The following is a 72,089-nucleotide window of genomic DNA, read 5'->3' as shown; positions in this document are numbered from 1 at the left end:
AATAGCAAATCGAAAAGCAAGCTCTAGGGCTTGAGAGAGTTAGTATTTATTAGCTGTGTCTCACTAGTGTGGAAACAGAGTGTACTGGCCCTCAACATGCCTTCAACCACAAACAAGAAATTAAATATCAGTAAGGAGTAGCTAGGGTGATTACTGACCATGAGATAATTTAGGTAATCAGTATAAACCGTCACCATAAACGGGAATGAGTTGGTAAGATTTTCCAAGATGGATGCCAGGGGACGCATGCATGTGTTAAAAAGTCATGGTAAAAGGGATGAGAGGCAATGGCCCAATTTAACTTAAGTTAAGGGCCCTGTCTTTGAACCCAGTCAGATGGTTCAGTCTGTTCATTAGAATCTTACGACCGACAATGATATAGATTGCTTTGCAAGGTCAAGCAGGATTGCGCCACAACTTTGTTTAATATCCAAATGACCGTGCAGGGATTTTTTGATGTCAAGAAATCTCATTTGCCCACTTCTATCTATTTGAAAGTCACATTTTTTAATTAAAGAGATCATTTCATTAGAAATATGCCTACAAATGGTCTGTCGCAAATCTTTAAAGTATCTGGGCAAAGAAAGATAATTTGAAGATAGGCCTGAAGTTAACTAGGATTGAGGGTTCCAGTTCGGTTTATTCAAGAATGTGGTGCTTAACGTTTGCTTTGGGGGTTCTGGGACAGTGCCCCTTTGAAAATATGCGGGGCGCTAATTCTTAATGAGGGGAGTGTGATACACGGCCACCTGCGAACTGCTACTAATATGAGTGCAAGAGATTATGAGGATAGAGAACACCACCCGCTCAGCAATGCTGACCACACAGGCTATGTAAGGGGGACCTCCCAACCACAGCTTGCCCTCCCTACCCATACATACAACACAGAGTCAAAATATGAAAGCTGTAAAGATGATAAGGGAGGCCGACAAGCCAGGGTTTCAGCTCCACTTAGATAGTTGCAGGGACTATTCACAAACTGGAGGTGTCCATGCATGAGAACACAAATGCAGTTGCTATATCTCCAGTTCTTTTTTGTAGTGTGGCCACGGGAGGAAGCTACATATGAGCAGAAAGCTCTGAAGAAAGGTACAAGAGGACCAAGTAACAAGCAGTGAAACCATGGAAGATTAGCCCCCCCATTCTCAGCCGGCTTACTCGACCATTACACACAACCACAGATATTTACAATGGAGGAGACTCAAAATATGGAAGCTGTAGACAACAATAGTGGTCCGCAAGCCCAGACTGGCAGCTCCAAATAGACCACTTGACTGACTAGTTATAATATCAAGTAGTTCATGCATGAGACTGTGGATGCAACTGGTACCTCACCAGTTGTTTGCTGTGGCGTGGCCCAGCTAGGAAGCTGCTTACTGACTGAGAGCTCAGAAGCTGAGGTATGGTGTAATACACACGTGCACTTATGGAAGCTGTGTCAGAGTCGGGCATGATTCCAGTATGGTGGCTCTCCCATATATATTCTCTAAATCCAATGTAGCCCGTACCATTCGGGCCAAGGTATCCTAGAGAAAATGGTTAGTGTCACAATTCCTTCATCTTCATGGGTCCAGGTACAAAAAGTACAGAACGGGGAGGGAACTGCACCATAGGGCAAAGAGTAGCTCCGCAGAGAGAGTTAGGAAGTAGAAGAGGAGGGAAGAAGCATGAGGAAGAGGCCAGGGTTTGTGGAGGGAAATATCAAGGAGGAAGGGAGGAGAACAATGGAGAGGTTGGAGCAGGAGGATGTACAGATCAAGAAGGAAGAGAGTGAAGGGAGAGCCAGGGTGAGGTTGGAGCTAGAGTGAATGAGGAAAGCAGCAGCCTGTGGAGGAGGTTGGCATGGAAAGAGTAAAAGAAGGAAAGGGCACCTCAATAAAGAGGTGGAAAGAGAGCACCAACAGTGGCTGAGAAAGACAGTTCAGTCACTCAGTTAGCAGAGGAGTACCCTTGCCCACAACTAGCAGAGGATTCTGTCCCAGATGGCCGCCCAATGTTAGCTGCAGTCACAGCCATGTCACCCATATTCCCTTCATCTTCAATAACCCTTTGACCTCTGGACCAATCGAATGGATTGTCAAGATACCCAAGTCCAACGAGGAATCAAGGGTAGTGGTCAGCTGCAGGAAATTAGTAATTGTGTGTTTCCCTTTATGGGGTGCCTTGGATTTTTCTTAAGAGCCATGTTTTTTGAATTGGTTATAAAAGTGGCCCGGACCCCGTGCCCTTGAACCTCCTGCTCATAAAAATCAAACTTTTGTGCCACCTCAGTCGAAACACTCTTAATACGACCCCAAATGGCCACAAGGGTCCCTCCTCCTGTTTGTTCATGGATCTATCAGACTGACATTTTAATGAGCGTAAAAACTTGTGTGAGCCCTTCGACCCTTTTTTAATATATTCTTCTGTTTTTTTAATTTTATTTGGTAGTAAGATTAGTGCAGGGTTCCTTTATTTACCATCCCATGTCCATATTAGGACCTAGTGGCCCTTCAACGACAGCTGGGGTCTCATTAGGTACATTTAGGGGCTCATTTGCGATTTCATCATTCAATGAGGGCACATCACTTCTACAAGAGGGTAACTCAATAAGCTTCCACAATTGCCCCTCACCCCTATTGCCAGAATAATACACCCCTTGAGTATCCCTGGTAACCAACAATGGTCCCTTTATGGTTACTTCAGACCCCATCGGGCCCGCTACATGGCTTGGGGACCGATTTCCAAATACTACACCATCATTTGGAGGAGGACACCTGAAGGCCATGATACAACCCTCCAAGAAGCTCATTTTAGCACTGAGGTCCTTCAACACTCGACAAACTTCTCGTAGCTCATATTGGAGTGCCTCATGGCCTTTGTCCATAGAGTTAAGGATACGAGACAAAACCGGAAACGAAAAGGCATCAACCTCCTGATCCCCACCTTCATTATGCCCTGTTACTGTATAGTATTATGCGAAAGATACCCATGGCTCCTGATCCGCGAGCGGATTCAATTCAAGACCCTCTCCATTGTGCACAGGTGCACCACCAACACTGCCCAAGCCTACCTATCACGCTGTGTGGAGAAATCACGCTGCCCACTAAGATCCATGAACAGCCACTTACTCTGAGTGCCTACGTTCACTTGTAAGACCACAGGAGGATTGAGCTTTCCTGTCATTGCCTCAAAGCTCTGGAACAATCCCCCCATCGTCCTGAGAAAGGAACCTCCCTACTGGACCTTCAAAAAAACTTTAAAACTTGGCTCTTTGCCTAAAGCTCCCTGAGCTAAAACACTAAGACATTTTGATACCCATCTCCTCTTTTCCCTCCCCCAATGTACTTTTCATATGTATTCTTTCGCCTAATGTAACCAGCACCTAGATACCTAAGGGTTCAGTGCACTGCAACAAATGCAAAAATAAATAAATAAATAAGTAAATGTATTATGAAGGTGGAATTATTGACATATAACATGTTTTAATATAATAGATGCTATATTGCTTATCTGAAAGCTTTCTTTAGAAGTTCTACTTTCAATGCCCTCTTGAACCTCTTGAACCTCCAAAGGTGTTATTGTTGTTTGTGTTCCATCAATAACTTGTTGTTCCATAAACTGTGGCCTTGTATGGTTATCGGTTTCACCTGTGTTTTAGTTTTCTTGATGAAACTCGGATGTGGTCATTGTTAACCTTAATTGTTCACTCTGTGGTCATGCGGTTGGTTAGGTTGTCACAAGGCATTTTTGTAAGTAATGAAGGGTAATCACACTGTCATACATTGAATCCTCTTGTTGATCAGAAGAGATTTTAAAGCTACTGAAGTGTGGTTACTGTTATTCAAAATAGAAATGGTCCCACTGTGACTGCTGCTTCCATGATCAGTTTCAGTTGCCTCGGGAGATTTCCTGGTAGACGCATGTGGAGAGCACTGACATAGTCCATCGTTCTTAGGACCAGTGCGTAGATTGATGGCACCTTATGATGGTGTTGCTGGTATGACATAGTTGCAGCAAGATTTTTCATTTTTGTTAAATGTTAAATGTTAAAGGTATTTTTACCGCGCACCGTCACCAACGGAATTGGTCCCCAGTCGCTCTGGCGGATCTGCAACCGATAAGGTGGGATGGGTTAGTAAGGTGAAGAGGGAGTAGGATAGTGAGAGGAGTGGTGTTCTGTTGGCAGCTTCAACTCGGTATACACCGGGTGCTGAGCTTTGGTGCAGGTATTGGATCGGTGTCAGTCCGCGTATGCTGTTGCTCCGGCTTATGTGTTGCAGTGTTGTGAAGTGCGTGCAGCTTGTGGTGCGAGAGATGGTTGTGAGTTTTTGAGTGAGATAAGTATGCAGAGTTTGTGGTTATATTGGTTAGTGGGTTACCTGACCTTTAGCATGCTAACATTCACAGTTTTGTCTAAGTGTGGCACTTGTTGGCCTTCACAATCCTATCTAGAAGCAGCGCAGGCCAATGTTCAGAGTTCTATCTAGGTTTGGGCATGCTAACATTCACAATCTTATCTAGATGCGGCGCAGGCTGGTGTTCACAGTTCTATCTAAGTGTGAATATGCTAATATTTACAATTCTATCCAAGTGTGGACATGCCAATATTCACAATTCAATCTAGATGCGACGCAGGCTAATGTTCACAGAGAAGATGAAAGAGATACAAGTGAGAGCAGCATCTTGGATTCCTAAAGAATGCAGACTGTCCAGGAGAATGGTGTGTGGTCAATAGATTCGAAGGTGGCAGAGGTCAAGGAAATAGAGTACAGCGCATCCTTCCATGCTCGCTGTCTTTTTAGGTCGTCCCAAATGGACACTAGAGAGGACTCTGTTCCTCTGGCCGGTCTGAAGCCAGATTGGGCAGGGCCCAATAAATGGATTTTGAAGTCAGCATTTCTTCTGAGTGTATTGAATTTCTAAGTAAACAATATGTGCAGATCAAAAGAAATGACAAGGCAGTGTCTGGGGGTTTTCAAGAAGGAATAGCAAATCGAAAAGCAAGCTCTAGGGCTTGAGAGAGCTAGTATTTATTAGCTGTGTCTCACTAGTGTGGAAACAGAGTGTACTGGCCCTCAACATGCCTTCAACCACAAACAAGAAATTAAATATCAGTAAGGAGTAGCTAGGGTGATTACTGACCATGAGATAATTTAGGTAATCAGTATAAACCGTCACCATAAACGGGAATGAGTTGGTAAGATTTTCCAAGATGGATGCCAGGGGACGCATGCATGTGTTAAAAAGTCATGGTAAAAGGGATGAGAGGCAATGGCCCAATTTAACTTAAGTTAAGGGCCCTGTCTTTGAACCCAGTCAGATGGTTCAGTCTGTTCATTAGAATCTTACGACCGACAATGATATAGATTGCTTTGCAAGGTCAAGCAGGATTGCGCCACAACTTTGTTTAATATCCAAATGACCGTGCAGGGATTTTTTGATGTCAAGAAATCTCATTTGCCCACTTCTATCTATTTGAAAGTCACATTTTTTAATTAAAGAGATCATTTCATTAGAAATATGCCTACAATTGGTCTGTCGCAAATCTTTAAAGTATCTGGGCAAAGAAAGATAATTTGAAGATAGGCCTGAAGTTAACTAGGATTGAGGGTTCCAGTTCGGTTTATTCAAGAATGTGGTGCTTAACGTTTGCTTTGGGGGTTCTGGGACAGTGCCCCTTTGAAAATATGCGGGGCGCTAATTCTTAATGAGGGGAGTGTGATACACGGCCACCTGCGAACTGCTACTAATATGAGTGCAAGAGATTATGAGGATAGAGAACACCACCCGCTCAGCAATGCTGACAACACAGGCTATGTAAGGGGGACCTCCCAAACACAGCTTGCCCTCCCTACCCATACATACAACACAGAGTCAAAATATGAAAGCTGTAAAGATGATAAGGGAGGCCGACAAGCCGGGGTTTCAGCTCCACTTAGATAGTTGCAGGGACTATTCACAAACTGGAGGTGTCCATGCATGAGAACACAAATGCAGTTGCTATATCTCCAGTTCTTTTTTGTAGTGTGGCCACGGGAGGAAGCTACATATGAGCAGAAAGCTCTGAAGAAAGGTACAAGAGGACCAAGTAACAAGCAGTGAAACCATGGAAGATTAGCCCCCCCATTCTCAGCCGGCTTACTCGACCATTACACACAACCACAGATATTTACAATGGAGGAGACTCAAAATATGGAAGCTGTAGACAACAATAGTGGTCCGCAAGCCCAGACTGGCAGCTCCAAATAGACCACTTGACTGACTAGTTATAATATCAAGTAGTTCATGCATGAGACTGTGGATGCAACTGGTACCTCACCAGTTGTTTGCTGTGGCGTGGCCCAGCTAGGAAGCTGCTTACTGACTGAGAGCTCAGAAGCTGAGGTATGGTGTAATACACACGTGCACTTATGGAAGCTGTGTCAGAGTCGGGCATGATTCCAGTATGGTGGCTCTCCCATATATATTCTCTAAATCCAATGTAGCCCGTACCATTCGGGCCAAGGTATCCTAGAGAAAATGGTTAGTGTCACAATTCCTTCATCTTCATGGGTCCAGGTACAAAAAGTACAGAACGGGGAGGGAACTGCACCATAGGGCAAAGAGTAGCTCAGCAGAGAGAGTTAGGAAGTAGAAGAGGAGGGAAGAAGCATGAGGAAGAGGCCAGGGTTTGTGGAGGGAAATATCAAGGAGGAAGGGAGGAGAACAATGGAGAGGTTGGAGCAGGAGGATGTACAGATCAAGAAGGAAGAGAGTGAAGGGAGAGCCAGGGTGAGGTTGGAGCTAGAGTGAATGAGGAAAGCAGCAGCCTGTGGAGGAGGTTGGCATGGAAAGAGTAAAAGAAGGAAAGGGCACCTCAATAAAGAGGTGGAAAGAGAGCACCAACAGTGGCTGAGAAAGACAGTTCAGTCACTCAGTTAGCAGAGGAGTACCCTTGCCCACAACTAGCAGAGGATTCTGTCCCAGATCCTGACTAAGCCAAAAGCCAGAGCATAGAGAAAATTAAAAGTAGAATGCGTCATGCTGGGACGAGGCACCAGGATCCAGGGAGAGGAAATAAGGATCCCTAAGTACCTGTGAGAGGAGGAGGGGGAGAAGAGGCAGATGAAAGAGGCATTTTGATAATGGCTAGGGATGCAGTGGGGCTGTTGATTGAAGAATTGTACTGTAAATGAAAATTGCTAACAGTAAATATAGAAAAGAGTAAGACTTTGAGCATGGCGTTGAGAAAAAAGCAAAGAAACATTTTTTTACAAAAATGACTAACTTGAAAAATGTATGTTCTTTTAATTATCTAAACATACAAGTAAGCAAGGAAGGCTGGCAGAGAATATTGATAATAGATGATTGGTGCTTCTGCAGCATACATATGATGTTAAACGCCTTTAAGGCAAGCACAGAAGTCAATCCATATCACAAGTCTGGGAGGTTCATCAATTGAAGGACAAGCAGCGTCCCTTTAAGATGCAGAACTTTGAGGCCAGGAAAACCCTCAACATCTAAAGATAACAAAGAACAAACTTTATAAAGCTCTCCTGAGACTGCCCAGAGGAACCCCTTATCAGAACAGGAGGGAGCTTGGTGTGTATGAATTAGACAGACTTCTGTTTTGGAACGGTGTATGAAGCAACACTTAGGAAAAGTCTTATAAAAACGGCATTTACAGTCTCCCCATGCATTGGGGGAAATCTTTATTTTGGTTGCAACATATCCAAAAATCATTGACTAACATTGGGCTAAAAAACCCATGGGACGATATAGAGAACATACTAGTGAATGACAAGTACAGACTGAAAGATTGTTACTGGCAAGGAATGGATTTGGATATTCTAAAAACTCAATCAGGTTCTGAGGTGTTGTTGATGTACGTTCAGAAGAAGACTGAAACCGCATGAAAGGAATATTTAGAAAGTGAACTCAGGATTGGGCCAAAAAGTCTACATTTGATTAGTCCTATAGATAGTGAACTCACAATTGAGCCGAACATTCTACATATAATTAGTCCTGTTTGCGTCCGGTGGGATGAAAGATGCCTTAACATTGTGCATGAGCACATTGTCCAAATTACCACTGTAGATAGTATTTAAATATTTGCATCTTGGAGAAGAGACGAGTCTTATATTGAGTTAGCAAATTAGATTACTAGAAATTAAATCGTTATACCTTCATAATAAAAACTGAATTTAGCTGCCCAAAAAAGACTTAGCAGGGTAAGATTTGTAATAATCTGGACAAAATAATTGCCTATCTGATAGTCTGCTTTCTATTTCTTGAGGAAGTCTATATGTTGAATGGATGGATGACAATTAGGTGACTGCTTTGTATCATGTAATATTTATACTATCATACTATGATGATATGTGAATAACCATGTGTCTTTCATTGACAATGAGTGTCTGAAATAAACAGTAGATGAATGGAAAAGGCTATTATAACCTGTGTTTACAGATCCACCTTGGATTCAGCAGGGGAGGATCTCTGCCAAGAGATGCCCAAAGCACTAGGCCAGGTCGGCTTGTGATAGCCATCTAACCTGTACCAATGGGTATAGGCCAAAATGACCGCACCGAAATTTCCGACCTATACAAAAAGGTCGTAAATGCATGCCAACAAAGGTTCGAACACCAAAACTGTAGTATAGTATAGTGAGTGAGTGGAGGTTGTGGGGGACACCACCACAGCACACCCGAGAAAAACAAAAAAAAAGGGGGCTGTGGGGGTGTCCCCCATAACAAGGCACTCACTACACTGTACAATATAGTGAGTGGGGATTGCGGGGGACACCCCTGCAGCACACCTGAGAAAAAAATAAATACATTTGAAGAAAGAGGGAATGCAGGGGTGTCCCCCACAACACTCCCCTCACTATACTACACAGTATAGTGAGTTGGGGTTGCGGGGGGAAACCCCTGCAGCTGCCCAAAAAAAAAGAAAAAGAAAAAGACCCTGCAGTGCTGGTTCCCAATCATGAAAGTGAAAGGGAACCGGCACTGCAGGGACACAGCGCATCTTGAAAGGTAAGTAGGGTTTGCGTGAGAGTATGTTGGTGGTGTTAGTGGGGCTGTGTTGGCGGTGTGGGTGGGGGTGTGTTGTGGGTGTGGGTGGGGGTGTGGGTTTGTAGGGGTTTTAAATGTATGTTCGCCTGGGAAATGTACAAACCTTTTGTGGTGCGTACATTTCTCATGCAAACCTTTCCGTTGCAGACTTTTCTGCGACGGAAAAACTATGCAGATCCTACCAATGAACAACCCGAGCCTGTGGTGAGCCCCATAACAACCCTGACTGTGGCTAGTTCCAAGCCCTGCTTACCTCTCTTAACTACTGAAAGCAAAAATAATGACAACAGCCTGAAAACCCACCCAGGATAGACAGAGAAAAAATTCCCTGTCATCTGGACATCGAGCTACAAAGCCCACAAGGATCAACTTTTGCCACCAAGCATGAAAAAATAACCATAGATTCTCCAGAACTTGTGAGTGTGAACCAATCAGGGACTGTGAGTCACTTTATGTGCAGCTATCAAAGTGGTGTATACAGCCTTGACCACAAACCTTCTTATACCATGGAACAGGGACTCAGGACCAAGTACCTACTTTAGAGTAGGGTTTTGCATGTTCCTTTTACTTATCTTGTTCTCCTTAGATCCAAGCATTATTATGTGCAGAAATATTCACATTTTGTTTTATCCACACCATGGTAGACTCATAGTCTTCCCTCAACCTCTGTGTTTTGATCAAAATAAATACATTTGGAACCCTTTTGTTGTCAGCCATCCATTGATCGCTCAGACCTTGACAGGAGCCACCATAAGTTTCGGATTCTTTATGGCTGATGCTGGGCAAGGCGTGCATAGAGGTGCTGGGGCTTTCAGGTTCAGCAGACTTCTGTTGTTTCTTCTGAAACAGTGATCACGCACACTTATGTAAAAACACATTTATATTAGGAGGCCTGAAAGAGGAATTTCTTTTTGTTATTTGTACACATTTATTTTCTACAACCTGGATTTGATTATTGTCAGTGTCCAAGCATTTATTTCTTTTGCAAATATATTTGCATCATTCATTTGGGATCTGCATTTTGAGTTCCCATTGTTCTAATGTCTGTGTCTATTGGATTGCTAATACTGCGTACCTTTCGAGGAAGGGCATTCAGAACAGAGGCGCCCACTTGCCGGATTCCAGCAATATATTAAGTACATTTGTATTTACTGAGAGGAAATAATCTTTTGTTGGTATTTCTTTTTATGCCTACTCAGGCCCTCATTATGAGTTAGTCATTTTTTTTTAAGGGTTGGGGTGCAGGGTGAGCTGCCTACACCGAGGTTGTGGGGTGTCCCCCACACAAGAGGGGGAAAGGGCCACATAAATGGACTTGCTGCAATGCCAAAGTCAGACCTGGCAAAACGGGCTTTGGAAAAAATGGGGCCTGCAACGAACCAGGAGAGAATGGAATCAATCTTGAGAGAATCTGCAAACTCCTGGTCAAAACCATGCAGAGGGTACGCTTGTCTTCCAGTCCCTGGCCATTGCTACTTTCCCAAGCAGTAATGTCTTGCACAATCTACTTTAAGAAGACCCATGTTGAGGGGGCACTGTTAAGCTTACAGCAAAATGGACGCATCCTGAGATCACTCCCATTGGCGAGCTAAGCATCCCTCAAAGAATATCCTTTAAGCCGGTGCCCATTCTAGGAGCATAGGGGCGCTTAAAGAGGAAGGGGCTGAGCACAACGTAAACCAGTGAGAAATCAAATTGAGGCCATTGAAGGCATGAAACACTGTGTGGAGCAGAGAGCTGATAAGGCGGGGGACGAGCTGAGGCGGGCGCCGATGGGGGAAGGGCAGTGTTGCAGAGGCCCCCGGCACTCGCATACAGATCACGTTGGAACTGATGCTGGAGCACCCATTGCAGGTCGCCTGGCAGTTTTGGGGCAACCACACCCTATTAACAATCCAGGGGGGTACACGTTGACACCCTCACCGATGCGTGCAAACGAGGGAGCGGCTAAGGAGAGAGGGCTGCCAGCACTCGCATTGAGAACACGTCAGAGCTGCCAGCGGCTTCCAAGTCGCTTGTCAGCTGACAACATCATGGCTCACATACCCCTTGAAAGATCCTGTGATGTGTGCGGCATTCCCGTCCACGGCCAGTGAGTGGCAACAAGAAGGTAGAGAGGGAGGCGGCCCGGGATGTGGCAAGGGTAGAGGCTGCCATTTCCTGTGGAGGAGTCCGATCACATGTGCACAGATGGGGAGGGCATAGAGGAGATCACCTACAGCAAGGTCTAAGAACGGCAGAGTGTGGGAATGGGGGGGGGGTCCACTCCAATACCGGCAACTATGTTCTATTTAGTATCCCAGAAAAGCCTGAAGCCCCACCAGAGGCTCTGAACAGGCAGCGAGAAAGAGGCACCGGTTACGAGGCCTGGGGCATTTAGACTGGTATCACCCAGTCCAGAGGCAGGAGGAATCAGCCCAGGAGGGCTCGGCAACATGCCCACGCAGAACTAAGACGATAAGAGAAGATAGGAGGTGGGATACAGAACAACTCAACAAGCCAGGCCCTTGATAGCTCATGTTGGATGAGGTTGGCGAATTGGAGTAACCCCATACTCCATACTCTGACATCCTAAATCTCACTGCGCAAGGAAGAGAGACACGGCCATAACGGCTATTGACAGTCGCTTAATGGTAGCCCTTCAGAATGATTACTTCAGAAGGGACAAGTCGCAGCGATCATGGTAAGTCCTAAGACGAAGTCAAAAATGGAACATTATGCCAGCTCGGGCACCCCTCTGACACCTAACACCGGCCAGCCCATGGCAAAAATGGCTACTAATATGGTTGTACTGAATCAAACTCTGCTGGCAATGAATGACAGCAGAGACACTCTAGGCCAGAGTCAATGGCCTGACCATTAAAGTGGACATTTCGACAGTGCAGATCGAAACGCTATATGGCAGAATGGCGGAAGCAGAACAGCGCATAGGAGAGGGCCAAGACAACATCACAAAACTGCACAGTGAGGTCACACAACTCCAACAAAACATGAAGAAGGTAACGGCGAAGAATGATGATCTGGAAGGGAGGTCCCGGCGTAATAATCTGCTCCCCCCATCTCCGTGTATGGTCGGATTTCTATCACAAAGAGGGTGATTACGCCCAAAATGTTTATTCTATTTCCAGAAAATCCTGGTGTGGCCCGGGAGCAAATCCTTTGTACAACTGTGATCTCTCTGGACAGTGTTACTAATGATCGAGACTACCCGCTGGATCAGTCTACCAACCTAGAGTATACAGAGACAACCAATATGTATGGAGGTTGTGAGGGTGCAGGAACTCACAAATTACAGTGGGACAGCATTCCGGAATGTGGAGGCCAGCGGGTTATTCCTGAGATGGTGCATGGACTGTCTCTTTCAAATGAAGCTGTCACATTACTGGCCGGGTCCTCCTTTCATGTCTCCTTTCAAATCTGGGGGAAACATGGTAAAAGGCCAAATGTATGTCAAGGGCAGATATAAAAGACGCTTCTGCCTCTGTCTCCCGGAGATCTAATGGCAGCTGTGCATGCCCGTCCCCCACGTGCTTGCTGTGACTGAGACAGGAAAGATTTATCACGGTGGATCTACAGCAGGTATACGTCACCCTAAAGATGAGTTACTGTGAATGTTGCCGCCAAATGGCAGAAACAGTTCAAGAGTCTGAAGACGAAGCAGATGTGTGCACAGATGCAAAAGGTCAAGCCTCGTATTAGTAGGCTGGTGCTGCGGCCGCACGGTCACCCCTGTTCACTTGCAGCTAGTCTGTGTAAAATGGAGGTTCCCAGCTGCTGAGCACGAGAGGACGATTGCAATCTGCTTCGCATAACCGAACTATGCCCCAGCAAATCCACGTGTAAATGACATTTTGTTTTCATCAAAGAAGGCTTTCATTTTTGCCATTGGCATTCAATTATCTTTTCAATCATCAATCCAGAAATGGCACACTTACAGCCTTGGTTTTAAAATCGTGTTAATTGCCTGCATGGGCCATCAACGTTAGAACATGTACGCTGCAGGGGTCTCCTGCGTGCACTTTTGAAGGCCCACGAGGAGAAGCGGGCAAGGAAAAAGGAAAAGAGAGGCAAACGCGCTTTAATCTTTCATGTTTCCACTGCGTCTCGTAGAGATGGGAACACCTCCGGCAAATATGCTTTGCATGCAGTCTTTACAGTGGATTCCCAGGGGATCCACTTGGTCTTGACCTGGTGCAAAACTACAGTGTTTCCCACAAGAGTCCATCCCTTGTTCTTAGGGTGACCAGATTTCCCAGTTTTGCCAGTCCTGTCCCAGTATTTGGTGCTCTGTCTCCCTTTCTCAAGATTATGTTCCCATTGGAAACTGCAGCGTCCTGGTTTTTTGTAGTACGTGTTCATAGCTGGCAGGCAGGAATGCACAATCTCACACAGAAGAAATGCTGCATCTAACAACTTAAGATACTGTTAGTTTCTGATAAATTAATTATGATGTGTGTACCCCCTTCTCCTCCAAACGCTACTGAAGTGTAGTGTCTTGACAGCCCCTTTCAAGAGCTAGTCCTACTTTAATGTTAGTTGCCATGTCCTGGTTTTTTGCTTTTTAAATCTGGTCACCAAACGTTGTACGCTGGCATGATATTTTCATGCCGGCGTACAATGAAGAGCACCCTGGAGACAGAGGAGGAATGCAGGGTGGGGAGCTTAACTCCGCTTAGTGCCCCTCCTCATCTCATCAGTGCTTGAGGGTGTTACATGCAGGTATTAAAGCATAATGGCTCACTATATCACTACTCAATTTAACATCCCACCGCATTTAAAAAGAGGCTGTTGCTCATGCTATTGATGGGTAAACTGCAAGGAGCCCGATCGAGAAAAAACGCGCCGTCGCCAAAATGTGCAGATACTGAATCGATAAATGTAAAAAAATGTGCATATATCTGTTCGCTAAATGCGTGTCAGAGTTAAGGCCAGACAAACGTCACTTGCTAACTGATTACTAACTGCAGGAGCACGGAAACACAGAAGGGGTAAAGGAGTAGCCGCCAAACACTCACTGGCTGAGAGGCCAGCGACTAACAATTTATAAGCATAACCAAGTTCTGTTCCCACAATGATTATGCCAATCGGAGAAAAATTGATTGGAGCGCCACCAAAATGCCAAACACTGAATATCGTTCCACACACTTGGAACAAACTATGTCCTCAAAGTCTAATTGTGTTAAAAATAAGTCTACCAAATTAACAGCAACAGAAACAACCACCCAATACGCGAAGACAAGAACATGCCTCAATCAATGAGCACAATGCACCGGAAATGAACAGCAGAAATGCTTAATTACAAAAGGAAATGTAAGCCAGCATCAATGCAGCAATCCAATCAAAATCATGAACATGTCGAGAGAACAATGCACATCTCCGAGCAACACAAGGAAAATGGGAGCAAGAGAAAACAACTCAGCAACAGAGAGACATAAGGGATAAGAAATAGTGAAATTGACCATTTTCAATTGCTGCCACTGAAATGGGGAAAACAATGCATATTAATACACACATTGCACCAGGAATCTCTATATTATCTTTCACATATCACAGGAAGCCCAGCAGCAGCCATCTTTAAAAATCCAATCCACCCTGAATCTCCCATTTCCTGGTGCCATACAAAGCCAAAAATGGTGTGGGACATACCACATGAAAAGGGGAAAGGTATTGTGGTCGGAGATAAGGCAGTGAAAGCAGAATATTCAGCGAGGGGGAAGTGCATGTCCTGGTGGGTGAGGTGGTTGCTCATGAAGATGAGCTGTATGGCTCAAAACAGCGAAGAACCTCAGGCCGAATGAAGGTATCTATCTGGGCCAGCATTCATGACAAGGTCGTGGCAGTGGGCATTGTCCCACAGAACAGCAAGGAGTGCAGCAAAAGATGGAACAACCTCAAGGCTAGGGTCCGCAGCCTCAATACCAACCATAGGCGTGAGACTTCCACCACAGGAGGTGGCACAGTCGAACCAATCATCCTGACCCCATGGGGAGAAAAAGGCCAAAAACATCCTCCACAAGGAAGGGATGGAGGGTGGCGGCAATGGGAAAATGGGAGCAGGAAGCCAAGGAGATGCTGGTGAGTCTTTAAGTTTCTTCTCCCATGAGAATGAACTGTGCAAAAGCACCCCTGAGCACACTCAATCTCCGGACAGGCTTGTTTCCACTGTGCCCCGCACACATGAGCCCTTAACTTTCAGATACCAATGGCGACCGCAGCCCTGTAGAGAGGCGAGCAGCTTTCGCACACATTTTTGCAGGTAAGTGGACATCCGCACGCCTACAACCCCACCCCAACTCCCTCTTAAAAAACAAATAAACAGCAGAGCAAAAATGTCACAGATCTTTTGGAATTTGGAAAGGTTTGATTTTTAGACTTCTTTTATCCCGCAAAGTTTCGACTGCTGCATATTGGGTTCTTTGGTCAGAGCTATCTTGCTGGGAACTAGGTATGCACTGCCCGATTAGATGTCTGAGGGTGAGGGGGCAGGGCGTGGTGCTTAAGGTGGCATGAGCGGGTAGAGAAGCGCTGCTCTGGCTACATGTTTCTGGCTTCCTCTTTAAATGATTTGGGCCACTTGCAGCGCTGTGCGAGGTCGAGCTCTGTCTTGTTCTGGTTTGAAACACGTATTGTACCTCTAACGCTTAGAAAAGAGTTGGGGGTGAGCAGAGCGTGCCTTGTGTGGTCTCTTTCGTGTGTGTGTCTCTGTAATGTTTTCGACACCGAGCTGTGTAGAAGTGAGGCGTGTCTATAGATCTATGGCCTGTGTGTGGTGTTTACACACCATGGGGGCTAACCATCGACGGAATAGCCTTTGGTCGAGCTGCGCTGTGTAAGGACTTGAGGGAGAGGGGATACACACACCTGTTTTATGCCTGTTTTGCATCCATTAGACACGGCTTGCAAGGTACCTGCACTTATGGGCAGGGCTACGGTGCCCATCATTGGACAGTACCAGCAGTAGGCCGTGTGAGTGGGTCCTGTGCATTCCGTCCTGGGCTTTGGCAAGGTGAGTGCCCCTCTGTCCCCTCCTGCCCCCTCTTTTTTCCATCTCTGTCTTTGCTTTCTCCCTTTCACTCACCCACTTTTGTCCCCTCCTTTCTCGCTCCGATCCTATGCTCACTGACCCCCCTCCTCCATCTTGTCTCCATCTCTGTCTTTGTTTTCTCTCTTTTCACTCTCTCACTATTTTCGCCTGTTTTCTCACACAAATACACTGCTCTGTGACCCTTGCCCTCCCTCTCTCAGCCCCCCCTCCCTCGCCCGTGATTGGATGTTCCACTGTTTCACCTGCAACCAGGATGGTGTTTCCAGCAGCAGGCCTGTGAGCAGGTCCTGTAAATTCCGTCCTGGCCTTTGGCAAGGTGAGGGTCCCTCTATCCCCTCCTGCCCCCTCCTCCATCTTGTTTACATCTCTATCTTTGCTTTCTCTCTTTTCACTCTCTCACTATTTTCGACAGCTTTCTTGCTCCGATCCTCTGCTCTGTGACCCTTGCCCTCCCTCTCCCAGCCACCCTCCCACTTCCCTCACCCGTGATGGAATTCTCAATCTGTTTCACCTGCGACACAACGGTATTTCCAGCAGCAGACTTGTTTGAGCGGGTCCTGTGCATTCGTCCTGGCCTTTGGCAAGGTGAGTGCCCATCTGTCCCCTCCTGTCCCCTCCTCCATCTTGTTTCCATCTATGTCTTTGCTTCCTGCCTTTCACTCTCTCACTTTTGTCCACTGCTTTCTCGCTTCGATCCTCTGCTCACCGACCCCCTCCTCCATCTTGTCTCCCGCTCTGTCTTCGTTTTCTCTCTTTTCACTCTCTTACTGTTTTTGCCAGCTTTCCCGCACTGATCCTCTGCTCTGTAACCCTTGCCCTCCCTCTCCCAGCCCCCTTCCCACCTCCCTCGCCCGTGATTGGATGCTCCACTTGTTTCACCTGCGACCATCAGGATGATATTTCCAGCAGCAGGCCTGTGTGAGCAGGTCCTGTGTGTGAATTCTATCTTGGCCTTTGGCAAGGTGAGTTTCCCTCTGTCCCCTCCTGCCCCCTCCTCCATCTTGTTTCCAACACTGTCTTTGCTTTCTGCCTTTCACTCTCTCACTTTTGTCCACTGCTTTCTCGCTTTGATCCTCTGCTCACCGACCCCCCTCCTACATCTTGTCTCCCGCTCTGTCTTTGTTTTCTCTCTTTTCACGCTCTCACTATTTTATCAAGCTTTCTCGCTGCGATGCTCTGCTCTGTAACCCTTGCCCTCCCTCTCCCAACCCCCCTCCCGCCTCCCTCACTCGTGATTGGATGCTCCACCTGTTTCACCTGCGACCAGGATGGTATTTTCAGCAGCAGGCCTGTGTGAGTGGGTCCTGCATGTGCATTCCGTCCTGGCCTTTGGCAAAGTGAGTGCCCCTCTGTCCCCTCCTGCCCCCTCCTCCGTCCTGTTTCCATCACTGTCTTTGCTTTCTGCCTTTCACTCTCTCACTTTTGTCCACTGCTTTCTCGCTTTGATCCTCTGCTCACCGACCCCCCTCCTCCATCTTGTCTCCCGCTCTGTCTTTGTTTTCTCTCTTTTCACTCTCTCACTATTTTTGCCAGCTTTCGTGCTCCGATCCTCTGCTCCATGACCCTTGCCCTCCTTCCCCCAGACACCCTCCCTCGCCCATGATTGAATGCTCCACTTGTTTCACTGCGACTCAATTTTGTCCCCTGCTTTCTCGCTCCGATCCTTTGCTCACTGACCCCCCTCCTCCATCTTGTCTCCATCTCTGTCTTTGTTTTCTCTCTTTTCACTCTATCACTATTTACCCCTGATTTCTCTCACTGATACACTGCTCTGTGACCCTTGCTCTCCCTCTTTCAGTCCCCGCTCCCTCGCCCGTGATTGGATGCTCCACCTGTTTCACAGGCGACCGGGATGGTATTTCCAGCAGCCGGCCTGTATGAGCGGGTCCTGTACATTCCGTCCTGGCCTTTGGCAAGGTGAGTGCCCCTCTGTCCCCTCCTGCCCCCTCCTCCATCGTGTTTCCATCTCTGTCTTTGCTTTCTCTCTTTTCACTCTCTCACTATTTTCGGCAGCTTTCTTGCTCTGATCCTCAGCTCTGTGACCCTTGCCCTCCCTCTGCCAGCCCCCCTCCCACCTCCCTCACCCGTGATGGAATGCTCCACCTGTTTCACCTGCGACACAACGGTATTTCCAGCAGCAGGCCTGTATGAGCGGGACCTGTGCATTCCATCCTGGCCTTTGGCAAGGTGACTGCCCCTCTGTCCCCTCCTGCCCCCTCCTCCATCTTGTTTCCATCTGTGTCTTTGCTTTCTGCCTTTCATTCTCTCACTTTTGTCCACGGCTTTCTCGCTTCGATCCTCTGCTCACCCATTCCCCTCCTCCATCTTGTCTCCCGCTCTGTCTTTGTTTTCTCTCTTTTCACGCTCTCACTATTTTCGCCAGCTTTCTCACTCTGATCCTCTTCTCTGTGACCCTTGCCCTCCTTCCCCTGGCCCCCTTCCTCGCCCTTGATTGAATGCTCCACCTGTTTCACCTGCGACTCACTATTTTTGCAAGATTTCTCACTCTGCTTCTTCTTCCCCCCACCTCCCTCCTCCCATATTGGCCAGATTTGCCTGCCTTCTGCCCTTATGAGGGCAGCGACACATAATGCGACCCCCACCATTCGGATTGGTTACATTTCAACTCTGCCCTCCCCTGCTTGCAAACCAGCCAGCTTGCTAGTTCTCCCTTTCTCTGCCTCCCTTCCCCTGCCACTGCTCCCTGATTGGCCTGGGAATGCCATTTCTGACCTCCACTCAGGTCAGCCTTGCCCAGGCAGCCCTCAGCTAAGGGCCCCAAGGCAAAGGGCAGCTCCTACAGAAGCAGCTCTAGATCGTGTCCACCAGATTTAGCCTGTGGTGACTGCAGCCATCAACCGTCAGTGACTGACAAGGTAGGAGACCAGCACTTGATGCTCCTCTATAAATTGTCTAAACTCATCGAAAATCATTCTAACCCCACCTTTTGAGTCCTATCACAGTTAGATTCAACCCCTAGCCAAATAGTGCCTTACATAGTGTGCCCACAATAGCCATATTCTGTATCTAGTTAGCCTGTACCTCTTATCCATATATTGCTCTAAGGTAGACTATCCAAACCAGAGATATATTGTTCTCAAATAGCCCTAATCCAAACATTGGTTTTAGTATATTGTACCGCAGCCACATGCGCCAGATAGCAGCCTCTAGCAACTAGCCTGACTGTCCCACACAAACTGACTGAGACAGACAGCCGTCTATCAAAACCGACCTGACTGTGCCATCTAGCAATATTCAGGATTTTAAAACGGAGTCTTTCTGATTATTACCTGCCTTTGTGTTACTGTTACTGCGGCTATTGTATTTACTGATGCCTCCCCTTGTTCGGCCCTTTCTCCCTCTATCCGGGTGTCCAAAATCTAGGTGTCTTAGTTACTGCCTGCCATTCTGTGAAGACTAGACCTTTCTCACATTGTCTAAGTGTCTCAAATCTAGGTGTTTAATTACTGCCTGCTATTCAGTGAGGACTAGGCCTTTCTCCCATTGTCTAAGTGTCTCAAATCTAGGTGTTTAATTACTGCTTGCCATTCAATAAAGACTAGGGGGGTCATTACAAGTTTGGATGTAGCCATGGTGCAAATAGCACCTTGGCTGCCTCCAAACCTGTGTCCGGGTCCGTGGTGTTGGAATGGGGACTTACCGGGACATTCCGACCTATGCGGACCCGGTAAGTCCCCATTTTGAAAACCATTCCCCATTCCCATTTGAGCCCCCATAGGGCTCAATGGGAATGGAGAAGGAGCTTAGCTCCATGGTCCTTAACGGGTCCAGCTAAGGGCGGCTGGTAAAACCAGCCGGCCCTAGTGGGACCCGCTAGGTGACCTCGGAATGCGGCGGTAGGGGGTTAACGGCACCAGCATCCTTACTGGTGCCGTTAACCCCCTACCACCATATTCGGAATGACCCCCTTGGCCTTTCTCCCATTGTCTAGGTGTCTCACATCTAGGTGTTTAATTACTGCCTGTCATTCTGTGAAGACTAGGCCTTTCTCCCATTGTCTAGGTGTCCCAAATCTAGGTGTTTTAATTACTGCCTGCCATTCTGTGAAGACTAGGCTTTTCTCCCTCTATACAGGTGTCTCAGATCTAGGTATTTAATTATGGCCTGCCATTCGGTGAGAACTAGGTCGTTCTCCCATTGTCTAGGTGTCTCAAATCTAGATATTTAATGACTGCCTGCCATTATGGGAGGACTAGGCCTTTCTCTCTCTATCCAGGTGTCTCAAATCTAGGTGTTTTAATTACTGCCTGTCATTCTGTGAAGACTAGGCCTTTCTCCCATTGTCTAGGTATCCCAAATCTAGGTGTTTTAATTACTTCCTGCCATTCTGTGAGGACTAGTCCTTTCTCCCTCTATCCAGGTGTCTCCAATCTAGGTGTTTTAATTACTGCATGCCATTCTGTGAAGACTAGACCTTTCTCCCATTGTCTGGGTGTCTCAAGTTTAGGTGTTTTAATTACACCCTGCAATTCTGTGAAGACTAGGCCTCTCTCCATCTATCTGGGTGTCTCAAATCTAGGTGTTTTAATTACTGCCTCACATCCTGTGAAGACTAGGCCTTTTTCCCTCTATGCAGGTGTCTCAAATCTAGGTGTTTTAATTACTGCCTGCCATTCTGTGATGACTAGACCTTCCTCCCATTGTCTAGGTGTCTCAAATATAGGTGTTTTAATTACGGCCTGCCATTCTGCGAAGCCTAGGCCTTTCTCCCGTTGTCTAGGTGTATCTAATCTAGGGGCCTCATTATGACCCATGCAGAATGGGTTAATGGGTTCTGCTAATGGATGCGGACCCGTTAACACCATTCCGCACGATTACGAGGTCCCCTAGCGGGACCCGGTAAAGACGCCTGGCAAAACCAGGCGTCGTTACCGGGTCCCGCGAGGGGACCAGGGAGCTAACAATGGGCCCGTCATAATCGGCCCGTGGTTAGCTCCCTCTCCCATTCCCATTGAGCCCTATGGGGGCTCAAATGGGAATGGGGAAGGTCCGGGCCGGGTTCCCTGAGGGAGGAATTACCAGGCCCTCCGAACTCGGAATGGCCCGGTAATTCCCCATTCAGGGAACCTGGTAAAGGAGCCCGGTTTGGTGGCAGCCATGGAGCTAATAGCTTCATAGCTTCCGCCAAACTCGTAATGAGGCCCTAGGTGTTTTAATCACTGCCTGCCATTCTGTGAAGACTAGGCCTTTCTCCCTCTATCCAGGTATCTCAAATCTAAGTGTTTTAATTACTACCTGCCATTCTGCAAAGACTAGGTCTTTCTCCTGTTGTCTAGGTGTCTCAAATCTAGGTGTTTTAACTACTGCCCGCCATTCCATGAAACCTAGGCCTCATTCCCATTATTTAGGTTTCTTAAATCTAGGTGTTTTAATTACTGCCTGCCATTCTGTAAAGCCTAGGTCTTTCTCCTTTCATCTAGGATTCAGGAATAGAGGTGTTTAATTATTGCTTGGCATTCACCGAAACCTAGATCCCTCTCCCACCCTCTGATATCCTAAAGCTAAGAGTGCTATCTCATTGTAAACCAACTGTGAAACCTAGACTCCCCACTATCTTGTCATCTCAAACCTCTGGGTATTCTATAAGTACCTGCCATAAGTGAGTCCTAGGCCCCACCGACACCCAAGAACACCCAACAGCCACTAAAAGCTAGTCATTACAACCAAAATCACTACCCTGGTTAACCTGCACTCCATAGCCCCCCATAACCAACCACGCCACACGTACAATGCCTAGTACTCCCTTACTCCCTTGGACAGTCCTCCCATAGAAAGAGAAACACCCTAACCCAACCGACTTAGCAGACAGTCACCCTATGTGAGCATCCAGGCATTGCAACATAAGAGGATAAAACTCAACATTATCCTAGCACAAGGCATGACAGGTGGGCATCTGCCCCTGTAAACTCAATAGCCAGACCAACTCCTAACACAGAAGACCCAAAATGCCTGACGCAGAATTGGACGCTGATAAAGAGAGCAGGAACATGGAACAATTAATACGGATACACAAACCCAACCGCCTCCAGTAGAAGCTGTATAGGGGTAGACCTCAGCCTCCTCAAATGGAATGTATAGGTGGTAGATCTTACCCCACCTCAAGCTGAATGTAGATAACTTATCGGGTTGATCAATAATTTCAGTATTGCGAAAATCAGAATTGTAGCACTTAAAAGGTCATAAAAGCACATTGTAGGGCGACATACATTTTTGGGGTCATAATGCCTCATGCAGCGAAGGACATGTTAGACAGCATACATTTATTATAGTTACCAACATTCTAGGTTTAAAACTGAACAGGAACTAAGTTCTGATTAAAAATAGATTGGTCAGTCATTTTGTAATTTGATCAGCCATTTTGGTTGAGACAAAGTTAGGCAGATTCTAAGATGGTTGCTGAAAAGAAAAATGGTGGAATGTTGCAAGTCATACTGAAATAATGAAATCATTCTGTCATAAACAGTTCATTGAAAGTTCAGTAGACGAGAACATACTGTCTGGACGTCTTGGAACTAATTCTGACAATGACGAGCAGGGCGCAGCCATGTAGTTATTCAAGGGAAGGTAGAAATTAGTACAGACAGCTGGTCAGCTTGCAACAGTTGTTGGGTTCAAAGGGAGTCCACAACAGCTGTAGACTTCTTGGCAGGAAACCATGGTATCACCTGCCAAGACTACCTCGAGCTTGACGTCAAAGAAGTTCTTTCTCCCAGCATCAAAGGATTCATTTTAAAGATCATGAGCATCTCACACAAATGTAATTAGTCTGTAATGCAATTGATGCCATAGGGGCCTGTGAGTGGCAGTCAAGCCAACAAATCACAGGCACATGAGGGTTTGTCTTTAATTATAAGGACCAATAGAAATGTTTTGTGTATTAATTATTAAATTACACCAGCTTTGAAACAGTACATAAGGAGCTGAATTTAGAGCTCACGTTGGTTGCTGTTGGTGTTCCTGATTTATGCAGTCTGCTGTATCCTAGTTTGCTGTGAAGAATAAAGGATGACTTTGAAATTTAGCCTGAGTGTCTTGATGCCTTCCTGTTTGGTCTCCAGCCTTCCAGTCCTGATCCAGGGGTGCCAGAAGCCCAGAGAAGGGGTTGGGACCGTCTTTTCAAAGCCGCCTTCAAAACAGAACAATCCCCACCAAATAATAAAATCAACAGAATAAACATTGTAAGAGAAAAATCCTCATTCCTTACACCATACCTCGCTACAAACACAGAACCTTGATATTCAATGACATTGACATCTCCAGACAGGCAAAGAATTCCTCTGAATAATGGAAAAAAGATGGGAGGACCCAAGAAGAGAATGGGATGATACCAATCCCCTTACTCGATTTATCACTAGAACAGAAGGGCACTACCGATATCCACATCATACCACAGGAGATAATGAAGCAGTAGAAGACAACAACCCAACTATCAATCTACCAGACCAATTCAATGATGAAGCAGCCTCCATGGAACCTCAACCAACTGGCGTCAACACAGAAGCACCCCAATTGAACACCCACAACTCAAAACAGGGAACAACATATAAACCGAACCACACCAAAAAGATCCACTGCAATCTAATCAATGCAAGGTCAATGTCCAAACATGCCACGGAAATCTTTGACCTCCTATGTGATGGAGGTATCGACATCCTATCTGAAATTTAAACATGGCTAGATGACAACTACAGGATCACTCTCAAAAACTGCCTGCCTGATAACTTCAAGTGCATCTCTGCAAACAGGAAAACCAAAAGAGGTGGCGGACTGGCAATAATCCACAAGGAACACCTAGAAATTAAACTGGACGACCCATTAAACATTGATAACTGTGAATTTCTAATCCTTCATCTATCAATAAACTCCAGAACAAACCTGAAATTCATACTGATATTCAGGTCACCAACGTACATTGCAACCTTTGTATATGCCTTCACGGAAGCAATCAACCAAGCCATTGAGCATAATCACCTGATTATCCTTGGTGACTATGTTTCTTGACATACACCTGCAATATTATTGAATTAATTGTTGAGCTAGACAGGCAGTGGTCCCCCAAACCACTCTCTGCATATTCTCAACTTTCTAGAAAAATTGCGCCAGATTTTCATATACAGGGTGCATGTTATTACGCTATGTTTGATTTGTTCAAATTTGTTAATGTTTATTTTGCTCTTTGTTTTAATTGAGATGTTTATTTACCTCACTGGTATATATTTTATGTTATATATTACACCAATGTGGAAAATGTTTTGATTAAATAATAACATCCACTATTAAGTACTAATTTCAATATTGAAGGCTGTATTTTTTCCTTGTTACAAAGACCCAAGGACAATCTGTTTTTCCTTGGTGTCTATTTAACTAAACATAATTACAGGTTCTTCTCACATAAGTGTTGAAGCCCCTCGGATTCTCCACCACGTTTATGTGTTTGTCTTATACAAGTTGGGAGCCTACCTCTGTAAAACGTATCCTTAGTGACTTCAACATCTGATTCAATGAACAAACCACAACCACACAAAAATCTCTAGCCAGCCAATTAGCAACAAATAAATTACATCAACTAGTCAAAGGAGCAACCCAAACGCCAGGACATACACTGGACGGAATTTTCCCCAACAAAAATCTAATTACCAGAGCGCCACCAATTCAGATCCTCTGGAGTGACCACCTCATCATTCCCTTCAGTAATCACACTGGCCACACCACTAATCAAGCAACAGGACAAGCCACCGATCATCATGAAAAGGAACTGGAGACCCATAAAAAACTGCAGCTTAACTGAACTACAGGAAATCAGCAAGCCACAAGCAACAACTATGGATGAAGCTGACCTTGATAAAAAAAATAGAACTACTTAACAACTGGATTACGACAACAATAGACGAGATCACCAAAGAAAAACCTTTTACCCCATCATGCAAAAAAGCAATGGCAAAATGGATCACCCACTGCTCAGCGCGGTGAAAAGGAAAAGCGAAGACTTGAACTACAATGGAGGATCAGAAATGACTGCAAAAAGAAATTCTAATTCAGACAACAGACCCGCTCATACAAAAAGGAAATGCAAAAAGCAAAAAGGAAATACTACGACAAAAGAATCTTTAAAGCACCAAACAGTCAAAAAGAACTCTTTAAAATCATAAACAAAATAAAAAAAAACCTGGCTGCAACAGCACTCCAATACCATAGAAGAAACTATGCAATGACCTCACAGACCATTTCAAAAACAAAATCATGACCATCCAACAGACCATACAAAGCAGACCATGCAACGGCAATATGCAACCCACCCACCCCGATGAGAAATGCCCAAACAAACTCTGAAGCTTCCCCCAAATATCAGTGGAGACATTCGTCAAACTGGTCAACAAAAGCAACAAAACAGGTTCCCCCATAGATCCCTGCCCCGTCTAGACATATAGAAATCAATCCTCTCACAGGGAACACCCCTAAACTACTACAGAAATAGCTTCAACCAATCAATCTCAACAGGGAAAGTGCCACATTCCTTCAAATCAGCATACATCAAGCCACTCCTCAAGGTTAAAGCAGGAAACATGGAGGACCTCTCCAATTACAGACCTATCTCCAACATCCCATACCAAGCTAAACTGCTGGAAACATACATATATAGAACAACCCAAGAATTCATACAAGAGCACCTCCTATTGGACCAGGCACAAGTAGGTGTTAGACCAACGAGAGGAACGGAAACAGCACTTGTCTCAATCTGGGATGATCTAAAGGCAAACGCAGACTCATACAATAGTACCGCTTTGATTCTTCTAGACCTCTCTGTGGCATTCAACACAGTTAACCACGATATCTTCATCGTGAGATTGGAAGAAATTAGAATCACCGACCACACCTTACTATGGATCAAATCCTTCCTAACAAACAGAACAGAAACCATATGGATCAAACCTCTCAAATCCAACCCAAGAGAATCCTCATGCAGAGTACCACAAGGATCATCCTTCTCCCCACTATTATTCAACATCTACCTGTCTCAACTAATCAAGATCATTAAAAGACATGGCCTCACTTGTTACAACTATGCTGATGACACACAAATAGTCTACAAAATACAAGACACACAAGAAGAAAACAAAACATTAGAGAGCTGCCTTTGTGAAATCTACACCTGGATGAACTTGAACTACCTCAAACATAACCCAGGCAAAACAGAAATAATGATCATCACAAAAAATGGAGGAGAAAACCACTACATCCCTTGGCCAACAGAACTTGATACAACCCCAGCCCCATCATCAATTGTAAAAAACCTGGGAGTCCTGATGGACAACAAACTTACTCTAGAGCCACAAGTAAACACTCTAATTAAGAAATGCGTCTTTCTCCGGCAAGCATTAAAAAAGGATCCTACCATTCCTGTCATTGGTTAACAATACACTCACCGTCATCGCTTTTGTCATGTCCAGAGTAGACTATGCCAATAGCCTATACCTGGGCATGCCAGAACGACTTTTATAAAAACTCCAAAGCATACAAAATGCAGCAGCCAGACTGCTCCTCAAACTACCTCGAAGAGAACACATCACACCAGCACTGAAAACGCTACACTGGCTAATAATAAAACAGAGAATCAAGTTCAAATCAATGTGCACAACGCAACGAGCAATCCACAGCCAAGGCGTGGATTTCCTAAAATAAAAAATAAACGTACACCGTCCAACAAGGCCACTCAGATCCATCAGTGATATCCATACTGAACCAAAACCATACAAAAAAGAACATTCAGAGGATCCTCTTTCTCTCAACTCGCCCCAAAAACCTGGAATGAGCTACCAAAGAACATGCGTAACACAAAAGATCACCTCCTATTCAGAAAACTCCTCAACTTTTGGCTCTTCACCCCATAACTAGAAAGAGTGCATATGGGGCCACATACACAGCTAAAACAATGCTGAGAGAGGAAACCGATCGTCCCTATCCCCCCAAGCTACTGCCCATCAACTGAAGTAAGGGAAGAACAATCTACTGCATATCAACTTACTAATTGAAAGATAGATAAGCTAGAATCATACCAAAGAACGATCACGCAGAGATCGGTTGGAAGGGTAAGGGTGATATATCAATAACACCTTAGTCTTCAAAGTAAACACAGACAGAAATGGATCACAGTCAGGAAATAGATAGGAAGGGAGTGAGTGATTGTAAAGAAATACAGCACCAATACCAAAGTGGGGGACAATACATGCCTCAAACTGGCACACAAAGGTCCCAAATAACACAGCAGGGAACTTGCCACGCCATCACTCATTGCAATTAGACAAACAGGAAAGGAAAATAGAAAGAATATGCCTACTCCATAGGACAACGGATACATAGATCAGGAATTATACAGACTAAGAGACATATAACCCACTAACCCAAAATCTCAAATTTCTGCATACTTGCATACTTGCGCATTCTGCACAGACAAAAATCTACACAACCACCCTCTTGCATGTCAAACTGCACGCACTTCACCACACTTCAGCAGCAAAAAACAACACATAACTCGCACCAACAGCACACAAGGACTCACATCGATCCGATATTCACACCCAAGGTCAGCGCACTGTGAAAACCGAACTGAAGGTGCCAACAGGACATCACTTTTCTCACTTTCCTACTCCCTTTTCACCTGATTAATCCCCCTCCCCCGCCTTCTTGTTTGAAGATCCACCTAAGCGCCTGGGGACCAATTCCGTTGGTGACGGAGCGCAGTACAAATACCTTCAACATTAACCTCAACCTATGCACACAATGATGATGATAATCCTTCCTAAATCCTTGTATTTATTTACCAGGATTATTTCCCAACATACCCATATAGAATCGGACAAAAATTCTTCATCAAGCTTAAATCAGCAATGAACAAGCTGGAATAGGGGAGAACAGTCAAGATTGACATGGGAGATCCTTAGTGCCCCAAACAAGTATGGAGCACTAAATGCTCCCAAACTGGAGGACCGCGCCTTAGCAGACATGATTGATGGTTTTTCCCACCTACTAATAATATAAATACAACATTAGAAAGATTTCTAGCCCTTCCCAGCTTGATCAAATCACCATTTTAGATCCTGCCAAAACTCATTCTAATGCTATAGATACTGTATGTCCCACTACCTGAGCTTTGCCATAGAATTCACAATAAGTACAACCTATCCCCCTCTTATATCACCAAAATGTATCTGGATAGAATACAAGGACCCCCATTTACTTTCGATAAATAGATTGTTACTGAATTAATCAAACTTGGCATGGTGATGTTATATGATTTGTAAGTTAATGATGGTTTCTAACTATACAAAGGTTCCGCGAGAGGGACGACACCAATGTTCTCCACCTGGCCCTGTCGGACAGTGCTTCCTTTTTTGTCAGAATTCAAAACAAATCTCTCCACCATTACTATTTCAGTTACAGCACTTGACCCTATTACCTATTCCAATAGGGACTGGAAAACCACGAGGCAGTATTACTGGCCTGCAACCAGGCAGCACTTTCCTGGATATGCCCCCCCCCCCACTCCAATGATGGATGTAATGTTCAGAGAATTATTAGGGGCAATAGCTGGAAGGAATGATGTTGGCAATTAGCTTCCCATAGCTCTCGCCCAGAAACATTTGGACTGATCCAACAACATACCTATGCAATATCGCCAGCTGAGTACACTCTCACCGCCTACTGGCCTGCATAGTTAAAACTACCAACATGTAAATGCTTGACGATACCACACATCACTGTAACGAAGTACTAATGTAACTGCATTGCCATCACAAACCTTTTTGTACCCTAATTGCCACTTGTTAACATGCTAAACCTGATGTACTTTTGTTGTTAATGTTTGTTGAAACACACATTTAAAAAAAAAAAAAACACATTATAATGAAATATGGAGGCTCACACGATCATGTGCACATCCTCCGAACCTCCGGTACTGTATTCTGGCACGTGTAACCAGGATACATTTTTTTTCAATTCGGCCCTATTTCAAGAGCAACACAAAATGGCTGCTGTATCAACGTCCAGCCTGGGACCTCTCTTTAGAAACCGTTGGTTAAAATACTGAAAAAAGCTTTTTTTCCAAAGCATTGCATATTCCAGCAATTCACACGCGAGCTCGTGGTCACACGTATGTGTTTCTGTTAATGCAGGACCACTTTACTGCAAACAAGAAAATAAATTGGCCCCTTATACACCTAAACCGATAAAGCCTCTCCAAACACCTGATTCCCATTTCCAGGGGATTCTAAGGATAAATACTGCCACGGCTTTGTTTTTTCTTCTTCTTTTATAAACGTGCAAAGAGCTCATTTAAGTCAAAGACAATCCCTCTATTATACGCGGCAATTCAATAAGGCATGCGCACAAGGAATAACATGAAAGGTTGGTCCAGGTTTCATTTACAGGCAGTCACGGTTTTGTTCATTATTTAGGCATGTCCTCCTGGCGGGCGCTCCGCTGGTGCGAAGGTCACCGGAGAAGCGCCTGCATTATTTTTCAACAAAGTAACGGAGGTAAACCATTCCCAGAGACTGAAGCCTAGACTGTAAAACACATGTTCCCTGAAAAGGAAGCACAGATTGATTTCCGTTTAGGATCATTGAAAATACATTCGTATTTACATGCACATTCATGCCTCCAATTTTAGGTCCAGACACGGAGGATGCAATTCTGAACAAGCTTTTTTGCTGAAAGCTGCCAGCATCAAAGAAAGAAACGCATAACTTAAATGACTCTAGAGCAAAGAACACCCTGAAGGTGCTCCGCGTATTCCCAGGGGCTTTTAATCAGTCCCATACGTAAAAAATTTGGTTGTTTTACCCCACGGTTCCCAAAGGGACCGAGTATTGCTGTTTGTGACTGTTGATTTATTTGATGTCCATTGACACTGTTTTTAATTTGTTTGTTATGAACAAGGAGAAGTGTGGTGTTGTCCCCTTTAAGAATGTGTGTCATGACAGGCTCCCAAAAAAAGGAGCCTCTGCCGGCACGTGAGTTAGAACGGCAGCAGACGCCATGAGCGCCACTTCTGTCCCGTGTCTCATTTCGTGCCTGCAGGCTGATGCTGTGTGATCAATGTACTGCAGCTCCCACTGATCGGGAGATCCAAGATCTGTGTGTGGGACTTGGGTGCCCCCAGGTCACTAGCCAGCTGTGTGCTCATGGCTACAGGGACAGCCCAGGCGACCCCAGCAACTGTCTACCGCTGTGTGACCACGGCAAACAGAAGCCCATGCTGGGTGCCCCCAGCACGGATCGGCTGGCCTGTGTGGCCGCAGGTTCAGCCAGCAATGGCTCCAGCCGTGTGACCACAGCGCTGTACTTTTATGCTACGTGCCCGCAGCCTGGATCCGGCTTGCCCGTGTGACCATGAGCCAGTCCCCATAACAAGCAGCATCTCCACTTCTTTGCTGCTTCCAGCTTTAAGTGCATTGCCCTTACTGTTGTTCCTGGTGCATGCTTAGTAGAGGCTGCGCTAAAATGTCTCAACGGGTGCGCGTGTCCCTCTCTGCCCATCATTTAGAAATTACTACAGAGTTGCCACTGTGTGGGACGGGGGATGGTAGTGAGTTGAGGCCGTGCACCTGATACGAGGCTCCAGTTCTGCGCAGGGAGCCGTCACATCGGTTAATCCAAGCCACATGGGTGGGAAGCATGGGACCATCTGCGACCTGGTCGCTTCTACACCATTTCTTTAGGCCTGTGTCTCCCCAGAGATGCACATGCACACAGCGACCCTCTCCCCAGTCCGCTCACTATATCCTTACGTTGCAGAGTGGTGCAAATAGATACATGTGTCAGCTCTCGCCTTCAGGTCTTATGAATTTGTGATGAGTTGGTTAATTCTGTTTTGTTGGTCGAGTAGTCTGCTCAGTATGGAGGATTCTGTCCACTCTTGGCCAGGGGAGACCACCTCTCACAAATTTATTTTATTTATTTATTTTATTTATTTGTTTCTTGTAACACGCATCACACCTACCAGCCTCAGTGTGCACGAATCCAGGGAACAGTTTTTACATCTGGCAAACCTTCATTCTTCCCTGTCTTCATCCATGAATAATACCCTTACTTCACTTTCTGGAAAGGCTGGTTAAATGAAGGCTGGTAGAAGCGGTATGTCTTTGAAGAAAATGTCATATTTCACTCCTGTTAAGGATGAGCAGTTGTGATCGGCTGAGGTGTCCGGACCCAAGGAATCGCATATGAAGACACCAACCTCGACATAAAAAATCAAGGCGGTTTCTAAACGCAAGTCCTTGTGTAGTGTCACATGGAAGAACGTTCTGTGTGTGCCTCAGAAATTAAAAATGTAATTTCCTTGAAGCCATCTCTTTGTCATCTAGTCCCTTGAGTCAGGGTATACCATCCGGAAAGAGGAAGGGGGATGTGGCTTTTTGTCCTCTTCAAGAAATGAGGCAGATTGTGACAATGATTCCTTTGACCTGCTTTTCATTTTGGAGGATGTCGACTGGTGTATTTATGCCTCTGGACCCCCACGGAATGATTGACATGCTTCCCCTATTCAAGAAGCATCCAATCCATTAAGGGTATTTTCGATAGTCAGGGTAATCCCTTGTTTGACAGAGCTGAGGTTTCCCATCCCAGAACCAGGCAGTAGACTCCCATGTCCCTTTGGATAAGAGATTCTGAAAGCCATTGGAATGGGAAATAATAATAATCTAAGGGCAGAATGCCCCAGACCTTCCATTATGTGTAAATCCATGGTAACACCCAAATTAGATGCCCAGTTGGTCAATTTGAGTGCAGGAAAGGTGTATTGTTAGCCGTGGATGCGAAACTGGCAAATTTAGTGCCCAGAGAGCTGGGTGCAGAAGCAGGTGCCCTTTTATTTGGGCACACATTTTATTAAAGATATTTCCAAATAGGTGGGGCTGTCCCGTTCTTATACAGGAATCACTGCGCTTTGAAATACATATTTAGTGATTGTGTTTTTGGACGAGACAGAAAAGGTAGGGGTTGGTTCCTCTGCCATTCTTTTCAGGGACCCCAGCTACATGATTGCTTTCAGTTCCAGCTGTCATAAACAGCCCTTTACAGCATATCTTTCCTTGAATGCACTAGAGGCTTGTGCAATAGACTTAAGAGACAACAGTTCCAAAGAGGTATGTTTCCCCAGCTTGCAAGCTTCTTTCCCAGAAAATTGGGGTCAGGAGGGCTGGGTCTTTTCAGTCCTGGTTAACTATAACTCACAACACTTGAGTTCCTCAATCTGCTCAAGGATTCCACATCTGGTTGCCCATGACCCCCATGCAGACATTTACACCTCAGCATTATTGTGCTTTCTCAGGCGAATACACATTTTGTGTATGGGAGGTTGTGGACTGAATTTCTTTCAAAATTCCCTATGATACTCCCAGGTCCAGCCAGTCAACAATGTCAGGGAATTGAACTGTTTTGTCCAATACATTAATTTCAAGATAAAGGGCATTCAACTCCTGAATGTCACATTGATGCATGATGATCTGATCAGAGGACCAGGTTAGATCTCACAGGACCTTATCTGACATGTCCAATTCATTGCCCTCATCAGAATTTCCTCCAATTCATGTGGGACCGTAAGAAGTGGAAATATCTTTGTCATCAATTCGGCCTGTCATTGGCCCCATGGTGTTTCACCAAGGTGATGATACCGGTGGTGGTAGCTCTCAGGGCTCTGGGCATTCGGCTGATAATCTATGTGGATGACATTCTGTTGATGTCTCAATCAAGGGAGATGGCAGTTCTACACGTTCACATCACAGTTATGCTTTTACAGCATCTAGTCTTTGTAATAAATTGGAATAAATAAATATCATCTTTCTCCATGTCACGACTTAGAGTTCCTGGGATTCCACACAGATGCGATTCAGGACTCTTTTCAGATGACTTTACAGAAGATAAAATACATCAAGGAGGAGATCAGGTTGCTGCTCGCAACCCAGATGATTTCATTTGTAACCCTGGCACATATTGTGGCTCCCCGTTCTGCCTTGAAAAAGGCAATCTTTCCAGGGCCTCTTCATTTTTCAGATGCTGTAGAGATTGAAGGATCTGCACTTAAGGAAGAGTACAAGTTAACCGGACAAGGTTCTCCTATCTATGGCGGCCATGCTAGAACTCCTCTGCTGATTGAACCATGTGCAAGCTTTGAATGGCAAATCAATTTTTGTCATAAAATCAGATGCAAGTCTGTTGGACTGGGGAGTGTGTTGCGAGGAGGGCCCAACCGAGAGGAAACAGGCTCCTCAGGAGAGGAAACTCAACATCAACTCTCTAGCATGTTCCTTTGCTCTGAATAGTCTTGCAAAGGATTGGATGAGCTGTTGCATTATTTTCAAGATGGACCTCATTTCAGCGGTTCAATACAACAAAATGGGAACCCTTGTTCATGATTACTGCTGGAGAGAGCAAATGGCTTTTTGGCATTTGTGTCTGGAAAGACATAATGCACTATAAACAAATATCTGCCTGGTCTACACAATACCGTGGCAAACTGGAATGCCAGAGGCAGTTGCTTGTGATGCCATCCAACATAATTGGGTGAACATCAGGGGTTATGCCTTCCCAGCATTCCTCCTGATTAAGAGACTGATCGGGCGAGGGTCCAGTGATCAACAATGATTCTGTGGACCCCACTTTGGTTGTCTCATTCTTAGCATTCAGCTCTGTTTTAGATTACCATGGGCGTACCACTTCTGCTTCCAATGTTTCCTTGTATTCTAATGGAGTCAGACAACCAACTACACACTCTTGTTTTACAGGGGGTCCGTCCCACCAGTTGGAGGAATGGAAGATTTCAGGTGTTCCTGAAATGTTGAGTGGCGTTCAGAATCAGCTTCCTCTATTTCCAGAGAATCCTGGGACAACGTAACTTCCCAGATTTATCACTCAGCTTGTTGAGCATGGGTTTGTTGTTGTGTGAGGATGCCATTACAGCATCTCCTGTAGAGGTGATACATTGTTATCTCATTTATTTGATCAAGATAAAGCTCCAGCTATCTCAGTTGTACCTCAGTATGTGAACAGTATGTCCATTGGTTCCCACCCATTTGTTTGTTGCTTTCTCAAAGGGGCTGAAGTACTGAAACCTCAGAATGATAGTTCCCTAGTAGAAAATGTGATGTCTGCCTCCTGGCCACCCCCCAGTGCCCTGCATCACATTCATTATGAATGTGATTATGTGTGGCTGTGAGGCACTGTGGGCAGGCAGGCATGGCATTGTTTACTGGCTTATGATTGGTGCCCTTTAGAATATACTATGCCTGCTCCTTGGGCACCCCAGTACCTCGCATACTCAGTTGAATGAATTTTCCCTGCAGCCGTTTTCACCAAAACTCATTTCTTGAGTTCCGTTACGGCACTGCAGTGAAACAGTTAATCCTCTCAGTGACCCCTGCCCTTTTATCTCCTCATGCGGGGGACACCCCAGCAACCCTTTTTCTCCCCCCTCACCCTCATCTCTGAACCCACTTGTCCCAGGAGGATAGCTCAGCGGCAACGTGCTCGTCTTGGAAGCAAGATGACACGGAGCAACACAGGTTCGATCCCTGGGTCCGCGCTTGGAAACCTCTGGGTATTAAGCGTGTTATAAATAACCTATCATATCATATCATATCACCATGTCATTTGTTCCGCAGGGGACACCCGTTGCCTACACGCTACACATTCATACACCCATATACAGATACCCTACACCTCCCCAAACCACCTCCTTACCTCATCTTTCACACCACTGCTGCCAGCCCCACTTCCTGGATGCACTGCAAGTACATGTGATGTTCCTCGTCTGGCCTGTCAGGGAACTGCATTCGGCAAAAAAGTCATAAGACGGCACACATACATAAGCACATTCATTATGTGTGCTCAGTTCCTCTTGCATATGTGTTATGTTATGTTATAAGGCATTTGTGTGGCACCCATTGCCATTGGTCTGGCCTCAAAGCACTGTTGAGTGAACGCCCTTGGAGGACCTAAGTCTGAGGTATAGGAATTGAATGCCTGTGTACATTTAATCCAGCACAATGGTTGGGAGGGTTGGCTAAGTCCCTGCTAGCGACCCATGGAGATTTGGCAAATTGAAGAGTGCTATGATTCACTGTCAGGGGAGAGTAGGCGAGTCAAGGAGACTGATTATTTGCCCAACTGGACCAAATGTTTGTCATGGGACCCAGATGTATTCTAATTGCAGAGGTGATGTGCGTTATAAAATAGAGTAGTGAATTGCTGCAGATGTATGTGTGTGAGTGGATGTGCCCAAGGCGGGATACGGCTCTGTTCCATTGAGATGGAGGGCTATACATACCTGAGGGCCCCTGTAGGCTTCGAAATGCAAGCCTATAGCACTATCCCTATGGGAAAAGATGCAGGGTAGTGGCACCAGTCAGCAGTGAGATTCCAAATGCAAGCCTACAACACTGCCTTGTGGGAAAAAAGGCAAGGTATTGACACAAAACAGCAGCAGGATTCAAAGTGCAGGCCTGCAACACTTCTCTGTGGGAAAAGAGGCAAGGTAGTGGCACAAGCATTAGCTAGATTCAAAATACAGCCAGAACCAAATTATAGGCCAATGGAACCATCCCTGTGGAAAAGATGCAAAGCAATGACACAAATCAGTGATAGATTCAAAATGCAGCTAGATTCAAAATACTGGCCTATGGCACTTTCCCTGTGAAAAAAGATGCAAGGTAGTGGCACAAGCATTAGCTAGATTCAAAATACAACCAGAACCAAATGATAGGCCAATGGAACCATCCCTGTGGAAAAGATGCAAAGCAATGACACAAATCAGTGGATATATTCAAAATGCCGCTAGATTCAAAATACTGGCCTATGGCACTTTCCCTGTGAAAAAAGATGCAAGGTAGTGGCACAAAACCGTAGCTAGATTTTTTTTGGGGGGTGATTGGCTTAATACAAACCTTTCACCTTTATTATATCACATTAACCAATATACCTGTTCACCAGTCCATACAGATTTCTTATAGAAAGAAAATAATGAAAACAACTGATAAATACATGTTCATTCAGTTCCTTATTTCATCATCCCCTTGAGTTAAATGGTATTGATCAATTAATTTAAAAATGTCCACTAAAATGTTGATCAGTGCTATAAACAAAGATGTCCGTTCCCCACACATAAAAATTATCCACCGCTCCCCTGGGGTTGCCGCTGACAGTTCATCACAAAATGTGCATAGGAATCGTGATCTTGTGTTGATTACTGCTGGGCAAAACAATAGCGAGTGTCAAAGAGCTTCCTTGTGTTGTTGACTGTACAAAGTCTACATTTTGCTTCATTTCCTCCATATTTATGTTTGGCAGTTAGTACTTCTTTCGTTGGGATGAGTTTAATCAAAATCTCATGTATTGCATCCTGTAAAGGCTGTTCGGTAACTTCAATAAATAATTTGGAAGCGTATTGTATTGCCTACACACCGGGAAAGATTGAGTGTGCAATTTATTGAGTTGTCTTTGCTCCTGTGTCTCAATCCAGTCTTTCCCCCATAGCTTGGATTTGCCAGCAACAACTCTTCCATAGTGTCCAAATTTGCTAAAATCCCAGAGCGGACCCTCTTCCAGTGATGCAAAGTTCGGTTGTTATTTTTTAAAAGAGCTCTCTTCAGTAGCTTAAATCCTCTTACAGGGTTTAGTGATATGCATTTGCGGTATAATGACAACATTTTCCATGTAGCCAGAGCAAAGATGAAAATCAGACCCAGTTCTAACCTTATTGCTTGGATTGGTATACAATTGTGGAACTTGAGAACTCTTTTCCAAAATAAGCCTTCTAGGGCAGGCCATACGTTATTTGGAAAGGCAAAAAAGGCTTCAGCACCATATGTTAGTATAGGGATTATCATTCTATAAAAAGTTACCACGGGGAGATTGAAAATCTCCTGTATTTTTTCAATAATAGGCATCCCTGTGCAGCCAAACCTTTCATTTTTTATCTTAGTAGGGCTTCCCATGGCCCGTCTCTCAAACTGACATTTAAGCATATCCTGAGGTAAACAATTCAATCAACTCTGGTGAGTCTTACGCTGTTTAGATACCACAATGCTTTATTGGATTTGTTTTCCTTTTGCTGACTGCAAAATTAATATTCTTATTTTCCAGGCCATTTACCACAACATAGTTTTACAAAGAGCTTAATTGATGTTGGAGTCCGATTGGTGTTTGGTCGATAAGGACCAGGTCGTCCACATATAGTAGTCAATCAAGGGGCTCCCAGTTGGTTTTAGCTGGAAAGCTCCTTGCCCTGCCCAAAGTTTCAGACAAGTCAGAAACAAAAAAGTTCAATAGTGCTGGCACAAGTGGGCAGCCCTGTTTTAGCCATTTTTTCATTTCGATGGACCCTAACAACAATCCCTTCATGTCCAATCCTATTTTCAAGGAGGTCTCCGAATATAAATCTTTAATACCTTCTAGAAGGTCCATTGGGCAACCCCAGCTATTAGGTTAGATCCAAAGGTGCCATCTGTCAACAGTGTCAAAAGCCTGAGCCACGTCGATGAACGCCAAATATAGTTTTGTGCTGTTTCTGAGGGCCCGCGTTTTCAAGATGTTAATCAAAAAGACGTTAAGCGATGTACCCACCTCCTTTACAAATCCAGACTGGAAGACATCATGGTGGCCCAATTCCCCCACCCTGTCCTTCACAATCAATGCAGCTAATTATTCTCCTGCTGCATCACGAATGGTGGTAATTCTTAGGGTGTGACCGATCCCCCTTCTTGAAGATTGGGACCACTGTAGATGATTTCCAAGATTGTGGTATTCTTTTTAGCTTTTTAATCTGGCCAAACAGATTCCACGGGAAGATAGCCCATAATTCTGCTTCTTCCCTGAGAAGTGCGTTCGTCAAACCATCTTGCCCAGGGACTCGCGAGTTACTTGCCTTCCTAATCAAAGTCACAATGTCCTCCTTGTCTGTTTGCGAATGTTCATTTGCCAGGGCCAACCTCCGCTGTTTGGTTTAAATCTTCATTTTGTATGTTAAATAAGATTGCAAAATGCTGCACACAGGTTGCTTCTGCTACCACATTTCTTTGCAGAGCTTGCTGTGGGACATTCAGTGAGTTTATCAATTTCCAAATGTCTCCCATTCTTTTTTTTTGCAATGTTTTTCAATATAGTCTCTGCATCCTGTTGCAGCATTGCACTTTTTCTTGATGTAACCCAATTTTGATATTTATGCCTTCTGCTTTGTAGAGGTGATGATACATCCTGAGGCATCCCTGTTTTTAATTTCTTTAAGTCAGCTTTTACTTTCCTTTTTTCCACAACTAATTCAACATAAGAGGGAGGGAGGGGACCACACCCTAGGAGCTCAGGGAGGCGATGGCAGACAGACCCCACTGAACGACCAAGGAACGCTCCAGGACACAGCAGAGGCAGAGACACCTAACACAGATGTCCGAAACAACGAGGTGACCCCACTAACCCATCTGCTAAAACCTCAACTCTCTGCATACACCTCTCAAACCCTAAACAAACACAACCAGTTTCTTGCACAGCAAACCGCATGCACTTCATTACACTGTAAAAACAAAACAAATCACATAGTCTCGCACAACAGCCCATGGGAGACTACCGATCTGTAAACCATGCCCATGCTCAGGGAACAGTGTTAACCGAACTGAAGCTGCCAACAGGACATCACAAATCTTGCTCTACCTTTATCCTGATACACCCTACTAACCCATCCTACCCTCTTACCTTTCAGATCCGCCAGAGTGTCAGGGAACCACTCTGGTGGACCAACTTTACGTGTCTCAAAATAATCCATCAAAAACCTTGAGTAGTCAAATGATATTCGGTGGTCACAGTTACAAGTACTTTCTATGTGGTTTGAGAATCTCTCGGTCAAAGAAATGATTCTGGTGGTGTTCATGATCATCCGGTTTCTGCCTTGAGAGGCGTCCACCGTAGTGTGATATTTTTCACAGGAGTTTTCCCATCTTGTGGTTCATGTCAATTTTAAAATATTATTGTTACTGTATTTAGTCGGTTATACCCCACGTGTGGACACCCATTGGAGTATATCACCAAATGCAAAGATGAAATCTAATACATTGTTTTGTGCTCCATGCTTCCATATAGGCAGAGCCGGGATATCACCCTTTGTGTCACCATTTAAGAGATGTAGACTCTTCAAACTACTATAAATCATAGGGCACCTGGCGAGGTCCCGATTTACCCAGGTGGGTATGCGTATTTTAAACAAATAATCAGGATGAGGAGATACAAAACAGAGACACAAAAGTGCTGTGTGCTTGTGTTTATTATATACTCACACAGGAAGTAGTTTGTGGTTCAACAATTTACTTTACATTTCTTCCGATAAGCACGAAAGATGGTTGAAATCAACGAACGGACAAAGTAAGTTATACAGTAGTGGCACAAATAGGTGTCGGCCTCTGGAGTGTAGAGGTCAAGACTACATTGGGATACATGTTTCCTTACAGATCGAGGGGGTATAAGAACCCACTGGTACAGGAAAAACACGAGCCTGAGACTGGGGGTGGTCTGAGGCGTGGTAAACAAAAAGTGCACACAACAATCTTTGAATATGACAAATACAGGGTAGTGATACAGTTGTGTCACGTAGTTCGACACGGGGTGTGACACAGGGTGTGTTTCGGCCAAAGAAAGTGGCTTGGTTGGAGCCTGTCTTTGTGCTGGCCTTCGTCAGGAAAAGGCACCAGTGGCGGTGCTGTCCGTGATGTCTGTGGGTGAAACAGAACTGTTAGGATCTCGGGTGGTTGTTCATAAAGTACGAAAGGTATTAAATATGGGCCAATTAGTGCCCAGGTGATACACCACATGGTGTATCTAAAAGACAGCTTACCTACTGCTGGGGTAGCAGAGGGGTGCTGTTGGGAAATCCAAAATAAATGCAGGATAACCGGTGCAATACTGGCACTGGGTGGGTCGGCTGTAGTTTCCTAGAGGCCGACGTGGTTCAGAGTCTCACAGTGCCGGAGTGGGCCGATATTGGACCCAGGTCTGGAAGGAGAGTAGAAAAACAGGTAATATAGTAACCTATAATAGTGGGGATTCGAGAGTGCTGGGTGGTGCTAGTGACCGGCACTAAAAGAGGCTACTTGGTCAATCGTGTCGAAATACTCTGTGCGCTCACGGGTCATGGGGAAAATCAAAGGTGACCCTGGGTATGGTGGACACGCGAGGCGATGCTGTAATAGCTCTAAAAAACACACTGAGTGCGAGAGTGAGCTCAGTGGTGATGCCTGGAGTACAGCGTTGGTGATGTGGAGAATTACTCGAGTGTGGTGCACGAGTTGTTCATCTCAAAGGCTTAACTTGTAGTACGTCTCAACAACATAGTGCCCAGCACGGGGGTAAGTGTAAAGGTAACCGAACAGGGGGGAAGGCCACTGGCTCCTGGGACACACAGAGTTTCAAACATAGATATGGTTAACCCTATTGAAGGACCAGATAATGGCGGCTACTTGAAAACAGGGGTGAAGCCCTGGTGAGCTGGTGGATGGGTGCCTCAAGTGAGACTAATCACTGCGTTACGAGTGGGCAGGACGTGTTGGTGTTGTGGCCCGGTGCGTGCTGCAAGGCATACGAGTCGAGGAGAACTTACCGCGGTCGTGATGGTGCGCTGCCGTGATGAACGGGGACTTCTGAGAGCCGTGTTAGTCGGAGGCCGAGGAAGCCGTGGCAGTCTGTATAAAACACTGCCTGTTGCTGAGAACAGGCCAATGGGAGCCTGCGGTCAAGTAGAGGCTGCCTGCGGGAGCCAATCAGATGGCTGTGCGTAGTATCCCCATCGAAGTGCGAGACGACGCATGGGATGTTGGGTAATGTAGTCCGGTGGGGCGTGACAAGGCCACTGCTATTGGCGGACACATAAAAACAGTGACCCGGAGTGTGTGACACATGGACCAAGAGTGTGTCTAGGTAGAGGGGACTCCTAGACACAATCGCACTTCGATGGGGATACTACGCACAGCCATCTGATTGGCTCCTGCAGGCAGCCTCTACTTGACCGCGGGCTCCCATTGGCCTGTTCTCAGCAACAGGCAGTGTTTTATACAGACTGCCACGGCTTCCTCGGCCTCCGACTAACACGGCTCTCAGAAGTCCCCGTTCATCACGGCAGCGCACCATCACGACCGCGGTAAGTTCTCCTCGACTCATATGCCTTGCAGCACGCACCGGGCCACAACACCAACACGTCCTGCCCACTCGTAACGCAGTGATTAGTCTCACTTGAGGCACCCATCCACCAGCTCCCCAGGGCTTCACCCCTGTTTTCAAGTAGCCGCCATTATCTGGTCCTTCAATAGGGTTAACCATATCTATGTTTGAAACTCTGTGTGTCCCAGGTGCCAGTGGCCTTCCCCCCTGTTCGGTTACCTTTGCACTTACCCCCGTGCCGGGCACTATGTTGTTGAGACGCAGTACAAGTTAAGCCTTTGAGATGAACAACTCGTGCACTACACTCGAGTAATTCTCCACATCACCAACGCTGTACTCCAGGCCCCACCACTGAGCTCACTCTCGCACTCAGTGTGTTTTTTAGAGCTATTACAGCATCGCCTCGCGTGTCCACCATGCCCAGGGTCACCTTTGATTTTCCCCATGACCCGTGAGCGCACAGGGTATTTCGACACGATTGACCAAGTAGCCTCTTTTAGTGCCGGTCGCTAACACCACCCAGCACTCTCGAATCCCCACTATTATAGGTTACTATATTACCTGTTTTTCTACTCTCCTTCCAGACCTGGGTCCAATATCGGCCCACTCCGGTACCGTGAGACTCTGAACCACGTCGGCCTCTAGGAAACTACAGCCGACCCACCCAGTGCCAGTATTGCACCGGTTATCCTGCATTTATTTTGGATTTCCCGACAGCACCCCTCTGCTACCCCAGCAGTAGGTAAGCTGTCTTTTAGATACACCATGTGGTGTATCACCTGGGCACTAATTGGCCCGTATTTAATAACTTTAGTACTTTATGAACAACCACCCGAGATCCTAACAGTTCTGTTTCATCCACAGACATCACGGACAGCACCGCCACCGGTGCCTTTTCCTGACGAAGGCCAGCACAAAGACAGGCTCCAACCAAGCCACTTTCTTTGGCCGAAACACACCCTGTGTCACACCCCGTGTCGAACTACGTGACACAACTGTATCACTACCCTGTATTTGTTATATTCAAAGATTGTTGTGTGCACTTTTTGTTTACCACGCCTCAGACCACCCCCAGTCTCAGGCTCGTGTTTTTCCTGTACCAGTGGGTTCTTATACCCCCTCGATCTGTAAGGAAACATGTATCCCAATGTAGTCTTGACCTCTACACTCCAGAGGCCGACACCTATTTGTGCCACTATTGTATAACTTACTTTTTCCGTTCGTTGATTTCAACCATCTTTCGTGCTTATCGGAAGAAATGTAAAGTAAATTGTTGAACCACTAACTACTTCCTGTGTGAGTATATAATAAACACACACACACACAGCACGTTTGTGTCTCTGTTTTGGATCCCCTCATCCTGACTCTTCAAACTAGTCTCCTCAATCCAGGCATATCCTTTTTTCCCTGACTTGGTAGTGGACTCATTCTCTTCAGGTCTCAACCTGTCAACACAATCTGGACTTTTCATATTTAAATCTCCACAGATAATTATTATTGGATCCGGAAGAGATTCACAAAACTTGCCAAGCATGCCTGTGATCATGTTTATAAAGGTTAAATCTTCGATTCTTGTCGAGTTCCAATACAGATTGCACACAATCAAGCATTCAGAACTTCTGGTTCTTAGTCTGCTTGTTCAAATCAGCAGCACTTGAGTATATTCATTCAGGCCTTATGTTGCCATTATTTCTAGTGCTTTTCCATTTTTCATAAGTGTCAGTAGACTTGATAACAGTCTGCTTTTGGCGTCGGGTTCAAGCTTGCTGTAAAACTGTCCAAAATCGGTGCAGACCGTAAACAGGTTTCTTGCAAGCAGATTATATCATAATCGTCCCATTTTAATTCTCTGTTTCAAAACAGATACCCACAGCCTCTCGAGTTCCAGCTGCCTATTACTAATTTATTATATGGTTTTAGATGATCTAGTTAGGCTTTTCTTTTGTTAAGTACTAGTGCTTCTGCCAACCAGTCTCTGGACTCTTTCTGTTCAACTTCAGGGGGTTCTTCCTGCTGTATTATCACCTTCGTAGTAGAGCGTTCAGAACCTCTTATAATGATCTTAAACTTAGTTTTTACATTTTCAGCAAGGTCTAGTCTTCTAATATTATCAGCAGTTGATCTTATTTTTGTCTTACTGGACCGTTCTACCATCTCTTCACTGTCACTAATCTTTTTTTCCCCTATTTTGTGTCCTCTCTTTTCATTCATCCACTTAGAGTTGTCGTTTCTACAGACACCTCTATCAAGTCGAAGCCCAATGGTAAGAGATGCTGTGCTTCTTCTAGAATGGCTGGCTTGATTAAGTTGGATACAAGGTGAACAGCTAGATTCAAAATACAGCTCAAAATACAACTAGATTCAAAATACAGGACTACGCCACTATCCCTGTGGAAAAAGATGGAAGGTACTGGCACAAAACAGTAGCTAGAATCAAAAGTACAGACCTAAAGATGCAGGGTAATGTAAGGAAGGCTTGGTATCAAACAGTTAATCAGACACAAGTGACCACAGTTCAACAGTGTTTATTGAACTTCAATTGGGTTTGATAAATGCCTATATAATCCTAAATCTAAAGATGGGAGCAAGCTATGACCATCAAATGATAATAACATAGTCCTAGTGGTGTCTTGTCAAAATAAAAGGGCCTTTGCAAATAAATCTATTGCCAATCCTTACTTCTAAATACAAATGGTGTGGGAAACAATCACATAAAAAAGAAAGTGTTCAAGAAATAATATGTCAGGATAGTTGAACCGTTAGCTTCCCTTCCCCACGGTTTCAGCACGGGACAATGTAGCACACTCAAGCTTAGCACATACTCTGGCTTTTCTAGCATGAGGATGCAGTTCAAAATCTCAGTATCAGGACCTTCTGTGCCAAAGTCTCTTTGCCGTTCAAAGTCTCTTATTTCAGAGGGCCTAATGCGACAAACAAATATTCAAAGTTCCTTTCTCCTCAGGATTCTCATATGCACTACTCTGGTGATTCAATGTTTACCTTGTGTCCCCCTTGCTCCGGGCTCAGACCCACTTTAACACAAAACATTAAATTGATCTCTTTACTGTACCAAAATCGAAGACTTTCGACTGAGTGCAGGATTTTGCTTGACCCGTCGCAAGACCACTCCGATTCACAATTCTTTGTTCTCTCCTTAATACAATGTTTTCAACTTTCAGTTCTGCCACTTCTCAGCTGCATACCTACAGAGATCTTTGGTTGAGCACCCACGTGGTGCTGGACCACTCTGTCAAAGTTATCGTATTTTGCTTTTCAAAGTTCAAATACTCATCAGCAGTTCTACTTTACTTGTGTCTTTTATCACACGTGTTTTAACAATGTTCATTCCAGCGCTCGTCATACAAGGTTGCTTCTTGCAACCTTGGCTTCAACACAGACTGGTTTTGTAACGGTCTCCCCAACTCACCAGCTGTATTGATTTCACTGACACTGCTTTGTTCTTGGAGCCAAGGACGGTACCTTGATTATTAACGCTGGAGGGCCCCAGGTATCTCCGACACACAATACAGGGTTCCTTAGCCTAGTTTCCTGGTCTCATGCTTTCCAATCTCGAGGGTTCTTGAAAGTAACGGTTTATTGTCGGAAAGGTCAAGGGAACTTCCCACCTTGCGATCGCCTCCTGTTTTGCTGTCTTTCTTCTCTCATTCAGATGTCATCTCGAACCTGCTGTTTCCTTGTGTGCTTTGCCTCGCACAGAGTGTGTTTTTGTCCTCCGCCTTTATCCGTGTGGGGAAGCTGAAAGGAAGTAAGGTGTGAGTGTTGGTCAGTAATTGCCTGACCCTGCCTGATCATTGTATTGGGACACATCAGGTATACTGCTCAGGTGTTAGTCTGTTTTCTCCCAGAGAGGGCTGTCTGTGTGAATGTGTTTGTGTAGGAAAAAGGAGCCAGGGGTGGGGGGGAGTAGGGTTCCTACGTATCCTACCTGGTAGGATGGGTTAAAGGTGTTAAAGCGAAGGGGATACTGAGTCTCACCATCCAGTGAGCCACTGCCACTCCCCGAAGACACCTCACCAAGGTGTTCCTCCCGCACTCGTCCCCCTGAGACCCAGGGAGGACGAGTGTCCAAAAGTGATGTATCCAAAAGTGATGGTCGTGGCCTGGACACCTGGATGACAGATCCCAGGGACTGGTGGGTGAGACACCTTCTGGTTTTTCACAGTAGTTGCACAATACAGTAGCTAAATTCAAATGTACAGATTTACAGTATATCACTCCGGAAAAAAGACACAGTGTATTGGCCCAAAACAGTAGCTAGATTCAAATGGTTGCTGCCGTGTAGCAGGATAAAAAAATAAAACTGAATCAAGCTCCAATATTTCAAAAAAAGGTAGCAGGCGCTCCTCTCCAGAAAGAACATGGCATGATAACCTGTTCTGAGACCTACAGTATTACCCCTGTGGAAAAAGATATAGGGCATTGACAAAAAACAGTACCTGGATTCAAAATATAGACCTTCAGTACTAACTCTAAGGAAAAAGATGTAGGTATCTGCACAAAACAGTAGCTAGATTCAAAAGCACAGACCTATATCAGTACTGAGGGTACAAAACAGTGCAAAGGGTGCAAAAATCGTCATCTCTTACCTGGTTGTTGCAGCAGACCGGGGTTGAGGCCTAACAGGGGTTGGGGCACTCAGGGTGAACAGGCAAACAGATGATGGAGGTGCCATGGGAGTTGTCCTTTGCCTGATCCCTTAGCTGGCTACCTGGGCAAGGCTACTCTTGGCAGACGGCTCAAATTAGGTGCTCTCGGTCTTGCGATCCATAGCACCAATCAGAGATTGTGAGGGCGGGCAGTGGGAGGAGGGGCTGAGTCATGGCTTGAGGGCTGCTGTGCAGGTTGCTGCCGTGTAGCAGGATAAAAAAATAAAACTGAATCAAGCTCCAATATTTCAAAAAAAGGTAGCAGGCGCTCCTCTCCAGAAAGAACATGGCATGATAACCTGTTCTGAGATGAGAGTTTGTAGCACACGCTTTTTGCTCACTGTACCTTTCACAGATGGGAAATATCCATTTGCATATCAGTCTTTGTCCCGCCCACATGGGCAGTCCAGCACCGAAATGCTACGGCAATTCCTCTCTGAACAAGAGTACCAACAGCAAGCCCATACACGTGTTTCTGCCTTGTTGGGCCTCTTCAGTGAGGTGAAGCTGCGCCTCTCTGAGCACAGTGAGCAGGGAGTCCATGTCTGGTTGCCCCCAGGTAACTCAGGGTGACCAACCCCAAGTTCCTTACGAATATTTCCAAAAAAGGTAGCAGGCGCTCCTCTCCAGAAAGAACATGGCATGATAACCTGTTCTGAGATGAGAGTTTGCAGCACACGCTTTTTGCTCACTATACCTTTCACAGATGGGAAATATCCATTTGCATATCAGTCTTTGTCCCGCCCACACTTGTTGTATCAAGCTCCATGCAGCCAAGGTACCTAGATGCCCTGAAGTTCCTATGCAGGGGCCACAGTGCTTGTAGAGGCCTAAATGGTGCCTTTCTGTCGCCCTTCACCGTGTCTCTTCAGTGTTCCAGGTCTCGTAACCCATAGCACGAATCAGAGACAGCGAGGGCGGGCAGTGGGAGAAGATGCTGGGTCACGGCTCGAGAGCCACTGTGCAGGTCGCTGCCATGTAGCAGGATCAAAGAATCACATTGTATCATGCTTTTTATGGCCGGGGTACCTGGATGTCCTGGATCTCCTGCACTGGTGCTTGCAGAGGACGGAATAGTGCCTTTCTTTCCTCCCTCAGCATATGTCTTCAGTGTTTCGTGTCTCAGGGCAGGCAGGTGGAGGAGAGGCTGGGTCACAGCTCGAGGGCAGCTGGGCGGGTCACTGCCATGCAGCAGGGTCAGAAAATGAAATTGAATCAAGCTCAGTATAGCCCGGGATATCTGGATGTCCTGGTGCTCGTGCACATCGACTGCGGTGCTTGCAGAGGCCAGAATGTAGGGTGTAGGCTGTGGTAGTAGCTTTCTTCTGTCCTAGTTGATCAATCTTTGCTCCTTTTCAGGGAGCTTTCAGTTGCCTCTACTAAGAATCAGGGGACGTACTATGCCTTAACATAGTTCGCATTGACTAAGACATTGAAAAACAAGCAGATTCCTATTGTCTGTGGAAGGGCACTCAGAGCCTTGGAGGTATAGAGAACAAATACGGAGTAGGTGCCAGGCAATGGGATCCTTTATTTCACTCTCTATTTGGATGGAATGTGTACAGCGAAGAGCTATAACTAGTGGCAATTGCTTAAACAGTTCGACACCATCGTTGTTTGTGAGCCAGCTTCCCTCTGCAGTTAGCCATTGTACGTGGCCTTGATGTAGAGTGTTTTGGCTGGGACTTTAAACATTGTTTTGGGGGAGCACCATGGGTTGAAAATGGAAGCCTCCTGAGCACATTGTTTTTCCTTTCCCTTCACATCCCCACATCAATTGGCTGAGGCAGTCAGGTGTCCCTAGCTTTTTGTTTTTGCAGCCCTCTCTTAGTGGTCTCCCCTGCTTTCATGCTTGTAATCTGTAGAGACAGAGGCAAAATGGTGCCTTCCCTCCCCATGTGCCTGTTCGCCTCTTGCCCTAGCCATGCATGAACCCCTAGGCCTCCGTCTACAGCTACCTTCAGGTGATAGATGCCGGTTGTGCCCTTGTTGATGCTTTATAGAGGCAATTAGGTGCTCTGCCGTGTCTGACCAGGCCAATTAACCACACCACTAATCTAGTAACACCCAGCCTTAGCGATACACTGTCACCTTGACACCCAGGGCCGGTCTTTGTATCAGGATGAGCAGGCATCTACATGACATGCCAGCCTCTAGGGGGCGCCAGTCCGACTCCAGCTCCCACTGTCGTCGTGCATGATTGATGCTGGTTTGCTGCAATCAATTTTGCATCATTTAATTTTATGATACAGTACTTAAGTACACACTACTAGCACTACGTTACTAGTAGTACACACAAAAAAACTGTGTTTCTCTAGTCGAAATCATCAGAGTCACTCAGTTTGTGAGAGCACTGCATGACCACTTGGGGTCTGCAAGCCCTGAAAGCTTGATTTTATGATCCTGCTAAAAAAAGCAACATTTTTTGCTTATCAGTTACCCGGCCTGGCCAGGTCTGACCACACATGCCTCCTCCTCAGTGCATGCGCTGCAAACAGGGGGTGGTAGTTGATTGGGCTGGGCTGTTCAGTCAGCTCATACTCCGCCCGGACAGCAGGGACCGTCACCATCCAGATTAATATCGCCACCGGGCTCGGGACTGGATCAGGGCCCAGGCACAGGAGCAGCAGGTCCAGCAGGGCAGGATTCAGGAGGCCAAGCTCGAGTGAGGGAGAAGTGGTGTGCCAAGAACAGCGACCCTAGCGGTGAGATGCGTCACTTGTGGGAGATGTCGTATGCAATGTAAGTTCGCATGTGATAACACTGAAAATAAGGAGGTTATCGTTGCTCTCATAACAAGGATTGTTTGTGCTCAGGTGAGATACACACAATACAGTGTTTATTGATTGGGTAAGTATAGATTTCGGTTGTAGTAGAGTCCATAAGGATCCATGCCTTGCTGCGCCAATTAAAATGTTAAACAGTCAAAAAGAGTGTGTGGATTCCCTGCCCAGCGGCCCGATTACAGAAACCTTGCACTGGTGCAAGTGCAAAGTTTGCACGGTATTAGCACTAGGGTAAAATTAGCCCTATTTTTGAAAACACTGGGACACATTAAAAAAACATTGCCCCTCGACAAAACCAGTTTGGCATATTAAAAGCACCAGGGCAAAAATTGCCCTAGTGCTAATTAGGGCTGTACCGAATAGCATATTTAGTATTCGGCCGGATACCGAATAGTTTGTCAACTAATCGGCCGGAGCCGAATAGTGAGCCGAATAGTTTTTTTTTTTAGGCAAACATATTCTAGGGCATACAAAATCAGCATTTCAATGAATAAACTAAGGAGGCATTCTATTGCATGGGTACATATTTATTAATTGGACACATCTCTGTAAGCTTATGAGAAAAGACAAAGAAAAAATACAAAAATTACGGGAAAAGCCCTCACTCTTAGTAAGAGTAACCTGTAAGGGGAAGGTTGTATTTTAGGAAAACAAGCCTTTCAACATTTTCAGCTAAGAGGCTGCTTCTGTGTTCGGAATAAATATCTCCAGCTGAACTGAACACTCTCTCGCTGTCCACACTGGTAGGAGGAGGTGCCAAGTACACACGCGCAACTTTTGCCAACCCTGGAAACCGAACACTGTTCATGTCCCACCACTCCAGCGGGTTTGCAGTTTTAGGGAGCAGCGGCTCTCTCAAAAAGACAGTGAGCTCAGTGTCCAGGGAACTTATGGACTGACTCACACCAGCCGTGGACTGCTCAACAACACTGTCCCAGAATGCCACATGGTGGAACGCTCTTCTTGGGTGGTGTCATTATGTACATCCATTGACGGCAGCAAGCATAATATAGCAGTCTTTCATTTAATCAGGCATATGAGTGTTAACCTCCCACCGCAAGCTTCCCCTGAATAGTAAAACCCCCATAGTACTCACCAGGATTGTGGGCACTAAGCAGGCATCTGCATCAAGGTGGTGTAAGTCCGTCTCAGGGGTGAGCTTCCTTGGTACGTGCTGTGTCTTTTCTGGGCTGTGGTATAACTAAAGTAAAGAAAAGGATGATGTTACTGCTAGACAAGTGTTGCAGGATTAAGAAAATGCACAATTATTCCACTCTTCACATTTTGTCACAAGTCTACAAGAACAAATACATGGCCCAGGACAACTGGATCATAAGATCAAGAAACTATGGCCTAAAAGGAACAAACTATGAGACTCTTTGGGACGCAGAAGGCCCATCACAGCCAGTGGGACTGAGATCCACTCATAAAATATTTCAGACACAGAACTCTATGGAGGGCAAGGCTAAAAGCAACCCTGGGGGCTGCTCCAGCAGGGACATCATGGCACAATGGAGGGGGTGGGGGAACATGGGAGAACATTGCGGGACAACAGTGGGGGTGGGCGGGAACATGGGAGATCATCATGGGACAATTGAGGGGTGGGGGTAAATAGGAGTGCATTGCGGGACAAATGTGGGGGTGGGGGAACATGGGAGAACATTGCGGGACAACAGTGGGGGTGGGGGTAAATGGCAGAACATTGCAGGACAACAGTGGGGGTGGGCGGGAACATGGGAGATCATGTGACAATTGAGGGGTGGGGGTCAATGGGAGTACATTGCTGGACAACTGTGGGGGTGGGGGGAACATTGGAGAACATTGCGGGTCGGGGGGCACATATCCCCAGCTACCGGCTTTGGCCCGGTGGCCCGACAAACACAACATTATTGCGGTGAGGCCGCGGGGGTTCCCTGTGGCCCCGCGGACTCACCGTGCTCAAGGGGTGAGGGGGGCACATTTCACAGCGAGGCCGCCGGGGTCGGCAAAGTGCCCCGGCGGCCTCAACTCTGGGGGGGCCGCTCATGTAGGAGCGGCCCCCCAATGCAAAATAAACGTCGGGCCACCTGCTTTGCACCGGTGGCCCGACAAACACAACATTATTGCGGTGAGGCCGCGGGGGTTCCCTGAGGCCCCGCGGCCTCACCGTGGTGAGGGGGATGGGGGGGCACATTGGAAATCGAGGCCGCCGGGGTCGGCAAAGTGCCCCGGCGGCCTCATGAGTCTGGGGGGGCAGCTCCTGTAGGAGCAGCCCCCCAATGCAAAATAAACGTCGGGCCACCGGCTTTGCACCGGTGGCCCGACCAGCATACCTGCTGGTACTGCGGTGAGACCGCGGGGGTGCAGGGCACCCCCGCGACCTCAGCGTGGTGAGGGGGATGGGGGGGGCACATTGGAAATCGAGGCCGCCGGGGTCGGCAAAGTGCCTCGGCGGCCTCATGAGTCTGGGGGGGCCGCTCCTGTAGGAGCGGCCCCCCAATGCAAAATAAACGTCGGGCCACCGGCTTTGCACCGGTGGCCCGACAAACACAACATTATTGCGGTGAGGCCGCGGGGGTTCCCTGAGGCCCCGCGGCCTCACCGTGGTGAGGGGGATGGGGGGGCACATTGGAAATCGAGGCCGCCGGGGTCGGCAAAGTGCCCCGGCGGCCTCATGAGTCTGGGGGGGCCGCTCCTGTAGGAACGGCCCCCCAATGCAAAATAAACGTCGGGCCACCGGCTTTGCACCGGTGGCCCGACAAACACAACATTATTGCGGTGAGTCCACGGGGGTTCCCTGAGGCCCCGCGGCCTCAGTGTGGTGAGGGGGATGGGGGGGCACATTGGAAATCGAGGCCGCCGGGGTCGGCAAAGTGCCCCGGCGGCCTCATGAGTCTGGGGGGCCGCTCCTGTAGGAGCGGCCCCCCAATGCAAAATAAACGTCGGGCCACCGGCTTTGCACCGGTGGCCCGACAAACACAACATTATTGCGGTGAGGCCGCGGGGGTTCCCTGAGGCCCCGCGGCCTCACCGTGGTGAGGGGGATGGGGGGCACATTGGAAATCGAGGCCGCCGGGGTCGGCAAAGTGCCCCGGCGGCCTCATGAGTCTGGGGGGGCCGCTCCTGTAGGAGCGGCCCCCCAATGCAAAATAAACGTCGGGCCACCGGCTTTGCACCGGTGGCCCGACCAGCATACCTGCTGGTACTGCGGTGAGACCGCGGGGGTGCAGGGCACCCCCGCGGCCTCAGCGTGGTGAGGGGGATGGGGGGGCACATTGGAAATCGAGGCCGCCGGGGTCGGCAAAGTGCCCCAGCGGCCTCATGAGTCTGGGGGGGCCGCTCCTGTAGGAGCGGCCCCCCAATGCAAAATAAATGTTGGGCCACCGGCTTTGCACCGGTGGCCCGACCAGCATACATGCAATTACTGCGGTGAGACCGCGGGGGTGCAGGGCACCCCCGCGGCCTCACCGTGATGAGGGGGCATGGGGGGGGGGTCACTTACCTGGTGATTTCTCTGGGTCCGGGTGCTGGCATCTGCAGGAATCCGTCTGTTGGCATAGGAAGCGAGGGAAGGGAAGAACTGTTCCCTTCCCTCGCTTCCTATTTCAACACGTTAGGCTGGTTCCTCTGTGGTCAGACTGCAGAAGCCAATAGGCAAACAGCTTGTTTGGCTTCTGCAGCCTGAACACTGTCAAACATTCTATGATTAGCCTTCATGGAAAATACGATAGCTCTAAGAAGCATCTGTCACTTGCCCTTGTGTTCGGATCAGCAGAAGGCTTGCATCGATCTATAATGGCACTACTTGTATGCATACTATCAAACACTCGATCCCTACCTCTCATCCTTCTCATTCTGGGCAATCATCAATTGTTTGTTTATCTCTACTTCCCCTTCATCCATTTTCTGTGTTGATCATCTTTTCCATTCCACCACAAAATAAGGCCTAGAGTCCCTCTGGGGCATGAGTACAATAGGTCACTTTTCTGAAAAGCCTTGCCACTTTTAGACCATCATGGTAATGACTGGTGTTGTATAAACAAGCAATGGAAAATGAATCTTGGCATTTGTGTAGGCATGGGATAGCCCCCTTTCTGACACTGCCATAAGAGTTATACCATATTATATAAAGTATTTTGGTAAAGCATGACAAATGCCTATCTAATGCCGATACAAGAGCCAGCACTGTTGGATTTGTCTTGGCTTATTTTTAAGTAAAGTTCAGTGCATGCAACAGATGCAAGGACACAAATATTTCTTAAAAGTCAAGTGGTGGAAGGTACACTTGGTGAAGACATTTTTATTAAAATAGAAGCGGTTTACAACCATGACTAAGCCATTATCTTTTAGAAAACATTGACATCCAATTAAAAGCCCACAGATAGCTTAAAGACATCCCAAGGAGGTGTCTTTTAGGTGGAGAGGGCAAGGTTGTGGGTGGGAACGGCAATTTAGACTTGCCTGGTCATGGGTGGTCAATGGGTGATTAAAAGCCAAACAACAACCATAGGCTGTGTGTTCTCTTCAAATCCCCTCTCTCTACTAGCTTTACTCCCATGCCAATAGGTTTGGCTTATAGACAATACTTACAGCACCACCTAATAGCCAAAATTAAAACTGCTAATATAACATAACTTAAAGGTTGTCGCCTTACGTTGCACCTTTTAAAATAACTGTTGTTCAAGCTAGCAGTTTATGAAAATCGCAATTTGAATAAAGACACGAATGGCTGCGATTTTGCACTATTTCAATTACTAAGAACTGCCAGCAGCAAAGAAAGAAATAGTTAACTTGTATAAAACTAGAGAAAAGTATGGGGGCCGTTTGGGACATAATTCAAGATTCATAAATGTAAATACTGAACACTTAAATGTTTACATTACATACTGCGATGTGTACGTTATATATTGAGATGCATACATTAAATACTGAAATATACATACTACACTGAGATACATAAATTCTATACTGAGGCCATATTAACCGAGGCGGCGGTCCAACGCTGTTGGTAATGGCCCGCCTCTGACATTAATATCGCCATTAGCGCCCATGTAGTTTGCCTACACGGATGCTAATAGTGTTGTTTTTTTTTTTTTTAAATGAAAAAAGTCAAATTTACTTTATGTTGTAGATTGGCTCTGACAGAGGCTGTCAGGGAAGTCCATTTTCCATTTCGATGACGGTGACGTCACCAACATGGACAACTGACTTCCCGAAGAGCAGCACTGCTGGAGCTGAGACACACCACACAGGTAAGTTTTATTTTTATTTTCCTTTTGGAAAAAAGGACACCATTAGCCCCGTGTAGGGAAACTACACGGCTGCTAAATGGTGAAGGGGGAGCAGGGAAGGGAAGCACCCGAAGCCAATGAGAAAGCTCGGATCGCAGGCTTTCCTTGGTGAATACAGCCCACGTACTGATCATTGTTGTTGGTGGATGGCACCTCCCAGCGTGCTAATGAGAGGTATATACTGTATATTGAGATACATGCATTTTGTATTGAGATAGACACACTGCATGCTGAGATACATTCATTGTATACTGAGAGGTAGATACTGTATAGTGAAATGAATATATGATATATTGAAGTTATATGCATACACACTGTACACTGAGGTACATACATTGTATACTGAGAGGTAGATACTGTATAGTGAAATGAATATATGATATATTGAAGTTATATGCATACACACTGTACACTGAGGTACATACATTGTATACTGAGAGGTAGATACTGTATAGTGAAATGAATATATGATATATTGAAGTTATATGCATACACACTGTACACTGAGGTACATACATTGTATACTGAGAGGTAGATACTGTATAGTGAAATGAATATATGATATATTGAAGTTATATGCATACACACTGTACACTGAGGTACATACATTGTATACTGAGAGGTAGATACTGTATAGTGAAATGAATATATGATATATTGAAGTTATATGCATACACACTGTACACTGAGGTACATACATTGTATACTGAGAGGTAGATACTGTATAGTGAAATGAATATATGATATATTGAAGTTATATGCATACACACTGTACACTGAGGTACATACATTGTATACTGAGATGTCTATACAGTATTTTGAGATGAATACATTATATTTTTAACTATATACACTCTACACTGAGATATATTAAATGTATGTTGAGATGTAGATACGGTATATTGAGCTGCCTATATTACATATTGAAATGTTTGCACTGTATGCTGAAATATATACAATATATACTGAGATCTATACACAGTATATTGAGATGCATCCATTTTATATTGAAATGCATATAGCACAGATTAAAATGCATACATTGCATAGTAAGCCACGCATATTATGCATGCTACATTCTAATAACTCATATACACAACATGATAATAATGCATACCTGATATAATGAGAAATTGTTTATACTATATGCTAAGAGCCATACATGCTATATTGTAATGCATATACAACATAATAAAAAAAGACATACTGTAAACTGAAACTTCTTGCACGCACCATGTCAAAACAAATATACTGATTATTAAAAAGTGCATCGTATTCACTGAAATGTATATACTACATGTGCAAACATATGCATGCCATATATTATGAAATGATATGATGTGGCATTTATAACACGCCTGTACAAAGGTGTTTCTAGGCGTGACAGGACAATGAGGGGGAAAAAAAGGGAGGACAAAAACAATCGTACTTCGCCGTGTGTCAAGTGCGGGGAAGAGGGTAGGGGATAAGTGTCGGGGGGAGGGGGCAAGTGCAGTTAACTCGCAAGTGCAGCCAGCGGGTGGTTCATAAGTGTGGAGAGAAGGGACTCTACGTTTACAGATACAGACTCTTAAGTGCTGGGGAGTCCAGAGGCAGTGCTAGGGCAACAGTACATGCAGGGGCCTGGGCTCAAGTACAGAGGGTGACCAGGTGATCAGTACATGGAGCACTCAGGTGCATCAGCAGGAGCGAGCAAGAGAAAAAGCGGAAGCGAAAAGGAAGGTCTTGAGTTGCTTCTGGAACCAAAGGTGGTTCTGCTCAAGTTTGAGAGAGGCAGGGAGGCTGTTTCAGAGGGAGGCCCCAGCTGAGGAGATAGATCTGCTCCCAACTCTCTGCTTGGAGAAGCTTCTGACTCTCAGAGAGTTGGAGGTGGATGAGCGGACAGCTCAAGAAGGAAGATGTTTTGAAAGAGAAAGTTCGAGGTAGAGCGGTCGCAGACCCCAGAAAGACTTGTGTACAATGCAGAGGGTCTTGAAGTAGATCCTTGCAGCAACGGGGAGCCAGTGAAGAGATTTCAGAGCTGGAGGGATACAATCCCTGGGATTGAGGCCAAGGAGAAGTCTCACAGTCCTGTTCTGGATAAGTTGGAAAGGATGAAGAGTAGAGGCAGGAAGATTTAGAAAGAGGCTGTTGCAATAGTCCAGCCTAGAGAGGACCAGAGCTCTGGAGAAAGTGAGATTATGGGGGAAAGTGAGAAAAGGAATAATACCTCTGAGGAGGTGCAGCTGATAGTTTGACTTCTTAGAGATATCAGCGATGTGAGGAGAGAAGGAGAGGGTGGAGTCGAAGATGACACAAAGGATTTTAGCCACACAGGAAGGAGCAGGAAGAGGGCCCATAGTGGCAGACAGAGAGGGAGAGAGGAAAGGAGGGAGTGGGTGTCCCAATGAGGAGGATCTCAGTCTTACTGGCATTAAGGGAGAGATCATTGGTGGGACATCATTCCTGAATTGCAGCCAGACAGTCTGGTATGAGAGAAGAAGCAGAGGTGGCTGAGGGGAGCCTGGAAGAGAGCTGGGTGTCATCCGCTTAACATTGAAAATTGGAGCAGTATGTAGCGATGCAGTGGCCAAGTGGTGTCAGCTAGTGGTTGAAGAGCCAGGGAGGTGAGGTTAGACCCCTGGGGAACACCACAAGTAGAGAGAGAGAGATAGAAGAGAGGAAAGTCCCGAGTTGGACCTGAGAGGGTCAGTTGGTGAGAAAGGAGGTCAACCAGGCTGGGGTCTGATCAGTAATACCCAGGTTTTCCCCGAGACGTTTGAGAAGGATGGCATGGTTGACCATGCCAAAAGCAGAGGATAGATCAAGGAGAATGAGAACAGGAGGAAGATTAGAGTCAAGCTTGGAGAGCAAGTCTTCACAGGTTTTCAGGAGAGCAGTTTCCGTGCTTCTGGCAGCTCTGAAGCAAGACTGGTGGTCATGGAGATTCAATATGTAGATTAAGCTGGAGATAGCCAGCTTTTCCAAGAGTTTGCCCAGGAAAGGATTGAGGGAGATCGGGCGATAGTTAGCCAGAGAAGAATGATTGGCCGAGGGCTTCTTCAGAAGGGGGTGCACAAGAGAGTGCTAAAGAGGGGAGGGGAAAGTTCCAGTACCAAAGGAGTGATTGCAGAAATCGGCCAAGGCTGGAGCAAGGGTGTCAATGTGGTGCTTGATAGTTCTGGATGAGCAGGGGAGAACCTGCTTTGATGAGACATTCATAGATCAGACTTGTCTAGAAATATCAGCAGGGGTGAACAGGGGAAAGGAGGAGAAAGGGGGAGGAGAGACGGCCTCAGACAGGCCAGGAGTGGTAGAGGAGGAGGAAAAGTAGGTAGAGAAAGAGAGGGTGAACAGGATATCCTGAGTTTTAGTAGTGAAATGAGAGGCCATGGCAATGCAGAGTGCATTGCAGGGAACAGGAGAGGTAGAGACTGTTGCATGATTGGCCAGCTCCTTGCAGTTTTTGAACAGTTTGGCTGGGTTGTTAGATGCCGAAGAGATTCAGGCCTAAATGTAGGCTCTCTTCTTAGTCTTCTTAGACAGAGAGTCTGCACTGCCTTTTGCACATCCAGGTTGTCAGGGGGTGCGCCCGAGGCCCTCCACTTCCTCTCCGCCGCCTTACACTTACATGTAAGGACGGCAAGGTCGGAAGCGTTCCAAGAGTTGCACTTGGATTTGGGCTTCAAGCGGATCCTCATTACAAGGGCAAGGACATCCAGAGTGTTAGATATAGAGGGATGGAGGTTAGAGAGGACTGTGGTAGGGTGTGAGTCAGCGAGAGGTGCATGAGGAGAAGAGAAAATAGCGGCAAAAGCTTTAACTGACACACGCTTCATGGGTAGGATGACCGAGAAGGTAGATGGCAGTGCTGGAGTCGGCTTAACCTGCAGGGAAGAGAGAGAGGTGGGAAGAAAGGAGAAAGTGATCACTCCAAGAGAGAGGGGTAGTGTGAGGGTTTAGAGAAGGGGAGGTATGAGGAGATCAGAACACCCAGGGTGTGCCCTGCAGAGTGAGTCCTGCCAGAGGGAAGAATAGCGAGAGAGAGAGAATCGCTGAGGTTGGGAAAGAGTACTGCGGAAGGGCTGGTAGCATCCGGGTGGATGTTCAAGTCTCTGAGGAGGAGAAGTTGGGAGCTAGAGGCATGGAGCAAGGTGGAGAGGTCAGCCCACTTAGAGAAGAAGAGGACGAACTGGTCAGGCGGCCTGTGGATAGTGCCCACAGTGAGAGCCCACAGTGAGAAAGAAGCCAGGAGAGATTGGGATCCTGCAGACCAGGCATTCAAAAGAGGAGTAGTGCTGCATTGGAATGATAGAAGCCGGGATCCACTCTGGGAAAATCAAGGCTACACCCCCACCGGGATGGTGTTTCTGGGTTCGGAGAGCATCTTGTAGCCATGGGGAAGGAAAGTGTCGATAGTCGTGACAGAGCTGGCCGTGAACCAAGTTTCGGTGAGACCAAATACATCCAAATCAAGCTCTTCCAGGAGATTGCAGATTTCCGAGGAGTGTTTGGCAGCTGAACGAGAGTTGAGAGTAGCAATGTGGAGCAGGTTGCCACATTTGAAGGATTTCCAGGGAGGGTTACAGGCCAGATGTATACCCTGCAGAGGTTTTGGAGGTGTCGTAGGATGGGCAGAGGAGGAAGGAAGAGAAGGCAGGATAGTCAGAGAGGGAGAAGAGAGTTCCAGAGGGGTGGCAGAGGAGGGAGGCAAAAGGGTGGCCAGAGAAGCATCAGGGGGTGCCAAAGAAGTGGCAGAGTAAGGAGGTGGCAGAGGAGCTAGAGAGAGGTAAGAAGGGATAGCAGGAGAGGAAAGGAAGTTGATAAGGCACGGCAAGCATATATCAAAGAGGAGGAGATTGGCCTGAGGGCTTTGGACCAAGATGGTGCCATTTAAGTAGACATTAATGATCGTCTTAGAGGAGAGGAAGGAGGCCATGAGGGCCTCCCACCGAGTGCCACCATTAATGGGAGAAGAGGAAAATGGTGAGAGAACAGAGACCATATGGAGGATCCATAGGCCGGGAGAGGGAACGACAAAGATTATGTCCATAAGGGTCTGTCTGGAGGAAGCACTGGTATAGGTAACAGCGATACAGAGGCCTGGGATGGAGACCAGGATGTCCCTTTTGAACTTCTTCCTGACAGACTTAGTAAGAGGGATAGGATAGTCGATAGAAAAGCAGTTAGAAAAGATAGGTGAGACAGTCAGTACCATAGGGGGTGCAGGGAGGAAAGAAGGCAGTGGGGAAAGGGGAGCCCAGGCAGAGGAGGGGTTAGGGGAGGTCATGCAGGGGGTATAGACAGGAGGGAGGCACTGGGGGGACACAAAAGGAAGGGGGGCACAACAAAGAACAAGAACAACGGACCTACAAATCAGATGCAGCAAAGAACCATAAAAAATGAAGAGCACAACAGGGAACCTTGAATTAGAGAATACAGATGTAGTATCGAAACAAGGCAAAGCACAAATTACAACATGGAACCTGGAAGTAAAGAAGGCAGATGCAATACAGGACCAAAAGCAAAACACAGAAGTCAGCAGGTAACCCAGAAGTGAAGAATGCAGGCACTTGCAATGTGATGCCACAAACCGTGGATAGCAACACAATATCAAGAACCGCAGAGAGTAAAAACCAAGTCAATACAGTCAACAATGCAGTCAACCAGGCACAGAACACAACAAGAACCTAGAAGAAGAATGCAGGCAATGCAAAGTAATTCCAGAAAAACAGTGGAGCACGAGACAGTGTCAGAAAAGTACACAATAGATTGAAGAGTGAAGGGTTGAGATGCGAGAGGAAGGAAGGGAAATGAAGGAGGGGGAACAGAACAGGATGCAGGGACCTACGATGTGAGGGAGCCAACCTGGCGAAGGTGTTGGCTAAGTATTTGAGCACAGCACAATACAACACACACAGATTCGACTTACCGGATCAGTCACAGCAGGTCGACGGCTGCAGGCTACGTGCTACCACAGCGGACACCGGTAGACACCACTGGAGCTGTCCTTAGTCTCTGGTCCTTGGCCGAGGGGGCTGCCACAACAGAGGGTTACTTGGGTTGCCGATTTAAAGGGCCTGCCAACCAATGGGAGTGAAGTGGGATGGAGGGAGGGGGGAGGGTTAACAAACAAGGAAGCAACTGGGACAAAGAGAGCGGGCAGAGGGCACACACGCGCTGCGGCGCAAGACTAAAACCTTTACAAATTGAGAATCTTTATACACTGCAGTGAGTAGCTTGCAAACAGCATGGTGAAACCGCTTACACATGAACCCGTTTTCTTATACACACACTACTGAAAATGTCACATGGTTTACAGTCCTGCCTACTGGAGGGGGTGGCATGTTCTTTTATTGCTAGTTTCACTTTCCACAAGTTGTACAGGGGAGTAGCTGGGCATTCAGAGATTGCAGATTACTGCAAAGATATTCCCTGCCTGCCAGTTTCTTGAAAGTGAGACTCTTAGCCAGCTTGTCTCGGCTGCTTTGTGGTGAGTGCCTGTGTATAATTTCTGCTGGTTTTGGGGGCAGGAGAAATGGTTGTCGGCACAGCAGTATGTTACTGTAAATATTAAGCAGTGGGCACATGGTTTAAGGTCTGTTGATTTGGAGACACAAATTGCTTGTTTTACTATAGCCGCCCCATAGTTAAGGTGAGTCGGACTCCCATAGTAAACCCCTTAAAATGTGATTGTTAATAATTTTTTGATTCGAGTAATGCTTTTGGCCGAAATTTCGAAAGTTATAAAAAACCTGGGGCGCCCACAAGACTTCAATTTCGCAAAGATTTGTTAAAAAATAAAAAAGTTATTATGCGTCAAAAACAAGTTCTTTTCTTAAAAATGCTGCCTACTCGCTGTTAATTTTCCCATAGATAAACAAGGTCAATTTTTGGAAAAGCGCAGAGCCCAAACCGCTGGATGGATTTGGAGCAGCTCCAAAAAAACTGGGGCATGAAGTGTTGACTCACGATCCATGCATGGTTTGAGGTTATTTCGTGCAGTAGTTATTAAAATATTGAATGGAGAAGGCGGTGCCCCATTAAAAAAAATCTTGGGGATTTACCCAAAACCAGTTATTTTTTAGAAATGAAATGACCGCCATCTGTTTTTTTTCTCAAAGCAAGAGATATCCGTGGCTATAGCGGAGGATATGGGTAAATGAATCACAGGAAAAACGCTATTTGCAGATCAAAGAACATGCAAATGCCATGATGCTAGAGGTAAGGGGGGGGGGGTTCTGGAGGACACCAAATGAAAACTGGGAGTTGGAGGGTGTCTTTGGACTGAGTTTGCAACACAGGGCTTTCTGTAGCCTCAGCTAAAGCGTCGAATATCCAACATCTCAAAGCAAACTGCATCACAAAATCAGTGTGTGTTGTGGGGGGAAAGGGAGAGGGCAGGGGAGGTGAGGAGGCCTTTTGATGACATCACTAATTACATTACAACAGTAACTGACATTAAGTATGGCCTTCAGCCATGGTCAGTGTGCATGACCAAATATATTTTAACACATGAATGGGTACTAGTCATGGCCTTCATTTATGGACAGTGGTCACAACCTTCACCCATGTTCACTGAATATTTTAAAACACTATCAGGCTACAAACCACAGATGTTGGCTTTTACCAGTGTAAACAGCTTTCAACTGTGTCCACTGTATATTATGTACACTGGTCAGGCACTATCCATGGACTTTAGCACAATATTAGCCAGTGCCCATGGCCTTTTGCTGTGCCAACTGTATATTCTAACATATTAATGGGTACTAGCTATGGCCTTTAGCCATGGCCACTGACTACAGCTGCCAACGTTGCCCACTGTATATTTTAAAAGGATGTACGTCATAACATATAAATGGGCCACTAGCCATGGCTTTTGACCTTGAGCGGTTTGTACATATTTTGGCCATGTCCACTGTATATTATATGCACTAAACAGCCACTAGCCATGGTCTTCAACACAATATTAGCCAGTGCCCATGGCCTTTTGCTGTGCCAACTGTATATTCTAACATATTAATGGGTACTAGCTATGGCCTTTAGCCATGGCCACTGACTACAGCTGCCGACGTTGCCCACTGTATATTTTAAAAGGATGTACGTCAAAATACCGAAAGAGAAAAGTGCATGCTGCAAAAAAACAAAATGTATTTGTTTGTAAAGTACAATCATTTTGTATTTGTGAATTAATGTTAGTATTACATGTGCTGGCATAAACGCTATTAACTTATAAGTTAAAAGTGAAGTTAGCGTGCAGAATTAATGATAGAAAAGAAGAGGAACGTTACATGATTGTCTCTGATGAACTCCTCTGTCTCCCTGCAACGCCAGTTCCCTTCACTTACGTGAATGGGAACCGGCACCAAAGGTTCCTTTTAAACAATAAAAAAAAATATTTGTCTGCCGCACGAAAGTGGGGGACACCCTTGCATCCCTCTCCCCCTGTTGTTATAATAGGATTGTACGGTGTAATTGTTTGACATTTTTGGCTGTAGGAAATTTTAGTGCAGATGAAATTATAACAATTATATCATATGTTCTTTTTTTTCGACTTTTTCTACCGATACCTTTTAAAACAGTGATGGGTTACTAGACCTGGCTTTTAACCAGGCACATTGGTATTTTTGAACACTAACTGGCTACTAGTTATGGCCTTTGGTGCTGGCCAGTGACCTCAGGCTTTGTCATGGCCAAGTCCACGGCCTAAATTGTTATTAAGGTAATCAAAGTTTTCATAAGCTAACTCATAAACCTATTGATGTTCAATGGTGCATGCAAGAGACTGAATGGAAATCTAGAGTGAAGTGGGGGAATTTGGGCCAATTTGTGTGTTTTCCTACGAGCGGGTACAGGAGCCTTACTCACTCCATTTAAAACTTGTATTTGGTGGCGTGACACACTGATTAGTCTGCAGGACCTTTCTTCTAGATTCAACTGACATCTAACAGCCTCTGTTACTAAGACCGCGTGATCTGTAGTCTAAAGAACTACAATTCCCGGCATCACCGGCAACAAAAACACGTTGGCACGTTCGTAGAGGCCACTTTTCGCTAGTTCTCGTACGGATCAATTTGGAGGGCGGAAGCCCTGCTTGAGATACGGTGCATGGGTGAAACACTACCTAGCCACTGGCACTTGTGCCCATGCGGCGTACAAATTCATGGTAATCGAAGTCCATTAAAATTGTTAGACTCACTTACCAAAATGAATATAGAACCGAATACCATGAATCCAGTATTTTCTTTCTTGTGTCTGCTGATCAACACAAGGTCAATGATCAAGCATGCAACCGACATAGCGGACTACCTTCTTACCATGCACCTTGACACAGAGTGGATAGCTCTTCGGGTCGCGGGGAGGAGTGCTGCCCTAATATTCCAGGCCTGCTTTAAAGTACATACAGTACAACTGGAAGTGCAGAATGAATGCAACATTTTGTATGCCACGGTATTAGTGAACCCTAACACAACCATTGGTATTATTCCTGTCTATCGATCGCCCATTCCTATGGCAGACTTTCCAGTGCAATTGCCCGATATTCTGGCCTCACGTTTAAAACCCTCTTCTTAGATGGTAATCCTGGGGGATTTCAATTTGGGACTACATGACGAGACTGTCTGGCAGCTAGTACAGAATCAACCCTCTCAAGCTTGGCCTTTCAGCAACATGTCCTGGATGCAACCCATATTAAGGGTAGAACGCTAGACTGGGTGGCTGGTCTTAATGTTATTTTTGATAACACAGACGAAATCCCCTGTCCATGGTCAGACCACATGTTGGTACATTTCAGCTTGACCTGTGATACACAGTACAAGAAACTAAAAGCACAAAGAATGACTATTACCTTTAGGAACACTCGCCGGCTTACTACTTTAGCATTAGCCCATTTCCTTGAGGTCACTTTGAATGAGCTACCCAACCTGCTCACTGCTGATGCAATAGCTGATGCTTACCACACCATGCTCGAGAATGCTGTAAACACTATGGCACCAGAAAAAACATGGCACGTGGTCAATAGGGAGGCCAAATGTTGGTACTCCACCATAATTCAAAACTTAAAAGTGGCGAAGCACAAAACATTTGAGTGCGGTAAAACCACAAATTCTGAAATAAATAGAGCGAAGTATACGACGGCAGCTAAAGAACACAGAGAGGCCATCTTATAGGCAAAAGAATCTGCCTATGAGCAGAGAATAAAAAGTGCTGTATCGGACACAAAGGAGCTTTTTAAAGTCTTAAGGGAGCTTGAGGACCCGGGCACCCCTGAAGTCAGTCATCATGAAAGACAAAAACCGGTGTACCTCTATTAAGGACACCATGAATGATAAAATCAATAAGATACAGGAAAACATTCGAGCAAAACAGGAAATTCAGATTAGGATGGTACATCTTGAGCGCCAGTCCGATGTTGATGAAAGAACCCCCCCCCAGCTGATATTTGACCATTTGAATGTTCACCACTCACAGAATCTGAGGTACTTACCTTACTCGACAGTCTTAAACCAACATTCTGTAAAGGCGATGTGTGCCTCTCAAAGGTGGTTAAAGCATGCGCTAGGCAGGTGTCCCTGATGGTCACAAAACTGATAAATGCTTCATTCCAGGAAGGTGTGTGGTACCAACCAGCCTTAAGCAAACATGGGTATCCCTATTAATAAAGAAACCCTCCCTTGACCCCAATGTGCCATCTAATTACAGGCTGTTCTCTAACGCACTGTTTTTGCTTAAAATGATGGACCGAGCTGCGTATTTACAGGTAAAAAGTTTCCTGGATAGTCATCAAATCCTGGGGCAGAGGTAATCTGGCTTCTCTAAAGCTCACACTACGGAATCAGCACTATTGGATATTAAGATGAATACATTAGACATCCTGGAGAACAGAGGCACAGCTCTACCGATGCTTGTTGATCTCTCAGCGACGTTCGACCTGGTGGATCACTTCAAGCTGATCGCTACGCTCATACAATCCGCTCACTTTTCACTTTCAGCTGCAAGCTGGGTGAAATCCTTTTAGACAGACCGTATGGCCAGGGTGTTCGCTGATGGCCACAAGACTGATGATTTTGTGGTGTCTTGCGGCGTCCCAGAGGCCTCCTGTCTGTTGCCCATCTTGTTCAATATATTTACCATGTCACTTTCTGAACTGCTAGACAGTAAAGGAGTGCCATACATGAACTATGCTGATGATACTCAGTGCCTCATCCCACTTTCAAGAGATTACATCAGGGATACTGAGGCCATCAACTCTGTTTAATCCATCGTACAAATCTGGATGATGGAGAATGATCTGTCACTTAATGACAATAAAACAGAGTTGATGATTGCTGGCACAGCAGCACGATTAAAGAAACTCAGCCCAGACTGCCATACGTTTCAGATAGCAGGCTGTAATATCGCAAACCTAAAATCAAGGCGCTGGGGGTAATGATTAACCGGGAGCTGAGCATGAGGGCTCACGTGAGTAGCTTGGTGGCAACACTCCCTACTACTTAAAGCTCCTGGTACAGCTGAGGCTGTTTCTGTCACAAGAGAATTGTGCTGCCATCGCTAGGGCAGTAGTTGGAGCCAAACGTGGCTATGGCTCCCCATCCTGTTACAAGGCTTTAATAAAGGAGAAATAATGCACCTTCAAATTGTACAAAACAACGCTGTCAGAGTGGTGGAAGGCCTTCGAAAAAAGGATCATGTCTCAGAAGCAAGGCACGCACTGCACTGGCTGCCTGTTGCTAGCAGGATCTCCTTTCACATTCTGTGCATGACGCACATGTGCTTATACACCCAGGATACCTATATAGCCATCTTGCAAGGCTGCCATTACGCAGGGCACTGAGATACAAGAATGCTGGCCTCCTGCAGATTCCCAGAGCTATGCTCGAAATGGTGGCACAGGGGTCTTTCAGCTATGCAGCCTGAGACTATGCCTTTCTCTCCCTAAGTTTAAACAAGCTCTGAAAACAATCCTATTTTTCTGATGTACCTCCTGTTCCTGATCTGACACTTTTTATGATTCCCGTTTTGTACTTTGTTTGTCTCGTCTGCGCTACTATGCCTACGAGCCTGTACTTATGTGCAATACAAATAATAATAAATAGATAAATCAATAAATACAGGATGTTATGTCGAATTCCATTATTGATGTAATCAGTCATATACAATGCAATTAGGGTTGTCACCAGTGATGTAATCAGTGATGTGATATGTGATGTCATCATGGTGGTCATAGGCTGTGCAACATGGGGAGCAATGTTTAGGTGGCTTTAGCTGAATTCCAGGGGTTTTGTTGCGTTAAGTTGTCACCTTAACGTCCCTGCAACTAAAGACTTTCCCTTGGACAACTGGAACTGGCCTATCATCCCCTGAGTGGAATAGATATGTTGGCCTGCATGGTGTATGCTATTTTTAAAAAAGGCTCACTGATGATATTTTGTTTCATGTATATGTCAGATTTTAGAGTACCAACTTCAGTTGGGTGATACTGTATGTAAATATGTTCTATGTGAAGCAATCTCTATATAAAAAAACATATTATTATCATTACTGTATTTGTGAAACTTCCCCACCAAACACCCTGCTCTCATGCAAGGTGGAGTCACCCTAATATAGAATAGAGGCACCCACACAGTAGATTGGTGATCAGTGAGAGCATTGCTGGCTGGCAGGAGAGGAAATGCACACGCACTCACGTAGAGGTGTCTGGTGGCCCACTTCCTTCCAGAGCAGGGAAACGTGGGTAGGTGGCATGGCTTTCAACGTACACCATGAGTGACAGCCATCCTGCTGTTACTGGCATATTCACGTCTGTGCGTTGTTTTTTTAGACTTTACATCCTGGGGTAGCCCAAATGCCTTGAGGCGTTTGAGGGGGCAATGGTTTGCTCTTGTTTCTACGTTTTTGCTCAGGTATGAGTTGGTGTTCTTGTTGGGCGCAGTTGTGGTTGGTACCGTTTTTTGGATGACAGGGTTGGAAATAGTTTGCGGCGCGTGGCTCGGTCGCCCCAATTTGAGTTCATATTTTCCCTGGAGGTCTCACTTCAGCGGACGGCACAGGAGCTGTTTTAGCCTCTGGTAAATGGTGACTTATCCGACTATGGCGCAGAGTGCGCACATGGAAGTGATAGTGCGCGCTTGGAAGCCAACGGAAGTCAGCATCGAACCGAGAGCCGCAAGCAGCTCCCCTTGATCCAGGAGCCATGCACATTTAAAACAAGCCTAATGTTCCACAAACTTGCTTCCTTCTTATTGCCTTTGGCAAACGGAAATGCAGTGATTTATGGTCAGGTACCCTCAGACTTTCAGTTTCGGCACCTTATTATATTTGTTCATTTAAGTAAAATGTTTAATATCGTGCGAACCTTGCACCGAGGTGCACAGCAGAGTGGCAACACAACTTGTGCCAAAATAAATCACAGGAAATTTGCCCAGATAAAACTGCATTACTTTTTTCTCAAAAGAAGTAACACGTTTCCCCTGGATTTTGAGAGGGGAATATATCGCACTTCTTGGAGCTCTCAGAGGCGAACATGGGATGCAAACCCATGATCCTAATTTCAATCATGTGCACTTGCAATCTCCAGTATCTCCTACGTGATGCAATTATCGCGCCATGACAGAGGACCATCCATCGCTTTTTTTCAGGAGAACTGACCAGTGACGAACATAAAGTTGAACCAATGAAAGATGGTGCGGCGTACTGCTGAGAAAACGGAGCCTGCACCGTTCCTGGGGCCAGATTACAGAAACTTTTGCTCCGGTGCAAGGGCAAGGTTGCACGGTATTAGCAGTAGGGCAAAGTTTGCCCTATTTCTAAAAACACTCGACAATGTTAGAAAACCATTGTACCATGACAAGTGCAGTTTGGCATGGTACAGGCACTGTGGCAAAAACTGCACTAGTGCAAAAAAGATAACTTTTCACTGCATTTTTGCATCAGGGCAAAGTTTGCCCTAGTGCTAATAACATTCTGTATTAGCACTAGGGCTGTACCGAACTTCGGCTTCGAGTCCCTATTCTGCCGAAGTTCGGCTGAAATACAGCTATCCGGCTTCGGCAGAATAGTTTCTGTTTAGGGACTCGAAGCCGAAGTCCACTTTCTATGATTAGCTGCCCTCTCCCTGTTTGGGAGATATGCAGGCACTTAGTTAGTCAGTTGTGGATTGCACCATTGGTTTGAGTTGTTCTCTAGCAAACCCTTGTTATATGTAGGCTTGCTTGTATTGAAAGTGATACCGTAGCTTTGCCAGCCACCAGAAGGGAAAATATGTGATTGCCCAGCCAGCTGTAAGGACTGACAAAGCCCAGAGTGGACTGTGTGCAAGTAGATATGTCTATACAACCTTGGGTAATAATTCTGAGGACAGACAGTTTCAAGAAGGAAAAGGAATGCAGTCTGGATACTAACAGGGGGGTAGTCGGTAAAGTAATGATTATTTATTATTATTATTATTATTATTATTATTATTATTATTATTATTATTATTATTATTATTCTTTATTTGTCTTAGTTGTAAATTACAACCTTTTCAAAAATAAACATTAGAAAGAAGAATCTCAAAGTACATTACAATCAAAGTATATTACAACATTAAAAATATCAAATAAAACAAGAAAAAAAGAGAAGCACACACACATTAGATGCCAAAAGCATTAATATGGAGATTTAGGTAACTCATAAACTTACTCGACTCATAAAATCAGAAAGATGTAAAAGAAAAGGGTCTAGAATTCATCTAAAAAATGTGTCTTAAACATAATAAGATAAAAATGCATCTTAATCCAAGTAAATATTTGACTATCGCAATGTTAAGCAAAACCGATTCAAAATATCGTCTGATAAAATCCTATATTCACCAAAATATTTATAAAATACATCTTTTCTGTGTTGAGATAAAATTGAGCAAGAAACAATCAAGTGTTTTAATGTTTCAGGCTGATTCTCGCTCTTACAAAAACGGCAGCTAACATCAGTTATTGATCATTATGAATTTCTAGCTAGCTGGACTTTGGTTGGCCAGTTATTAATCACAATAGTTCAAGGATACTTGGTTTCCACACAAAGGGGGCAATAGGTCATAAAATGTCACTAGGGGCCTTCGGAGAATGACCAGGGGACAGAACCGCAATGTACCTTGTGCTTGTAGAAGTTCTTGGTGCTCGACAAGGTCGAATCTGTTTCAGGGCACTTTGCAGCTTCTGGAACAGAGTTCAAGATGGCAAACATCTGTGGGTATCAGGCGGCAAGCAGTTCGGCAAGCGAGACTGGACAGATGGCTGCAGGCTCGCCTACACGGTGGCTCAAGGTCAGGAATCGTCTCAGTGCTGGTTGGTGGGTCTGTAAGGCAGACGGTACTTTCAGCCAGGGTCCAAATTAATTCTTGTTACTCCTTGCGAAGTCTTCAGATGATCTCCCCAAAAGAGGGACTGAACCCCTCTTTTAAAGCCTAATGGGCCACAATGATTTGTGTAGGCTAAGCCTACCTTAATGAACCAATCCTGGGTTCCCAACAACAATCTCCAGTATGCATGAGGTCATAACCACAGTGCTTTCAGCAGAAAGCTAAAGTGGTGAAAACATGTAATACAAAGTCCCAACCATCTTCCTGCCTGTTGTGGAGCAAAGGGTGTCTCTGGTTAATTGAGTTCTCTGTGGTTCCTGATTAAAGCGGCAGGTCTCCCTTGAAGCTGTGGCGAGACCAGACTTTTCGTCACAGCCAAACCACATACTCGTACCTTCTGAATTGTGTCCCCCTGTGGGGATGACTACTCTAAATACATAGGCCCAGACATGAAATAGTCTTGGCTGTGATTTCCCAACTAAGTATGGCCGGGGGGATGGCGCCTGTGGGCTGTGTCCACCCAGAGTGCATGGGTCTACTTGTATGTTGTGCTGTGAGCATAGGAGAATGTGTGCAGATTAGCCCCACACATTTTCCAGAGGTTCATCTACTATCTTTCAATTTCTTTTTAAATTTAAAAAAGCCCAGGCGAGTGCACACCCACAGTGCGGATGGTCGAATTCCTCACAAGGGATATGGGGAGCGTTGCCCATTCATCAGAGCGTCATATCTGCATGGACATTTGCTGATATCTGAGTGTAAAACGTTGCAGAATTTGCATTGAAACATTGAAAGTCAAACTGATGAGAAAGTAATGGTACTTAGAAGAAAGCCAATGCAGTTGCCTTTCCTCTGCTTTTGGAGTTATATTGTGCTCATAAAATAGAAAAGACGCATATGTTTGTGCATGGCATATTTTGCCTGCTTACATTTTAATAGACCAGCCAGGGTCAAGTGGCTGATTCTGTGCTCACCCAAATGTCAAGCCACTGCCTTGACAAAACATGGGCCAGCTCCACTAACCGGAAATAAAGTGAAATACATTTAGAAAATGAATCTCATCTTCCTTTGCCATCATCACATCAACAATACCAATGGAATGAACCAAAACCTGCACCAGTCTCCAAATGTGCAAACCCCACCTCCACTTCAAATCATTGCAAGGGCAAGCAGGATCCTCCATCATGTCACCAGTTCTCCAAAACAAAAGAACACATTGCAAAAAAGGAAAAGGTGCTTTATTCCCTGCCACATGAAATTATTGTCAGCCCTGACCTAACCGCACTTACCTGTCTTTGTAACAAGGGTGCTTCCAGCAGGGTGCCACTAGTGTTCTAGATTTCAGCAATAGATCATTTCAGTGACTGTTCAGATGTTTCAGTTTTGCTCTGTTGGTTAAGCTCACATGGACGTTTTTTGGTTTTGTCGCTTTGGTGGTGTAATCCACCTAATCGCTAAAGCATTGGTACTGTCAATGTAAAAGAAAGGAGAAAGGGGAGTTCGGAAGCAGTGTATGGCGTTGGCATAGAAATTTGCAGCACATGGCGATGAAATGGACAAAGCACCTTAGAGTGGAGCAGCGCCTCGGTAAACCCCATTTCGCTGCAGTGGCCATTTCAGCATGGCCAGTTCGGTGCGAAAGCCATTCTGGCGCCTTTGATTTGGCCCGAGGGACATTTGGACATGGCTGACATTTACTTTTCACAAATTCTGTACATTGAAAGGTACTATGCCTGTTAATGCGTTTCATTTGGGAGAGGTAATCCGCCGCAACGGGCCATGTTCCGAAATGCTGGCATTTAGCAGCTGACCATGAATGGGATGGATTACCTTTGGCCGTACGTTGACAGGTACTGTGGTACACACAGCCCGTTAACGTGCTTCATTTGGAAGCAGTAATACCCTGCCGACAGGGAGGTTATCGACATGGGTGGCACGGTCAGCTGCTAAATGATGACACTTAGCAGCTGGTCCTAAAAGCCCTGCGCCAAATGAGCGCATACATTAAATAAAAAAATGTAAAAAAAACATGTGGTATTGAACCGTGGGCCTCCTGAGTTCAAGACACAGCACACAACTAGAAGGCCAACCAGAGTTTAGTGTTCCATGGGGCATACATTTCATGTCCAATTGTAAAAAGGCTATGCATGAAACTATTACATCTCCCAACAATAAAATAACTGTGGCCTAGTGGTTACTTGTTGAGTCTTAAACTCCTACAGGCCAGGGTTCGCAATAGTAGGAATTATTATTTATTATTTTACTTAACTTTTTTATAGCTTAGTGATTTCTCATTCTGACACTATCCCACATTACTGGCACCGACTCCCTGGGGTCTATGGGGAGCGGGTCACACACCCCGACCTTCATGCTGGTGCATAACTTATTATAGAATGGGCAAATGTGTAATATGAAGACTAAAGTAGTGTACACTATGCAAGCAGAAGCTCTGGGCTAGGAGGAAAGCAGGCATTTGCCATGCTCCATAAATAGCCATAAACACCTGGCAGGCCTCAAGTGCTCCTGCCCTGTTCTAAATATTGCACCTAATTCTGCTGGTTGGCACAAGGGTCTACAGCAGATGAGCATCACAATGTTTTTGGGAAGAAAGTGTGAAGAAACGCAAGATTCTAAACGAGATCAAAGCCCAGTTTGTTAACAGACGAAATGCACACTCTAACATGAGCTGTCATTTTGTATTGCTGGACCAGCACAGTTTGATAGACATGCATGAACAGGACATTTCAGACAAAATTGATCA

Source organism: Ambystoma mexicanum, chromosome 4q, assembly GCF_040938575.1.
Source record: "Ambystoma mexicanum isolate Mex_15411 chromosome 4q, UKY_AmexF1_1, whole genome shotgun sequence".
NCBI classification, from domain to species: domain Eukaryota; kingdom Metazoa; phylum Chordata; class Amphibia; order Caudata; family Ambystomatidae; genus Ambystoma; species Ambystoma mexicanum.
Note: the sequence above shows the minus strand (reverse complement) of the source record.